The 72,089-nt window shown below is 43.7% G+C and overlaps 2 protein-coding genes across 2 annotated transcripts; one reads left to right on the top strand and one right to left on the bottom strand.

The window, feature by feature from the left end:
* Nucleotides 1-513: 513 nt before the first annotated feature.
* Nucleotides 514-3,657, bottom strand: LOC108703572 (protein phosphatase 1 regulatory subunit 35). The gene is made up of 5 exons (XM_018239776.2): nt 3,436-3,657; nt 1,452-1,684; nt 1,134-1,347; nt 940-1,052; nt 514-801 (listed from the first exon to the last, which is right to left on the bottom strand). Exons 1-5 carry the CDS (start codon nt 3,521-3,523, stop codon nt 628-630), a joined length of 822 nt encoding a protein of 273 aa, XP_018095265.1. The 5' UTR covers nt 3,524-3,657; the 3' UTR covers nt 514-627.
* A 17,772-nt stretch (nt 3,658-21,429) lies between these two features.
* Nucleotides 21,430-49,284, top strand: ephb4.S (EPH receptor B4 S homeolog). The gene is made up of 16 exons (XM_018239778.2): nt 21,430-21,929; nt 33,444-33,514; nt 34,175-34,859; nt 37,377-37,532; nt 37,999-38,325; nt 38,405-38,538; nt 38,617-38,779; nt 38,896-38,998; nt 39,088-39,152; nt 42,205-42,318; nt 42,694-42,941; nt 43,027-43,242; nt 45,596-45,745; nt 46,850-47,043; nt 48,239-48,394; nt 48,728-49,284. The coding sequence occupies exons 1-16, from the start codon at nt 21,878-21,880 to the stop codon at nt 48,840-48,842; spliced, it is 2,949 nt and encodes a 982-aa protein (XP_018095267.1). The 5' UTR covers nt 21,430-21,877; the 3' UTR covers nt 48,843-49,284.
* Nucleotides 49,285-72,089: the final 22,805 nt, after the last annotated feature.

Raw genomic sequence — 72,089 nt, forward strand, 5'->3', positions numbered from 1 at the left:
TCTCTACCCGCCCCAATCCCATGGGATCCTCTACCAGCCCAAATCCCCCACACACGCGATCTCTACCTGCCCCAATTCCACGGGATCCTCTACGCTCCCCAATCCAACGTATCCTATACTTGCCCAATCCCACGGGATCTCTACCCGCCCCAATCCCACGTATCCTATACGCGCCTCAATCCCGGGATCATTACCCGCCCCAATTCCACGGGATCCCCTACCCGCCCCAATCCCACACACACGGGATCCTCTACCTGCCCCAATCCCACGTACCCTATACTCCCCAATCCCACGCACACGGGATCCTCTACCTGCTCCAATCCCACGTACCCTATACTCCCCAATCCCACGCACACGGGATCTCTACCCGCCTTAATGCCACGCAAATGGGATCCCCTACCCACCCCAATAGCACTCACACACGCGGGATCTCCTCTCTGGCCCAATTATGTGGGAAAATAGTTAAATTTTAAAGGGAACTTTGCCCTGAAACCTGCCCTGTAGCACATTGGCCAATATTTACGTCTCTTTATTAGAAAAATAACATATAATCCTGCTGAGGTCCCAAATCTCGGGCCCCAGAGCCGGGCAATTCAATGTTCCGTGTCAGTGCGTGTGGGGGATCCATTATGGGGCCCATTCCTTCAGCTTGTGGTACATATCAAATGCGGTGTGAGACGGCCGTGGGCGGGGACATATGGTGAGAGGGGGCGGTCCTTCCACAGTCAGATATGGCGTCTCAGTGAAGCGCTCGCATAGATGGGAGAAAGCAGAAAGATCCGGAGCCTGGAGCTGAGGAGCCTGGAGAGGAAACAGAAATGATTCACGTTGTACCTGATTGGACTGCACAGTCAGCGACTCAGCAAAGGGCCGGCCTTAGACTCCATCATGGCAGCGCCCACAGAGAAATACTGTAGCAAACTTGCATTTGTAACTCACCTCTTTGGCCTCCACTCTGCGAGGCTTCTCGCTCAGTCTCTGCACGTGCTCCGCAGGGGGTTCAACGCTCATTAGTCCCTGATACAAAGTCTGGGCCCGGCCCACATTCAGCGCTGTGAGACATTGGGGGGACACAGTCAGATCCGGCCCATTCTGTCCCGCCCACTCCCCTCCCCCACTCCCTGACTTCTCACCTCTGGCGGCCTCACTCTCTATGCTCCGCCTCACTCTGTACGACCTCTCCAGCTCCCTCTGCACCGCACTGTCAGCATGAAACTGCTGCTCCACCTCCCTCTGCACCTGCTCCTTCAGCCCCGCCGTGCTGTGCATCCTGGGACATTGCAGCCCCACCCCCAGCTCATGGCTCCTCCCTCGGCTTCTGGACTCTTCACTCAGCACAAAACGCACCTGCAAGAGGCACAAGAACTTATTTACCCCAGGACTGGCGGCATCTGCCCAATTCCTCAGCAATGGCTACTTATTATTATTATTATTATTATACAGGGCCCCACCTGCCTCTGGACCTGCCCACGCTCCCAACTCTTCCGCCTCAGGATCCCGCCCCCTTTATCAGGGGTCAGTGAAATATCCAGGAGAGGGTGGGACTCTGTGCCCCCGCCCACACCCAGGGGGAGGGGCTGTGGGACAAAGTTACAGGGAATGGCGTCACCCTCATCATCTTCACATTCCCTTGCACTCAGTGTTCTCACTGCAGACATCTTGTATGTGCCGGGGGCGTGGCTTCCTGCGGAACAAGAGGCAAAATAAGAGTCACTTGTGTGACATGCAGGGATCCCACCAAATGTAATAACAGGGATGTCACACAGTGAGAGACTGCTCCATGTCAGGAGAGATAGTGAGAGACTGCTCCATGTGAGGAGAGACAGAGATGACAGTCAATGAGAGACTGCTCCATGTGAGGAGAGACAGAGATGACAGTCAATGAGAGACTGCTCCATGTCAGGAGAGATAGTGAGAGACTGCTCCATGTGAGGAGAGACAGAGATGACAGTCAGTGAGAGACTGCTCCATGTGAGGAGAGACAGAGATGAGTCAGTGAGAGACTGCTCCATGTGAGGAGAGACAGAGATGACAGTCAGTGAGAGACTGCTCCATGTGAGGAGAGAGAGATGAGTCAGTGAGAGACTGCTCCATGTGAGGAGAGACAGAGATGAGTCAGTGAGAGACTGCTCCATGTGAGGAGAGACAGAGATGACAGTCAATGAGAGACTGCTCCATGTCAGGAGAGATAGTGAGAGACTGCTCCATGTGAGGAGAGACAGAGATGACAGTCAGTGAGAGACTGCTCCATGTCAGGAGAGACAGAGATGACAGTGAGAGACTGCTCCATGTGAGGAGAGACAGAGATGAGTCAGTGAGAGACTGCTCCATGTGAGGAGAGACAGAGATGAGTCAGTGAGAGACTGCTCCATGTGAGGAGAGACAGAGATGAGTCAGTGAGAGACTGCTCCATGTCAGGAGAGATAGTGAGAGACTGCTCCATGTGAGGAGAGACAGAGATGACAGTCAGTGAGAGACTGCTCCATGTGAGGAGAGACAGAGATGACAGTCAGTGAGAGACTGCTCCATGTGAGGAGAGACAGAGATGAGTCAGTGAGAGACTGCTCCATGTGAGGAGAGACAGAGATGACAGTGAGAGACTGCTCCATGTGAGGAGAGACAGAGATGACAGTCAGTGAGAGACTGCTCCATGTGAGGAGAGACAGAGATGACAGTCAGTGAGAGACTGCTCCATGTGAGGAGAGACAGAGATGAGTCAGTGAGAGACTGCTCCATGTGAGGAGAGACAGAGATGACAGTGGGAGACTGCTCCATGTGAGGAGAGACAGAGATGACAGTCAGTGAGAGACTGCTCCATGTGAGGAGAGAGATGACAGTGAGAGACTGCTCCATGTGAGGAGAGACAGAGATGACAGTCAGTGAGAGACTGCTCCATGTGAGGAGAGATAGTGAGAGACTGCTCCATGTGAGGAGAGACAGAGATGACAGTCAGTGAGAGACTGCTCCATGTGAGGAGAGACAGAGATGAGTCAGTGAGAGACTGCTCCATGTGAGGAGAGACAGAGATGAGTCAGTGAGAGACTGCTCCATGTGAGGAGAGACAGAGATGAGTCAGTGAGAGACTGCTCCATGTCAGGAGAGACAGAGATGACAGTCAGTGAGAGACTGCTCCATGTGAGGAGAGACAGAGATGAGTCAGTGAGAGACTGCTCCATGTCAGGAGAGATAGTGAGAGACTGCTCCATGTGAGGAGAGACAGAGATGAGTCAGTGAGAGACTGCTCCATGTGAGGAGAGACAGAGATGACAGTGAGAGACTGCTCCATGTGAGGAGAGACAGAGATGAGTCAGTGAGAGACTGCTCCATGTGAGGAGAGACAGAGATGACAGTAACGGAGGAGCCACTGCACTTGAAGAGACAGTTCCCTGAGGGAAAAGCGATAACGAGAGTCAGAGACTAACATGGAACGCTCACCTCCCGTTGCTGGAGCCGTTAGTACCATAGAGTTGAAGAGCGGAAGTGCTGCCATGGTAACTCCGATCGGACATGTTTGTACTCTCATTGCTCAGCTTTCCCATTTCACGGAAAGAAATGAGGAAGCCATCTTTGTGCTCTCATAGAGACGCGTGCGGCGGCCATCTTTGTACACCCGACAAACTGTAAAGAAACGAGTTCAGCGGACGGCTGGTTTTCTTACAGCCAACACTTCGCTACAGCATTTGCTTTGTATTTAGGTGTAACGTTGCTGCTTATGATGACTGTATGTAAAGCCGCTAGTGAGGCCTTTCTCCTATTGGCTGGCGATCCTCTCGCCCATTACTGGCGCTCCCGTGTGGAGTGTCTCGCTGCTGCCACCTACAGGCGAGCCTTGGGTACTGCAGCCCCTTCTGATCTAACAACCACTGAGCGCTTCTGCCCTTCTGTTGCCTGGAGCTTTCAGCTTAGCAACCACACACTTCTTTACATTTTAAGGTTTAGTAGAGAAGGGAAATGTTGAAACCGAAACAAAAATAAAGAAAATAAAGAACAAAATTTGGCGGTGGAACTCCCTCTTCAACCCCTGCCCTGCACCCAACACTTCCTATAATGCCCCATTGATTCTCATTCTGCCCCATCATTTGTGAGTGTAGGACTGACCAAGGGTGAGTGTGAGTGTAGGACTGACCAAGGGTGAGTGTGAGTGTAGGACTGACCAAGGGTGAGTGTGAGTGTAGGACTGACCAAGGGTGAGTGTGAGTGTAGGACTGACCAAGGGTGAGTGTGAGTGTAGGACTGACCAAGGGTGAGTGTGAGTGTAGGACTGACCAAGGGTGAGTGTGAGTGTAGGACTGACCAAGGGTGAGTGTGAGTGTAGGACTGACCAAGGGTGAGTGTGAGTGTAGGACTGACCAAGGGTGAGTGTGAGTGTAGGACTGACCAAGGGTGAGTGTGAGTGTAGGACTGACCAAGGGTGAGTGTGAGTGTAGGACTGACCAAGGGTGAGTGTGAGTGTAGGACTGACCAGGGGTGAGTGTGAGTGTAGGACTATATATTACAATATATGGACAAACAATCCCTGTTTTGTTTAAAGGAGAACTAAACCCTAAAATTGAATGTGGCTAAAAATGTCCTATTTTCTATAGTGAACTTATTGCACGAGGCTAAAGTTTGAGCTTGTCAATAGCAGCAATGATCCAGGACTTCAAACTTGTCACAGGGGGTCACCATCTTGGAAAGTGTCTGTGACACTCACATGCTCAGTGGGCTCTGATTGGCTGTTGAGAAGCTAAGCTTAGGGCTCGTCACTAATTATCCAGCAGAAAATGAGCTTCCCTGGCTGTAATATAAGCTGATGCTACAGGTTTGCTGATTATTCAATTCTGATGCTAATTGCACTGGTTTCTGTGCTGCCATGTAGTAATTATGTGTATTAATTACTAATCAGCCTTATATTGTGACATTTCTATTCCATGTGTACTGTATATTGTGAGTGGGTCCCTAAGCTCAGTAAGTGACAGCAGCACAGAGCATGTGAATCAGTGAATCAGCAGAAAAGAAGATGGGGAGCTACTGGGGCATCTTTGGAGACACAGATCTTTACTGCTAAAGGGCTGTGGTTGCCTTGGGCTGGTACAGAAGCACAAAACATCATGTACAACATTTCTAGATGACTTTTAAGGGGAAGGAAGACCTGTTTACTGGTTTAAGGCACAGAATGTCTCAATCAATATATTGATTATGGGGGAGTGCAGAGGTCCTTGTGTCTTTGCCACCAAATAAAAGAGATTGGGTGTCAGGGTGGTAAGTATTATGGGGGTACAGACAGGGGGATTGTCTCCAGCTTTGCACCTTTCCTCCACTAGGTGGTGACAGAGTCCATTCCATTGTCCCCTGTGCAGTACAACTTCGTTCCACTGGAGGGCCAGTGCCATTTATCATGGGGTCTTATTACTAACACATTCCCAGTGCAACAGCCATTAACCCTTGCAGCTCACAGGGAGAGAATGGCACCATTGTGCAGCGGATCAGAAAATCAGCCCGAATTCTCTCTATTAGATGTGGAAGCCGTGTGACTCCAGTTAGGAGGGGGCAAATTACAAACCATATAATTCCCTTTATCTGTGCTGGGCATGACAGCTATACCACGGAGGTGTGGCCCTCCTTCAACCACCAACTCCCAGCATGCCTTGTGAGGTGAGATTTTATGGCCTTGGACTACCCAACAAAGTAAACATATTAACCCTCCATTTCTTGATGCCCTTGAGAAACACCCCTAGAGAATGAGGAACTGATGGAGAAACAGGCTAAGACTAACCCCATAAAAGGGTTTTAAGTACATTATTTATGCAAAGTTGCAGAATGTCATTGTGGAAAGAATTTGGTTATAAAGGGTACAGAGTCAGATCAGTCGGGTATTCAGAGAACTTAGTTCACTTTCAGATCGGCCTCTATTTCTGATTTTGTCAGACTCATTTTTATCTCATATGGTACCTATGGATTAGAGGAAATGTCATTCCTATATTTAAACAGGGATTCCGATCTCACACTGGCAATTATAGGCCAGTAAGTCTGACATCTGTGAGGGATGTAAAAATATCCAAGTCACTTATACCCTTAATGGGACTGCACTAGGCAAATCCATAATGGAGACGGAGCTTGGAGTCCTTGTAGATAATAAACTTGTCTGTAGCAAGTAATGCCAGTCAGCAGCATCAAGGGCAAATAAGGTCTTGACTTGTATTAAATGGGGCAGTTAAGGAGGACATGATCAGTATATATAAATATATAAGGGGATATGATCAGTATATATAAATATATAAGGGGATATGATCAGTATATATAAATATATAAGGGTATATGATCACTATATATAAATATATAAGGGGGATATGATCAGTATATATAAATATATAAGGGGATATGATCACTATATATAAATATATAAGGGGGATATGATCACTATATATAAATATATAAGGGGATATGATCACTATATATAAATATATAAGGGGGATATGATCACTATATATAAATATATAAGGGGATATAATCACTATATATAAATATATAAGGGGATATGATCACTATATATAAATATATAAGGGGGATATGATCACTATATATAAATATATAAGGGGATATGATCACTATATATAAGGGGATATGATCACTATATATAAATATATAAGGGGATATGATCACTATATATAAATATATAAGGGTATATGATCAGTATATATAAATATATAAGGAGGATATGATCACTATATATAAATATATAAGGGGATATGATCACTATATATAAATATATAAGGGGATATGATCACTATATATAAATATATAAGGGGATATGATCACTATATATAAATATATAAGGGGGATATGATCACTATATATAAATATATAAGGGGATATGATCACTATATATAAATATATAAGGGGATATGATCACTATATATAAATATATAAGGGTATATGATCAGTATATATAAATATATAAGGAGGATATGATCACTATATATAAATATATAAGGGGATATGATCACTATATATAAATGTATAAGGGGATATGATCACTATATATAAATATATAAGGGGATATGATCACTATATATAAATATATAAGGGGATATGATCACTATATATAAATATATAAGGGGATATGATCACTATATATAAATATATAAGGGTATATGATCACTATATATAAATATATAAGGGGGATATGATCACTATATATAAATATATAAGGGTATATGATCACTATATATAAATATATAAGGGGGATATGATCACTATATATAAATATATAAGGGGATATGATCACTATATATAAATATATAAGGGGATATGATCACTATATATAAATATATAAGGGGATATAATCACTATATATAAATATATAAGGGGATATGATCACTATATATAAATATATAAGGGGGATATGATCACTATATATAAATATATAAGGGGATATGATCACTATATATAAGGGGATATGATCACTATATATAAATATAAGGGGATATGATCACTATATATAAATATATAAGGGGATATGATCACTATATATAAATATATAGGAGAGATGATCACTATATATAAATATATAAGGGGATATGATCACTATATATAAATATATAAGGGGGATATGATCACTATATATAAATATATAAGGGGATATGATCACTATATATAAATATATAAGGGGATATGATCACTATATATAAATATATAAGAGAGATGATCACTATATATAAATATATAAGGGGATATGATCACTATATATAAATATATAAGGGGATATGATCACTATATATAAATATATAAGGGGGATATGATCACTATATATAAATATATAAGGGGATATGATCACTATATATAAATATATAAGGAGATATGATCACTATATATAAATATATAAGGGGATATGATCACTATATATAAATATATAAGGGGATATGATCAGTATATATAAATATATAAGGAGGATATGATCACTATATATAAATATATAAGGGGATATGATCACTATATATAAATATATAAGGGGGATATGATCACTATATATAAATATATAAGGGGATATGATCACTATATATAAATATATAAGGGGGATATGATCACTATATATAAATATATAAGGGTATATGATCACTATATATAAATATATAAGGGGGATATGATCACTATATATAAATATATAAGGGGATATGATCACTATATATAAATATATAAGGGGGATATGATCACTATATATAAATATATAAGGGGATATGATCAGTATATATAAATATATAAGGAGGATATGATCACTATATATAAATATATAAGGGGATATGATCACTATATATAAATATATAAGGGGGATATGATCACTATATATAATATATAAGGGGATATGATCACTATATATAAATATATAAGGGGGATATGATCACTATATATAAATATATAAGGGTATATGATCACTATATATAAATATATAAGGGGGATATGATCACTATATATAAATATATAAGGGGATATGATCACTATATATAAATATATAAGGGGGATATGATCACTATATATAAATATATAAGGGGATATGATCACTATATATAAATATATAAGGGGGATATGATCACTATATATAAATATATAAGGGGATATGATCAGTATATATAAATATATAAGGAGATATGATCACTATATATAAATATATAAGGGGATATGATCACTATATATAAATATATAAGGGGATATGATCACTATATATAAATATATAAGGGGATATGATCACTATATATTAATATATAAGGGGGATATGATCACTATATATAAATATATAAGGGGATATGATCACTATATATAAGGGGATATGATCACTATATATAAATATATAAGGGGATATGATCACTATATATAAATATATAAGGGGATATGATCACTATATATAAATATATAAGGGGGATATGATCACTATATATAAATATATAAGGGGATATGATCACTATATATAAATATATAAGGGGATATGATCACTATATATAAATATATAAGGGTATATGATCACTATATATAAATATATAAGGCGGATATGATCGCTATATATAAATATATAAGGGGGATATGATCACTATATATAATATATAAGGGGATATGATCAGTATATATAAATATATAAGGAGATATGATCACTATATATAAATATATAAGGGGATATGATCAGTATATATAAATATATAAGGGGGATATGACCACTATATATAAATATATAAGGGGATATGATCACTATATATAAGGGGATATGATCACTATATATAAATATATAAGGGGATATGATCACTATATATAAATATATAAGGGGATATGATCACTATATATAAATATATAAGGGGGATATGATCACTATATATAAATATATAAGGGGATATGATCACTATATATAAGGGGATATGATCACTATATATAAATATATAAGGGGATATGATCACTATATAAATATATAAGGGGATATGATCACTATATATAAATATATAAGGGGATATGATCACTATATATAAATATATAAGGGGATATGATCACTATATATAAGGGGATATGATCACTATATATAAATATATAAGGGGATATGATCACTACATATAAGGGGATATGATCACTATATATAAATATATAAGGGGATATGATCACTATATAAATATATAAGGGGATATAATCACTATATATAAGGGGATATGATCACTATATATAAATATATAAGGGGATATGATCACTACATATAAGGGGATATGATCACTATATATAAATATATAAGGGGATATGATCACTATATATAAATATATAAGGGGATATGATCACTATATATAAGGGGATATGATCACTATATATAAATATATAAGGGGATATGATCACTACATATAAGGGGATATGATCACTATATATAAATATATAAGGGGATATGATCACTATATATAAATATATAAGGGGATATGATCACTATATATAAATGTATAAGAGAGATGATCACTATATATAAATATATAAGGGGATATGATCACTATATATAAATATATACGTGGGATATGATCACTATATATAAATATATAAGGGGATATGATCACTATATTTAAATATATAAGGGGATATGATCACTATATATAAATATATAAGAGAGATGATCACTATATATAAATATATAAGGGGATATGATCACTATATATAAATATATAAGGGGATATGATCACTATATATAAATATATAAGAGAGATGATCACTATATATAAATATATAAGGGGATATGATCACTATATATAAATATATAAGGGGATATGATCACTATATATAAATATATAAGAGAGATGATCACTATATATAAATATATAAGGGGATATGATCACTATATATATAAATATATAAGGGGATATGATCACTATATATAAATATATAAGGGGGATATGATCACTATATATAAATATATAAGGGGATATGATCACTATATATAAATATATAAGGGGATATGATCACTATATATAAATATATAGGAGAGATGATCACTATATATAAATATATAAGGGGATATGATCACTATATATAAATATATAAGGGGATATGATCAGTATATATAAATATATAAGGAGGATATGATCACTATATATAAATATATAAGGGGATATGATCACTATATATAAATATATAAGGGGGATATGATCACTATATATAAATATATAAGGGGATATGATCACTATATATAAATATATAAGGGGATATGATCACTATATATAAATATATAAGGGGGATATGATCACTATATATAAATATATAAGGGTATATGATCACTATATATAAATATATAAGGGGGATATGATCACTATATATAAATATATAAGGGGATATGATCAGTATATATAAATATATAAGGGGGATATGATCACTATATATAAATATATAAGGGGATATGATCACTATATATAAATATATAAGGGGGATATGATCACTATATATAAATATATAAGGGGATATGATCAGTATATATAAATATATAAGGAGATATGATCACTATAAATATATAAGGGGATATGATCACTAAATATATAAGGGGATATGATCACTATATATAAATATATAAGGGGATATGATCACTATATATTAATATATAAGGGGGATATGATCACTATATATAAATATATAAGGGGATATGATCACTATATATAAGGGGATATGATCACTATATATAAATATATAAGGGGATATGATCACTATATATAAATATATAAGGGGATATGATCACTATATATAAATATATAAGGGGGATATGATCACTATATATAAATATATAAGGGGATATGATCACTATATATAAATATATAAGGGGATATGATCACTATATATAAATATATACATGGGATATGATCACTATATATAAATATATAAGGGGGATATGAGCACTATATATAAATATATAAGGGGATATGATCAGTATATATAAATATATAAGGAGATATGATCACTATATATAAATATATAAGGGGATATGATCAGTATATATAAATATATAAGGGGGATATGACCACTATATATAAATATATAAGGGGATATGATCACTATATATAAGGGGATATGATCAGTATATATAAATATATAAGGGGGATATGATCACTATATATAAATATATAAGGGGTTATGATCACTATATATAAGGGGATATGATCACTATATATAAATATATAAGGGGATATGATCACTACATATAAGGGGATATGATCACTATATATAAATATATAAGGGGATATGATCACTATATAAATATATAAGGGGATATGATCACTATATATAAATATATAAGGGGATATGATCACTATATATAAGGGGATATGATCACTATATATAAATATATAAGGGGATATGATCACTATATATAAGGGGATATGATCACTATATATAAATATATAAGGGGATATGATCACTATATATAAGGGGATATGATCACTATATATAAATATATAAGGGGGATATGATCACTATATATAAATATATAAGGGGATATGATCACTATATATAAGGGGATATGATCACTATATATAAATATATAAGGGGATATGATCACTATATATAAATATATAAGGGGATATGATCACTATATATAAATATATAAGAGGGATATGATCACTATATATAAATATATAAGGGGATATGATCACTATATATAAATATATAAGGGGATATGATCACTATATAAATATATAAGGGGATATGATCACTATATATAAATATATAAGGGGGATATGATCACTATATATAAATATATAAGGGGATATGATCACTATATATAAGGGGATATGATCACTATATATAAATATATAAGGGGATATGATCACTATATATAAATATATAAGGGGATATGATCACTATAACTAATAATCTTTCTATTGCCTCATTCACAAGTGGCTCCTCCTAGCAATTAGGAGGGAGCCAATAAGATTTGAGGAAAGGAGGTTCCTTGTTAATGAGTAAAAGTAGTGTTATAGGGAGAATTGGGAAGTTCTGGGATTTCTCCCTGAATCAGTTGTACAGACAGATACATAATTACATAGTTACATAGTTAAATTGGGTTGAAAAAAGACTAAAGTCCATCAGGTTAAACTCTCCAAATGAAACCTAGTGGCCACACTCCATACACTCACATACACTATATATATATATACACTCACATACACTATGGGGCCGATTCACTAAGGGTCGAATTTCGAAGTTAAAAATACTTCGAAATTCGACCCTCGGATTGAAATCCTTCGACTTCGAATATCGAAGTCGAAGGATTTAGCGCTAATCCTGCGATCGATCGATCGAAGGATTTTCCGTTCGATCGATCGATTAAATCCTTCGAATCGAACGATTCGAAGGATTTTAATCCAACGATCGAAGGAAAATCCTTCGATCAAAAAATCACAGGCAAGCCTATGGGGACCTTCCCCATAGGCTAACATTGACTTCGGTAGCTTTTAGCTGCCGAAGTAGGGGGTCGAAGTTTTTTTTAAAGGGGAAGTACTTCGACTATCGAATGGTCGAATAGTCGAACGATTTTTCGTTCGATTCGTTCGATTTCGTTCGAATTCGAACGAATTTAACCAATTCGATGGTCGAAGTACCCAAAAAATACTTCGAAATTCGAAGTATTTTTCATTCGAATCCTTCACTCGAGCTTAGTGAATCAGCCCCTATATATATATATACACTCACATACACTATATATATATACACTCACATACACTATATATATATACTCATCCTCTATAGACTTTAGTATCACAATAGCCTTGGATATTCTGCTTGTCCAACAAACATTAGATAAAAGGTGGAAACAGGTCTATGATCTACATCTGTAAAATCATTGTTACATTCTGTTCCATTGAAAATATTACTGAAATATTATATTGATTTATGAGATCATTTTTATTTCTATATTTAACAAACAACTATTCCTTATGTAACCTTAACATAATAAATCTGTGAATGAAAAGCATGAAATAGGAGGGGGATATAGACAAGCTGTTTGTTGACTGTGACTTGAGATCTACTGATCACCAGCTAAAGGTCTACTGATCCCCATCTACCTTTTGGGCACCCCTGATTGATCCCCACATGAGACACTCGCACCCATACACATATATATATATACACACTCACATACAGATACACTGACACTTATACACACACACACATATTGTATATACACACACACACACGTATATAAATACAGACACGGGGACAGGCATTTGAGAATGGGGTTACAAGACAAATATACAAATATACACAAGCCCAGGGTGCAGTACAGCAGGCGGGGGGGGGGGGTACACACAGAATGAGATACACTCACATATACACACAACACACACTGACACACTGCAGCCTCACACTCACCACTTTCAGGATGTGACCCCCCTCCACATTGGAAAAACTCCCCCCCCCATGGCCTTTCCCAAAACAAAGGGGGGAGACAGTGAGGCGTCTGTGTGACAGGGGGAAGTGTGACCTGTGACCCCCACTATCATCACACAGTGTTTGCCCTGTGCACACACTCATATATACACACATACACACACATATATATATACATATACACATATACACAACAACACACACATACACACATCTATATATATATACACATATACACAACAGCACATACATATAGTATCTAGGGGGCTCCTCTGTATTTGCCCCTCACTCTGTTGCTAAGGGCAACACTGCCCAGGTACAAAGTAGAACATTGGGGTGAGGGAAGTGTAACTGGAGAGTCACAGTCCTTGGCCGGACTTCCAATATATCAGCATATTGTAGTGTCTATTGGGGCCCCTTCTACAATCCCAGTGCTGCCCCTGGGGGTATCTCCTAAATGTTTTCCTTTCCACCCCCAAGTATTTTTTCATATAAGTTGGAGGATCTTCATATGGAGAGATTAGCGGCTCCAGCTGGGACCAATTTGTAATATCTGAACTCTCAAAATTGCCTCCGTATCTGCCCCCCACCTTCCCTTTTCTTATTCTCCCCCCAGTAGAAGGTTTCATCAGTGTCCCAGTATAGCAGGTAGGCCCTGGCACGTGGGCAGGGGAGCAAAAGGGCATCAGGCCATTCAGTAGGACTTAAAAGAAGAGAAAGGAAAAGTTTCCACCCCCTCCCCAACATCCTACTAAATGTAACAAGGACCCAACATCCTACTAAATGTAACGAGGACCCAACGTCCTACTAAATGTAACGAGGACCCAACGTCCTACTAAATGTAACGAGGACCCAACGTCCTACTAAATGTAACAAGGACCCAACATCCTACTAAATGTACCGAGGACCCAACGTCCTACTAAATGTAACGAGGACCCAACATCCTACTAAATGTAACGAGGACCCAACGTCCTACTAAATGTAACGAGGACCCAACGTCCTACTAAATGTAACGAGGACCCAACGTCCTACTAAATGTAACGAGGACCCAACGTCCTACTAAATGTACCGAGGACCCAACATCATACTAAATGTAACGAGGACCCAACGTCCTACTAAATGTAACAAGGACCCAACATCCTACTAAATGTACCGAGGACCCAACGTCCTACTAAATGTAACGAGGACCCAACGTCCTACTAAATGTAACGAGGACCCAACATCCTACTAAATGTAACGAGGACCCAACGTCCTACTAAATGTAACGAGGACCCAACGTCCTACTAAATGTAACGAGGACCCAACGTCCTACTAAATGTAACGAGGACCCAACATCCTACTAAATGTAACGAGGACCCAACATCCTACTAAATGTAACGAGGACCCAACGTCCTACTAAATGTAACGAGGACCCAACGTCCTACTAAATGTAACGAGGACCCAACATCCTACTAAATGTAACAAGGACCCAACATCCTACTAAATGTAACGAGGACCCAACGTCCTACTAAATGTAACGAGGACCCAACATCCTACTAAATGTAACGAGGACCCAACATCCTACTAAATGTAACGAGGACCCAACATCCTACTAAATGTAACGAGGACCCAACATCCTACTAAATGTAACGAGGACCCAACATCCTACTAAATGTAACGAGGACCCAACATCCTACTAAATGTAACGAGGACCCAACATCCTACTAAATGTAACAAGGACCCAACATCCTACTAAATGTAACAAGGACCCAACATCCTACTAAATGTAACAAGGACCCAACATCCTACTAAATGTAACAAGGACACAACATCCTACTAAATGTAACGAGGACCCAACATCCTACTAAATGTAACAAGGACCCAACATCCTACTAAATGTAACAAGGACCCAACATCCTACTAAATGTAACAAGGACCCAACATCCTAGTAAATTTAACGAGGACCCAACATCCTACTAAATGTAACAAGGACCCAACATCCTACTAAATGTAACGAGGACCCAACATCCTACTAAATGTACCGAGGACCCAACGTCCTACTAAATGTAACGAGGACCCAACATCCTACTAAATGTAACAAGGACCCAACATCCTACTAAATGTAACGAGGACCCAACGTCCTACTAAATGTAACGAGGACCCAACGTCCTACTAAATGTAACGAGGACCCAACATCCTACTAAATGTAACGAGGACCCAACATCCTACTAAATGTAACGAGGACCCAACGTCCTACTAAATGTAACGAGGACCCAACGTCCTACTAAATGTAACGAGGACCCAACGTCCTACTAAATGTAACGAGGACCCAACGTCCTACTAAATGTAACGAGGACCCAACGTCCTACTAAATGTAACGAGGACCCAACGTCCTACTAAATGTAACGAGGGCCCAACTGATGGAGATAAAGTGTCAGCTGGACTCCCTGCAATTTACAGGAGGCTTTTCAAAACCTAAAAACAAAATGTACCCATCAATCAGATACAATGGAAGAAGCAATGCCACCCAGATGCAAACTCAGGCCAATTCAAGAGCTGAAAGACACTTAATAAGGGGAACAAATTGCACCACACTGGAGAACCTGCTGACAACCACCAGAACACTTGTCATACCACGAGATGGATCAACACTAGAGTCCATAGAGATATCCAACCAGTGCTGATGAGGAGACCGGTCTCTGATCATACACATGGGTCAATACTGCAGTCGTATGATGAGTGAGAAGATAGGACATTTTATTTAAAGCCCTCAATTCTTCATGAAATCCAAGTTTTGTTGAGGAGACATTAATGGTTGTCATGGTCCTATGGCCAGAAAGGCAAAAGGAGCTTCAGGATGTCAACGTACCAGTAGACCAATACACAACAGAATTGTTGCCTCCAGGAAAGACCCAAGAAGATGTTTTGGCCACCGGTCTGTAATCAACTTAACTCACATGGCTCCATCTTCCTACGTATGTTTCTCCTATAGGGGCAAATTCACTAAACGACGAACCGCCCAACGCTAGTGTGAATTCGCCAGCGTAGCGCATTTTAGTTAATTCGCCGATTCACTAACGGACGCTGGCGTAAATTCACTAGTGTTACTTCGCACCCTTATGCCTGGCGAATTTGCGCAACGTACGTAACTACGCAAATTCACTGAAGCGTGAATTATTCTGAACACGACCTATCCCCGCCAGACTTCCTTCACCACCTCACCCCTCACATGGCTCCATCTTCCTAATCACTTTGCTATCTTTGCAGTATCACTCCAGTTTACTTACCTGCCACTTGCCAAATATGAATTCCCACAGCTGGTCCCACAGAGAGCTCCGTGTAGTTGTACAGGGTTAAGAGATGGATGTGTCTATGGGCTACAGAAGAAGACTGAACTAGGGGGGAGTGTGGAAGTTCTCAGGCCGTGGCTGTATCTGTATATGAATCTGTAACAGCTTTGGGGCCCCTGGGGTGTTACACTGTGTGTCATTAGCAGGACAGTGATAACGAGAGGAAGCTTTATTATTCTCTACTCGTTATTATTAGATGAGCTCATGTGACCCCCTAAATTCCACATCTGACCCCTTTCCATTGTGTGTTTCCTGTTTCAGCCCATGTGATAGGCCTTTATCCCCTGCCAGTCTCTCAACTGTATACACTGCCTGATACCGCTAGATACAGTACCACTATCTGATACTGCTAGTAACAGTACCACTATCTGATACCACTAGTAACAGTACCACTATCTGATACCACTAGTAACAGTATCACTATCTGATACCACTAGGAACAGTACCACTATCTGATACCGCTAGGAACAGTACCACTATCTGATACCGCTAGGAACAATACCACTATCTGATACCAGTAGAAACAGTACCACTATCTGATACTGCTAGATACAGTACCACTATCTGATACCACTAGTAACAGTATCACTATCTGATACCACTAGGAACAGTATCACTATCTGATACCACTAGGAACAGTATCGCTATCTGGTACCACTTGGAACAGACCACTATCTGGTACCGCTAGGAAGAGTACCACTATCTTTTACCTCTAAGAAGAGTACCACTATCTGGTACCGCTACAAAGAGTACCACTATCTGGTATCGCTAAGAAAAGTACCACTATCATGAACCACTTGGAACAGTACAACTATCTGGTACCGCTAGGAAGAGTACCACTATCTTTTACCTCTAAGAAGAGTACCACTATCTGGTACCGCTACAAAGAGTACCACTATCTGGTATCGCTAAGAAAAGTACCACTATCATGAACCACTTGGAACAGTACAACTATCTGGTACCGCTAGGAAGAGTACCACTATCTTTTACCTCTAAGAAGAGTACCACTATCTGGTACCGCTACAAAGAGTACCACTATCTGGTATCGCTAAGAAAAGTACCACTATCTGATACCGCTTGGAACAGTACAACTATCTGGTACAGCTTGGAACAGACCACTATCTGGTACCGCTAGGAAGAGTACCACTATCTTTTACCTCTAAGAAGAGTACCACTATCTGGTACCGCTACAAAGAGTACCACTATCTGGTATCGCTAAGAAAAGTACCACTATCATGAACCACTTGGAACAGTACAACTATCTGGTACCACTTGGAACAGTACCACTATCTGGTACTGATAGGAAGAGCAACACTATCTGGTACCGCTAGAAAGAGTACCGCTATCTGGAACCAGTAAGAACAGTAACACAATCTGGTACCAGTAGCCCAATGTCAGTGACATAGAGTGATCTGAGGATGTGTGTCCCCCCTGTGCTGGTGACCTGAATGGGACATCCCAAATCCTCTGATTTCCTATCCCACTAGCCAGAGGCTTCCTGCAGCCCGAGAGCTGGGAGGTGGCACTTACTGTCAGCTACTTGGTGACATGGGGGTGACACAAGGAAACAGAGGGGTGCAGGGGTCCCTCACTGGGGAGGCAGTGGTGTAAGAGTCTGAAGTAGCTTTGTCTGGCCTATCAAGTGTAGCAAGTTGAGCCTATATTACAAAGGTGAAGGTGGCAGTTAGGCAGAGGAGGGTATCAGAAGCAGCAGACAGTATGATTTCATAAAGGGGACAAATCTGCAGCTACTGTCAATAGGGTCCATCACCTGAATAGGGTCTGAATGCCTTGGATTAGGGTTTAAGTTTCCCCTGAATCAGGATTATTGTGGCAGAGAATTCCTCGATAGAAGAGAAGCAACTAAGGCTTTTGGCTAAACTGTTCCACGGGCCTCACCTGATCCACCTGTAACTGAGCAGTGCACTTCATCCTATGGACACCAGGGGGCGATAGTCACCACCTCTCTCAGCACTCAGCCCAAGGGGTAAATTTATCAAAGAGTGAAGTTCCGCCACTAGAGTGTACAACTCCCGGCACCACCCCAGAGTCAGGTTACTACACCCCTCCTGCCGGGAGATATAGTCATGAGCATAGACAGGGGGAGCTCTGAATCATATGTGTGTCTCCTTAATCTTCCCAAATAATAACATTTCTACTATTTACATTCCTCCTCCAGTCAGTAGGTCAGTCAGTGAGTGTGTAATATTATTTTATTATTATTATTAACATGTATTTATATAGCGCCAACATATTGCGTAGCACTGTAAAGTAAATGTGATTATACAACTAAATCACATGAATTACATATATAGAATATATGGAGTAACAAACATCACAATCAATACAGGTACAAAAGGTGAGGAAGGCCCTGTACAAAAGAGCTTACACTCTACAGGAAGGGAGTAATACAGAAGGTGTGGGAGTGGGCAAGATCGAATTAAGTGGGTGAGAAATGTGGTATTGTATGTGGTGTTGCGTTTGGTAGTTAAGCAGAGTGAGGGGAGGCTTCTCAAAAGGTTGGGAGAAAGTGGGACAGACCGTGGGAGAGAGTTCCAGAGGAGGGGTGCAGCCCTTACAAAGTCTTGAATGTGAGCATGTGAGGAGGTAATGAGAGAAGAGTTGAGGAGCAGGTCAGTAGAGGAGCGTAGTAAGCGAGTGGGTGAGTATATAGAGATGAGTTCAGAGATGTAGGGTGGGGCAGAGTTGTGAAGTGCTTTGAATGTCAGGGTCATTAATTTGAATTTGATTCTGAAAGGTAACGGAAGCCAGTGCAGGGATTGACAGAATGGCGAGGCAGAGGAGGAGCGGTTGCTGAGGTGTATGAGCCTCGCAGCAGTGTTCATTATGGACTGGAGAGCTGACAGTCTCTGGAGGGGGAGGACAATTAATAGAGAGTTACAGTAGTCTAGATGCGATATGATGAGAGAGTGAATAAGAATTTTGGCAGCGTCTTGGGTGATAAATGATGGTATTTTGGATATGTTCCTTAGGTGGAAGTGACATGATTTAATAAGTGACTGGATATGAGGAGTGAATGACAGGGCAGAATCTAGGATAACCCCAAGGCACCGGGCCTGGGGAGAGGGGGTGATAGTGGAATTGGTAACTATGATGGATACTTCCGGGATGTTACTGGTGTTAGTTGGAGGAAAGAGAACCATTTCAGTTTTAGAGAGGTTTAATTTAAGGTAGCGTTGTGACATCCAGGTAGAGATAGCGGAGAGGCAGGAGGAGATGCGAGTTAGGAGTTCTGGGTTGAGATCAGGAGATGAGAGATAGATCTGAGTATCGTCAGCATAGAGGTGGTAATGGAAACCATACGGGTTGATTAATTTGCCGAGGGAGGAAATATAGAGGGAGAATAGTAATGGTCTCAGGACAGAGCCTTGAGGAACTCCAACAGAAAAAGGTAGAGGTGAAGATGATACTCCATTGTAGGAGACACTGAAGGAACGATTGGTGATGTAAGAAGAGAACCAGGACAGGGCTGTGTCACGAAGGCCAAGCGACTGGAGGGACTGGAGGAGGAGAGGGTGATCTACAGTGTCAAATGCGGCTGAGAGATCAAGCAGTATTAGTAGTGAGAAATGATTGTTGGCTTTAGCGGTTAAAAGGTCATTAGTTAGTCGAGTCAGGGCAGTTTCAGTGGAGTGTTGTGGCTTAAAACCAGATTGTAGGGGGTCCAGCAGGTTATTGTCAGAGAGGAATGAGGTTAGTCGGTTGTAGACTAGGCGCTCAAGTAGTTTAGAGTGAGTGTGTAGTGTCAGTCAGTAAGTCAGTCAGTAGTGTCAGTCAGTAGTGTCAGTCAGTAAGTCAGTCAGTCAGTCAGTAGTGTCAGTCAGTGAGTGAGTATCAGTCAGTAAGTCAGTCAGTGAGTGTGTGTCAGTCAGTAGGTGAGTCAGTGAGTGTGTAGTGTGTGTCAGTAGTGTCAGTCAGTAAGTCAGTCAGTCAGTAGTGTCAGTCAGTGAGTGTGTGTCAGTCAGTAGGTGAGTCAGTGAGTGTGTGTCAGTCAGTAGGTCAGTCAGTGAGTGTGTAGTGTCAGTCAGTAGTGTCAGTCAGTAGTATGAGTGTGAGTGGGTGAGTAGGTGAGTTTGTACCTCAGCCTCCCCAGTCAGTCAGTGTCTGGCCCCGCCCCGGAGCTGTGGTGAATCAGTGACTCACGAATAATAATAGAGTCGCGGCCAATCAGGGCGGAGATGGGCGTGTCGTCACGCCCAGCCATCCTGAGGGAGGTGAATGAGTGGGAGCAGAGAGTTAGTTTGGGACTGGAGAGAGAGGAGACGGGCTCGGGAGGAACTGCGCTGCTTTACTCTGGGGCAATTTTCTGTTCTTATTGACTCCTGCTCTTCTCTCCTGCTCCCCTGACTGCCGGATACGGGACTCTTGTACAATACTGAGCGGGACTTGTCCTGTGGCCGCCGGACACTCGGGCCCTGCGGATTTTACACTCATTGTCCCCGGGTGAGAGGAAGTGCTGGACTAGTGACGTTACATGTGTCCAATCATGTCTCCCCTGTGTCTGCGACTCCTCCTGGCCGACCCCTTTGTCTTTTAGTTGCCTCACTGCTCCCCTGTAAGTCTGGCTCCTGCTGGACTATGGCTCCTCCCCCCTGACACTGGGCTCCGCCTCCTGCTGCTTCACCTCTCCTTCTATTGGATCAATTTATAGCTGCTCCTCCCCCATGGATCTCTGGCTCCTCCTCCTGTGTCTCCCCCTGTCTCTGGCTCTAGAAGGTAAAGTATAGACTGACTGTTCTATATTATATATACTGACTGTGTGTAACATGATATGTCCTGCAATGAGTAACCTTATAGGATGGGTTCACTGTATGCTATTGTCTATATAAACACAGCTCACATTCTTTATATAACGACTTATTATAATATAACATCTTATTATTACATTATAGCGACTGATATACATATAGTACATGTTATTGATTGGAACAAGTAAAGTGTTTAGGAGTATGTCTAGAATATAATGAGTATAGATGTAACATGTAGGTATATAATACAATGATAGCACATAGCAAATATGTACATAATAGAAGTAAGGCTACAGTGTGTATATATATATATATATCCTCAGCATGGATACAGTATGTATATAATAGAACTATAGATCAGTAAGGATAAACTATATTTCACTAAGTATTTAATATATATATATAGGCTATAGTTGGTATCATGTAAGTAAAGTTATACTATGGCTAGTATATGAGTATAGATATAGTATGTAATGTAATGAATACAGATGTAGTATTGATAGAATACGACTGTGCAGATCTAGTATGTGTAGGAGTATCACATGTATATAATATAATTAGGGATGCACAGAGTTCGGGATTCGGCCTTTTTCAGCAGGATTCGGATTCGCCCAAATTCATCTGCCTGGCCAAACCAAATCCAAATCCTAATTTGCATATTCAAATTAGGGGCAGGGAGGGAAATCACGTGACTTTTTTGTCACAAAACAAGGAAGTAAAAAATGTTTTCCCTTTCCCACCCCTAATTTGCATATGTAAATTAGGGTTCGGTTTGGTATTGGCCGAATCTTTCACAAAGGATTCGGGGGTTCTGCCGAATCCAAAATAGTGGATTCGGTGCATCCCTAAATATAATCAGCACAGATACAGTATGTATGTAGAATGAGTAAGGGCATAGTATGTATGTGAATGAGTATGTGAGAATATAATATGTGAAGATATAATATGTGTAATCTGGGTAAAGATATAGTAAGAATGTAATATAATGAGTAAAGATGTAGTATGTGATGCAACTAGCACTGATAAACTATGTATAAAACATGAATAAGGATATAAAGGACAGTCACTCAGGTTCACGTACATTAGACTGAGTAACAGTACAAGGGCCCTGGCACACGTGAGCTTCACCTCTACTCCTGCGGGCAGTGAAAAGCCTGATATACCCACCCTGTCACTTCCTTGGCACTGGCGCATGTAAAACACAGGACATGTGGGGATCCCGGGTAATTGCCCCAAAATGTGTAAAGAGACATTTGTGATTACCTGGGATTCCAATGAATTTGAAGGAACAGCAGGTATTGCCAGGCGCCCTATTACAGTGAGTACATGCTCTGAGTGGCTCCTACCTACCACTGGCCCATATGGGGGACTTGTTTGTAAAGCTCTGTAGTAAGATTTGAGCAGGGCAATGTGTATCACTGAGGTACTGCCAGCAGGAGAGGCGTGAATTGGGCACTGTGTGAATAACATGGGCACAGTGTGTATAACATGGGCACAGTGTGTATAACATGGGCACAGTGTGTATAACATGGGCACAGTGTGTATAACATGGGCACAGTGTGTATAACATGGGCACTGTGTGTATAACATGGGCACTGTGTGTATAACATGGGCACTGTGTGTATAACATGGGCACAGTGTGTATAACATGGGCGCTGTGCTTATAACATGGACGCTGTGTGTATAACATGGGCTCTGTGTGTATAACATGGGCACTGTGTGTATAACATGGGCACTGTGTGTATAACATGGGCGCTGTGCTTATAACATGGACGCTGTGTGTATAACATGGGCTCTGTGTGTATAACATGGGCACAGTGTGTATAACATGGGCTCTGTGTGTATAACATGGGCTCTGTGTGTATAACATGGGCGCTGTGCTTATAACATGGGCACTGTGCTTATAACATGGACGCTGTGTGTATAACATGGGCTCTGTGTGTATAACATGGGCGCTGTGTGTATAACATGGGCTCTGTGTGTATAACATGGGCGCTGTGCTTATAACATGGACGCTGTGTGTATAACATGGACGCTGTGTGTATAACATGGGCTCTGTGTGTATAACATGGGCTCTGTGTGTATAACATGGGCGCTGTGCTTATAACATGGACGCTGTGTGTATAACATGGACGCTGTGTGTATAACACGGGCACTGTGTGTATAACATGGGCGCTGTGTGTGTATAACACGGGCGCTGTGTGTGTATAACATGGGCGCTGTGTGTATAACACGGGCACTGTGTGTATAACATGGGCGCTGTGTGTGTATAACACGGGCGCTGTGTGTGTATAACATGGGCGCTGTGTGTATAACACGGGCGCTGTGTGTATAACACGGGCGCTGTGTGTATAACATGGGCACCAAGTCAGTGAGAATGCGATTCCTTGCACACTGGTGTAAAAGCCTCACAACTACGCATATCCCTGCTCTTCGTTCCTTAGCATTTGGCCTCATAGGTGTCATGCAGCAGGACACAGTGGGTATAATATACAGAATACGGTGGATACAGTGGGTATAGTATACAGAATACAGTGGGTATATTATACAAACTACAGTCACATGATGGATACAGTGGGTATACTATATACAGTGGATACAGTGGGTCTGATATACAGAATACAGTTAAATAGTGGGTCTGATATACAGAATACAGTCGTATGGTGGATACAGTGGGTCATGTGATAGATACAGAGAGTATTCTGTACAGCTGTGGGTATAATAAAGAGAATATAGCAGCATGATACATAGAGTGGAACTAATGGGCAGACTATATGAGTGAGACGGATACACTGGCTGTAGGGTCAAGCAGTTGTGCTTTAACCAGGCAGTGAGTTGTGTAATGAGTTGTGTACCGGAGGATACATGTGTATATAAATGTGTATATGCTCCCAGCTGCTCCTCACATACTCATGTTATATGTTTGCCACTGGCCTGGCTGGAAGGCTCTACCCCAGAGGGGCCACTTGCAGGCTGTCCCTGGGCCTGTCGGAGACAATTCCGAGGAAAGGGAAGTTTCCCAGGGGTTTGGGAGGAGCAGTGGAAAGTTGAGGTCCATTAGGGAAGGTGCAGTGTAGGAGATACTGATATTACTGTGTGTGTAGGAAGCACTGGGTGGGATATGATACAACATTGTAAGTACAACATGATAATAATAATCTATTGTATTGCTACAGGGCCCCTGTACTCTCTGCAGCACACACTCTCACCTGGCCCCCCTCTCTTATGCAGCCCCTTTTTCTCACCTCTCCCCCTCTGTGTCCCTCACTTTCATCACCCAGTGACGTCCCCTCTTCCTTCCACATACGGGGGGCTCAGAGAAACGCAAGAGCCAATAAGAACCCATGTCCTTTTCTGACGAATTCTCCAGCATTGTATTTGCCCTTCTGGGGCTGGTCTCCCAGGGACTGTGTGTATGTGCCGGAGTATTTCTACTTCATCCCCACCTGTGTCCCCCCACTTACCCAAGCCAGTCTCCCTCTGAACCCCTTTCCACCCCTTTATCCCTCCCCCCAACTGACCCACCCCTCCCTAATTCCACCTCTTCCCTCAGTTCCCTGTGTCTCTCCTTCTCTCCCTATTGCCCATGTCTCTCCCTTTGTCTTTTCCTCCCCAAACCCATTGCCCATATCTTACCCTTTCTGCCCCTTCCTCACTCCCATGTGTTTCTCTCCCCCAGCACTTCCCGTATCTCATTATCTGTCTCCCCCTGACTCCCCATATTCCCCCTCTGTTTCCCCATATTCCCCTCTGTCTCCCCATCCCTCACTCTGTATCTCTCTCTATGTCTCCCCCTGACTCCCCTTATGACTCCCCATATCCCCCCTCTGTCTCCCCATATCCCCCCTCTGTCTCCCCCTGTACTCCCTTGTCTCTGTCCAGTTACTCTTCTCTGAATTGACTAAGGGACCATGATGCCCTCCTGTTGTCTTGAGAACTAAAAGTCCCAGCATCCTCAGCTACCGGGATTTGTAGTTCAGCGACAACTTAAGACTTAAAAATTACAGTTCACCCCCTCCCAGAATCTCTCGCTAATAGTTTTGTCTAATGCTGTTGTGATTGTAAGCTCTGCAGCCAAGCCTCTCCATGAAGTTATTAATATCGTGGATACAATGTACAAAAGCTGCTGCCTCTCAGGATTGTTTAGAAACAATGGCCGACTTTGCTCATTCCTCCTTCCTGTGTCCCCCTCCCTTCCTCTTCCCTCCTTTCCCCCCTCCGCCTTTCATCTCCTCTCTCTCCAACTCCCCGTACCCTGCACTTTCCCTGCCGTCCATATGTCCTCGTTTATCTCTGAGCCCCCTCTGTCCCCCTGTGCTTCCCATTCTCTTCTCCCCCTGTACATAAACACATGAATTACTCCCCTAAATGATCTGTCCCCCCTTCTCCTTCCTCCCCAGGTGCTTAATTATAGGGTGCGACTGCCCACGGCTCATATAACCTTCCACTTAGGCTCCCCATAGACACAAAGATTCTTCTTGCCCAACGACTGATTTTAGGGAAGTCCGACCAATCCTTCGAAATTATCGTGCGGTTAGTGGGATTGGAATGATCGTACATCTTACGATTTTTCGGCCGACATCTGTCAGGAAATTGACGGGCAGGTTAATAAATCTTTGTGGGTCCCAGTGTATCTATGTCTGCAGCTCCCCTTTGTTTTCCTGACAAATTCCTGGTCTTTTTAGTTGATGGTAAATTCCGTACGATCGTTCTGAGAAATTCGTGGTCTTTTTAGTTGATGGACAATTCCGTACGATTGTTTCGAGATAATCGTGGTCTCACAATGATGATCGGCTCTTTTATAAATCTCAACATGTATGGGCAGCTTTAGGGGCCACATATTTCTACTTTGTTACATGCTGTGTATAAATGCCATGCTGTAGTAGTGTATGTGTAACTGCACTTTACTATGTTGGTCTCCTCCCTCCCAATTTGCCCCCTGGGTGCAGTAACCCCCCCCATCACTCTCTCCCCATTCATAGAAGATTAAAGGGAGATGAAAGTTGTTAGAGACCAAAGCACTTTATTCCATTGAGCCGCTCCCCCCACACTGACCTCCCCCACTCGCTGACACTTTCACTAGTGACTTGTTGGCTAATTGCTGCTTCCTCCCTGATCATTGGGGCAAGTCTTCCCTCACCCCCGGCACAGACAAGTACATTATGTCACCGGATCTCCTTTTGTTTTCCTTTTCTGTCCAATTGCACCGACCCGGCCTTCTACCCCCCCCCCCACATCTGCTTCTCTTCTTGTAGGGGCCAATCCAGCGGGGGCCCGGGGAAACAACAGGGGCTACAGGGAATCCAAACCCTCTGAATGTTGGGGGGCCCAGGGGTTATTTAGGGACTTCTGCTGCACTGACACCTCATAAGCACTTTCATCTGAAGCCCCAGATCTCTAATTCTACTACAGGCACCACCTCTCCCTACTATATCTATTATATGTTACTATAGGCACCATCTCTCCCTACTATACCTGCTATCCCACAGTCACACTCCCTTCCCAGAGACTATTATCCAATGTTACTATAGGCACCATCTCTCCCTACTATACCTGCTATCCCACAGTCACACTCCCTTCCCAGAGACTATTATCCACTGTTACTATAGACACCATCTCTCCCTACTATACCTGCTATCCCACAGTCACACTCCCTTCCCAGAGACTATTATCCACTGTTCCTATAGGCACCATCTCTCCCTACTATACCTGCTATCCCACAGTCACACTCCCTTCCCAGAGACTATTATCCACTGTTACTATAGGCACCATCTCTCCCTACTATACCTGCTATCCCACAGTCACACTCCCTTCCCAGAGACTATTATCCACTGTTACTATAGACACCATCTCTCCCTACTATACCTGCTATCCCACAGTCACACTCTCTTCCCAGAGACTATTATCCACTGTTACTATAGACACCATCTCTCCCTACTATACCTGCTATCCCACAGTCACACTCCCTTCCCAGAGACTATTATCCACTGTTACTATCGGCACCATCTCTCCCTACTATACCTGCTATCCCACAGTCACACTCCCTTCCCAGAGACTATTATCCACTGTTACTATAGACACCATCTCTCCCTACTATACCTGCTATCCCACAGTCACACTCCCTTCCCAGAGACTATTATCCACTGTTACTATCGGCACCATCTCTCCCTACTATACCTGCTATCCCACAGTCACACTCCCTTCCCAGAGACTAATATCCACTGTTACTATAGACACCATCTCTCCCTACTATACCTGCTATCCCACAGTCACACTCCCTTCCCAGAGACTATTATCCACTGTTACTATCGGCACCATCTCTCCCTACTATACCTGCTATCCCACAGTCACACTCCCTTCCCAGAGACTATTAACCACTGTTACTATAGGCACCATCTCTCCCTACTATACCTGCTATCCCACAGTCACACTCCCTTCCCAGAGACTATTATCCACTGTTACTATAGACACCATCTCTCCCTACTATACCTGCTATCCCACAGTCACACTCCCTTCCCAGAGACTATTATCCACTGTTACTATAGGCACCATCTCTCCCTACTATACCTGCTATCCCACAGTCACACTCCCTTCCCAGAGACTATTATCCACTGTTACTATAGACACCATCTCTCCCTACTATACCTGCTATCCCACAGTCACACTCCCTTCCCAGAGACTATTATCCCACTGTTACTATAGACACCATCTCTACCTACTATACCTGCTATCCCACAGTCACACTCCCTTCCCAGAGACTATTATCCACTGTTACTATAGGCACCATCTCTCCCTACTATACCTGATATCCCACAGTCACACTCCCTTCCCAGAGACTATTATCCCACTGTTACTATAGGCACCATCTCTCCCTACTATACCTGCTATCCCACAGTCACACTCCCTTCCCAGAGACTATTATCCACTGTTACTATAGGCACCATCTCTCCCTACTATAACTGCTATCCCACAGTATCTTCCTAGAGATTATTATCAACCTTTTGGCTTCCCTGTGCCACATTGGAAAAAGAAAAATTCTCTGGGGCCACACATTATTATTACTAACTGGGCAATGGGCAGAGTCCCCCATCCTCCCTACTCCATAGGTTACTACATTGTTACAAGCTGGCATAGTAAGCCTGTTCCTAACAAGACGACACACTGAGGTGGTTAATGTGTCTGACTTAGAGAGCACAAAGTGTTATTTCACTCTCGTTTTCTCTGTATTTTCATACATTTATTTCTTAATATCTTTGTTTTTTTCCCCTTCTATTCCTTTTCTCTCTGCTTCAAGCTGGGCTGCATTCATATTCATCGTGGGCCTCAGGTTGGACACACCTGTCCTAGATCATTTTCTTGCCTAGTTCCTTATATTCTCTGCTTACAGTAGTATGAGTTTGTGCCACATAGTTTTATGCAGACCTTGCCATATGAATTGAATGGCCTTTTATGAGAAGGTGAGCAGGAACCTTGACTCAGGGATGGCAGTGAATGTGATCTACTTTTATTTTGCGAAAGTATTTGATACAATTGATTAATGACCTGGAGGTGGGCATTGAATGTATCGTTTCCATTTTCGCTGATGTGTGTATGGATGCTGGGTTTCATTTGGAGGGGTTGAACTTGATGGACTTTGGTCTTTTTTCAACCCTGTGTAACTATGTAACAGGACTGGTTTGGTAGCAGTAGGCCCCCAAGCTGATTAAGGGACTAACTCTTTGTTTTCCTTTCAAACCTGCCTGATATACATCAGTTGACATGAATGTGCCAGTCTGAGTGATTGGAGGAAGCAATGAGCAGATTTAGTCACTGTACTTTTGGGGGTGCTGTCACATGATATGCCCCTGGCTCCCAGTGCCGCCATTCTCTCCCAAGTGTATGGAGGGTATTCCCCCTGTAATTGTGCCCAGCCATTAATACAGCCCCACCCTGGTGTCAATGTGCGGAACTAAAGGTCCCAGCATGCACTATTATTCAACTCTTTATTGGCCTTTCTATTGGTTGGAAGAGAAGGAAATGAAGCTGATGGCACGTGACTCTGATATGATGCCGTAGTACAGCTATAGGATCTGCTATCAGCAAACCCATTATCCAGAAATCTCCGAATTACGGAAAGGCGGTCTCCCATAGGCTCCATTTTATCCAAATAATCCGAATTTTTAAAACTGATTTCCTTTTTCTCTGTTAAAATATGTAATAAAATATAATTACTACTTTTTAAAAGCAGAACAATCCCATTGGGTTTAATTCATGTTAGTAGACTTAGTATGAAGATCCCAATTACGGAAAGATCCCATTATCCAGAAAACCCCAGGTCCCAAGAATTCTTTATAACCGGTCCCATACCTGTACATGGTTCTTTGTTGGGAGTGAGTATTGTATGAAACAGTCATTGATGATACCGAGGTAGAGTGCCAGCTCTTGGGATGACCTAGTTGAACGTGATCTCCTCTGTCTCTGTAAGAAGCCACATACCATTACACGGGGGGCCATACCATTACACGGGGGGCCATACCATTACACGGGGGGCCATACCATTACTCAGCGGTTACTCAGCAGCCTTCCTCCTCCTGCCCGTATAGGTGTGTAATGTATCCTGGGTGCCGCGGGATTTATTGCCATTAGCTGCCGCACAGGTCACCTCTCCTCCGTGCCCCCAGTCACATTAGTTACTGGTTAACTGCCACTTACCATTTATTAGCCTCATTAGCATAATTAAGCGTTATTGTCACGCACAAACGTGCCCCCTGTACAAATGTAGCTTAAATTACTGTCAGGGGCCACATTGTTCCCAGGCTGCTCCTCAAGCCTCCAATCAGCTGACGGCAGTTTAATGCAGTCTGAGGTCACTATAGCAACAAAGGTCAGTGCAGTCACGTTCATGGCATTTGGGCCTGGGCAAATTTAAAGGAACATTAACATCAAAAAATATAATGTAGTGTTGCCCTGCACTGGTACAACTGGTGTGTTTGCTTCAGAAACTCTACTATAGTTTATATAAACAAACATTATAGTACTACTATAGTTGATTATTATAAACGAATAAACTATACTAGTACATATCTGTTTATCCTGTGCTTGAATGGCTGCCCCCATGGCTACACAGCAGCTTGTTTATATAAACTATAGTAGTACTTATCTGTTATCTACTGTGTATCCTGCGCTTGAATGGCTGCCCCCATGGCTACACAGCAGCTTGTTTATATAAACTATAGTAGTACTCATCTGTTATCTACTGTGTATCCTGTGCTTGAATGGCTGCCCCCATGGCTACACAGCAGCTTGTTTATATAAACTATAGTAGTACTTAATTGTTATCTACTGTGTATCCTGTGCTTGAATGGCTGCCCCCCTGGCTACACAGCGGCTTGTTTATATAAACTATAGTAGTACTTATCTGTTATCTACTGTGTATCCTGTGCTTGAATGGCTGCCCCCATGGCTACACAGCGGCTTGTTTATATAAACTATAGTAGTACTTATCTGTTATCTACTGTGTATCCTGTGCTTGAATGGCTGCCCCCATGGCTACACAGCGGCTTGTTTATATAAACTATAGTAGTACTTATCTGTTATCTACTGTGTATCCTGTGCTTGAATGGCTGCCCCCATGGCTACACAGCGGCTTGTTTATATAAACTATAGTAGTACTTATCTGTTATCTACTGTGTATCCTGTGCTTGAATGGCTGCCCCCATGGCTACACAGCGGCTTGTTTATATAAACTATAGTAGTACTTATCTGTTATCTACTGTGTATCCTGTGCTTGAATGGCTGCCCCCATGGCTACACAGCAGCTTGTTTATATAAACTATAGTAGTACTTATCTGTTATCTACTGTGTATCCTGTGCTTGAATGGCTGCCCCCATGGCTACACAGCAGCTTGTTTATATAAACTATAGTAGTACTTATCTGTTATCTACTGTGTATCCTGTGCTTGAATGGCTGCCCCCATGGCTACACAGCAGCTTGTTTATATAAACTATAGTAGTACTTATCTGTTATCTACTGTGTATCCTGTGCTTGAATGGCTGCCCCCATGGCTACACAGCAGCTTGTTTATATAAACTATAGTAGTACTTATCTGTTATCTACTGTGTATCCTGTGCTTGAATTGGCGTCTCCAATACTCACATAGAGAGAGGAATCAGTAGAACTGGGTCAGTACTCGCATAGAGATTCTGACATCTCAGTATATGGAAAGAATGATGGTGAGAGCTGTGGTACTGGGCAGGGCACCCACAGACGTAGATGTGAGCAGCACCCGTGGGAGAGAGAGGTGCACCTGTAGGGGAGTATTTATTTGCTTGTATAAGAGTAATGGGGCAGAGAGCATTGTTGGCTGTCTGGCAGAGAATTACATGGGCTCTGGCATCTGTCTGCTCACGCACCTCCTATAAATTCAGCCTCACATCTCTGTGACTCACGTTTCTCTCTGATTGCCCCTAGGGCAATTCCTTTGTCTGCCAAACCTGTAATTACCCCCACCCTCCCCCGCTCCTCCCCAGGCACCTGGAATCAGACATGCCCGCCTGTGCCAGCTCATAATAATGTTCCTACTGGGAGACAAAGGCTTCCCTTTTGTTACTCGCTGGTCTCTTACCTGGATACGGCCGCCAGGTGCTCTGTCTCAGCCTTTTATAGTTACAGGGAACGAGCCAACGCTTGGGCTTGTGTTCTTGCTCCCTGGGCCACTTTAGGGATCGTGCCCAGGGGTCAGTTGGTCAGGTACCAGTCTAATGAACAGACAGTGCCCGGCGGGCTGGGGTCTCCTCCTCAGCATTACATTATATAGTAATATTATATATACAGTAACTATTGTCCTGCCTGATTGTTGGTACCCCAGTACTGGGCTGCCACCTCTCCCATATGATAAACTTCAAACTGGCAAATCCCCTGGGTATGTACTAGCGAGAGACCCACATATAATTAGAGCGTTACCTGCAATCCCGCATGTAAGCGAGACGCGCTGGCGTTGTACAGTCAGTATTTGCCTTCACGCTAATCTCTCAGCCTTCCATTAGTTATCAGCCTATATACACAGGACACTGCCAGTCACCCTGATACACCGTCACTTTAATTGCCAGGGCCCGGTGCCAAGCCCTTGTCACGCCACATATACAGCATGCCAGTCTCCCCCATGCCCAGCACAATGTATATCATATATACTGTATATAGCGCTGCACATACTGTGTACACCAGGGACTCACTTTATATGGAAATCATTAGCAGAAATGACTGGGTTCTGGGACTTTCCAGGTGCATTCTGGGTAATACCCTTGAGCGGCAGTGGGAATCCCCAAGGGGAGTTTCCATGTTGAATGCATGTACCCCGTAAATAAGAGGCATCATTGATGTGAACGAGCCCTAAAGTCTTTCAGTTTTAAAGGGCAACTTCAGTCTGGAGTCCCACCATGTTCTGCCGCTAGAAATGGTCTTGCTCCGTCCACTCAATTTGTCCCCCTCTCTGTCCCCCCACAGTCACCCTAATGAACACCAAGCTGGAGACCACAGACCTTAAATGGACAACTTATCCCAAAGTGGACGGACAGGTATGGACCCCCTGTCAGACACTCTCTGGCCTCTCCGTTCAGCTTTCCCACCCAGCACACCATATTTACTTTCCCATTTAGCCAACTTCCTTCTTTACTTCCTGTCGTCTAATCAGCTATTTCCTTCCCTATGTGGGAAAAGTTGTCTGAACAGCCACTACTTCTTCCTTTTATAAAACAACTTCCTTTCCAGCCTTCCTCAGTTCCCTGGAGGGATAATGGCCTTCCTCGCTTTTTTAACCAACTTCCATTTCAGCTTCCTGTCGATTCTCAGCAACTTCCTGTTGTTTCTGTTGAACTTCTTGTATAAATAATACCATTTCCTTTTTCCTTCTGCGTTTCCTGTTCCACAGTGTTAAATGGCTGCTTCTTACTTTCTCTTCTCCAGGTAGGGTTGCCACCTTTGCTGGAAAAAAATACCGGCCTTCCTATATATTTATCTTTTTTGGGATCAACCATAATTTTACTGGCCAGGCCTGTAAAATAGCGGCCAGGTGGCAACCCTATCTCCAGGATGCCTCTACTCACACTTAATACCTGTTTCTAATGCTTCTTTCCTACTGGAGGCCCAACAAGCTCCTGAGCGGTCCTGCTGGATTAATAATCCCACTGGTATCCATTATTAATTTTATTGTTTCCTACATCCTCTTATTACTGTAGTGGGACGAGATGTCTGGCCTGGATGACGAGGGAACACCAGTTCGTACATACGAGATCTGCAATGCCCATCTTTCCAATCAGAACAACTGGCTACGGACCATCTACATCCGGCGTGGCTTGGCCAGCAATGCGTACGTGGAAATCACATTTACTATGCTGGAGTGCTCCTTCCTGTCACGGGCCGGTCGCTCTTGCAAGGAAACCTTTAACCTCTACTATTACCAAGCTAATCATGACTTGGCCAATGACCATTTCCCACCTTGGATGGAGAACCCTTGGGTCAGAGTGGACACTGTAGCAGCTGATTTTTTGGGCCGACCAAATAGACGTGGAACGTCGGGTTCCACTAGGTTAAATATGAAGACTCTTCGCATAGGGCCCCTGACAGGCGATGGCTTCTATTTGGCTTTCCAGGACCAAGGGGCATGCATGGCACTATTGGCCGTCCGTGTCTTCTATAGGGTTTGCCCAGCTGTGGTGGCATCCTTGGCAAGCTTCCCAAAGACTGTCTCTGAGGGACTGGTGGTATCAGCTGAAGGCAGCTGTGTTGAGGGGGCAGAGGGGCCACAGGGAAGACGGCCAACCATGTACTGCAGAGAAGATGGAGAATGGGCAAAGCCGGCTGTAGGGGAGTGCGCTTGTGTGGCTGGACGAGAGGAGAAGGATGGACGCACCAAGTGCACAGGTAAGGAAACACTTCAAGTACTGATGGGAAGGGAATGGCTAACCACATTAAATAGAGACTACGGGGGTTACAGGTGGGCTTAGAGATCATTGGGTTGCTAAGGATAAGCATGTTTTGGAAGGTGTTATTACTGTAGTTCTCTGATGTTTTCCCGTACAAACACCCCTCTGAGATGCAGTAGAGTATAGCAGGCTTCTCTTTCATTCTGAGCTCTATAGAGTAAAGGACAGTAGGTTGTGTTCTAGCTCAGGTGCCCATGTGGTAGAGTTCTGTGGTCCATACAATAGAGTACAGTAACCTGCATTCTGACTCTGGAACTCATGCTGCAGAGTCTAGAAGGCTAAGTTCTTACTCAGGGTCCTATACTTTGGCTGTGATTTTAGTCTGGGGCCCACACAGCAGAGTACAGTAGGTTGAGTTCTAGCTCTGGAACCCGTGAGCAGGGTGGGCTTCTGTCTCATTCTGAGACCCATACAGTACAGTAGGTTGCATTCTAGCTCTGAGACCTATATTGTAGACTACACATACAGTATTGTACAGTGTCTTTTCATCCTCAGTCCCATACAGTAGAGTACAGTAGGCTTTGTTCTAGCTCTGGAACCCATACAGTAGAGTACAGTTGGTTTTTCTCATTCTGAAGCCTATACAGTAGAGTACAGTGGGCATCTCTCTCATTCTGAGACCCATACAGTACATTAGGCTATGTTCTAGTTCTGGAACCCATGAGCAGGGTGGGCTTCTCTCTCATTCTGAAACCCATACAGTACAGTAGGTTGCATTCTAGCTCTGAGACCTATATAGTAGTTTACAGTAGCCTTCATTCATACAGTAGGCATCTCATTCAGAGGCTCTTACTCAGGGTCCTATACTTTACAGTTGGCTGTAGTCTAAGTCTAGTGCCCATACAGTAGAGTACAGTAGGCTATGTTCTAGCTCTGGAACCTATAAGCAGGATGGGCTTCTCTCTCATTCTGAGGCCCATGCAGAAGAGTATAGTAGGCTACGATCTAGCTCTGGAACCCATACAGTAGAGTACAGTGGGTTTCTCTCATGCTGAGACCCATACAGTAGAGTACAGTAGGCTACTATCTAGCTCTGGGTCCTGTAGTGACAGTGGGTCGTGCTCTCAGTCTGGGGCCCATGTACTTGACTTCTGTCCAGCTCTAGGGCCCATACAGAACACTCGGCTGGGCTATGACTCTGGGGCCAATACAGTAAAATACTGTAGTTGTTTCAGGCCTTTGTGTTGCCATAATGTGTTGCTGATGTATTTGCCACCCCGTGTGCCTCTCCCCTGAAATCTCCGGTTTCACTGCAGCCTTCCTGTTCCTTCTCACTTCCCCGCTGGGTATAACCCAATCTGGTGTGTGGGCATGAGAGCTGCATGAGAGCTGCATGAGAGCTGCATGACAGTTGTATGACAGTTGTATGACAGTTGTATGACAGTTGTATGAGAGTTGCATGACATTTGTATGAGAGCTGCATGAGAGCTGCATAAGAGCTGCAGGTGGGGGGCAGTCAGGCCTCGGAGGTGTCACAGACAAAAGGGAGCCGGAATGCCAGGTATTTGGGGGGGGGGGCAGGATGTTTGAATGGGACAGATGCAAGGAGAGGGGGAGGGAAGAGTTTAATTCATATACCTTTAACCCTGCTACTGCCAGAGTGCTGGGAGCACCTTCTATGCAGGACAAACACAGCCCAAAGTGACTGAAGAGTATTTAGTGTAATCCCTAAAAAACAGTGGATTCATTATATACTTATTAAAGGGGAACTTTGCCTCTGATGCAAAACTGTGAAAAAGAGTTTGCTTTCATTCTTTAATTTTTTTTTATTTTTCCACTATATTTCTGATTGCTTGCTGGTTACTAAGATGAGTGGCCATAGCAACCAATCATTTGATGAAGAGATCAGTTGAGTGTTTAGAGATCAGAGCTGGCTAATTGCTCTCCGATCTTGGGTACAGCGAGATATATCTGTGCAGTTGGGCATTTAGTTTCCCTTGGGGCAGAAAGTGATAAACTGGAGCTGAAATCAGGCTGCAGTCAGACAAGTGGTATCATTGGACTGTGCCGGGCTGCTGGGAGTTGCAGTTCAGAAGTTGCAGCCAGACCAGTGAGCAGAGACCCTGGGGAGGGGGATAAGGCCTCAATAAAGGGTCACATCATTCTGCTCTGTCCTTGTCTCCAGTCCCTTCCTTATCTCCCTCATTCATGAGCGGATCTGCCCCTTGTGTCCCCTCTTTGTGTCATTAAACAAAGGCAGGAAGGAATCCGGGACAGTCCCAGGGTCTATTTATACAGCCGTGCAGAATACCCAGTCTTTTCTGTGTGTCCAACATGTGCATAGGAGGGTGATGGGAGCTGTAGTTCAGCAAGAATGGGAGGAGTTATATGTAAATGAATAGAACAGAGATAGATATAGTTAGACATATATAGAGAGAAGTGCTTGCAGTATGACAGCTCCCACCCATATACAAATGCAAAGAACTGTCCCATTCTCTGTTTTGTCCCCCTACAGCTTGTGCCCCTGGATACTTTAAATCCTCCGTGGGAGAGAAGCCCTGCCAGCCTTGTCCTGCCAACAGCCTTTCTACTGGCCCTGGGGCAACTGTGTGTGCTTGCAAACCCGGGTATTACAGAGCCTCGACAGACCCCCCAACAGCAGCCTGCAGCAGTGAGTACCCTCTATACATGAACTGTCTCTTTTTCTGCCCCCACATTAACTGTATGTGACCCAGTAGCCAAAATGCCCCCCCAGCCTCAGCCTCTTCCCTATACAGGTATGGGATCCATTAACTGGAAACCGGTTATCCAGAAAGCTTAGATTTACAGAAAGGCTGTCTCCTATAGACGCCATTTTATCCAAATAATCCAAATGTTTAAAAATGATTTCCTTTTTCTGTGTAATAATAAAACAGTCGCTTGTACTTGATCCCAACTAAGATATAATTAATCCTTATTGGAAGCAAAACCAGCCTATTGGCTTTATTGAATGATTACATGAGCCTTATAGTATGAAGATCCAAATTACAGAAAGATCTGTTATCCAGAAAACTCCAGGTCCCCAAAAAATTGAATTTCCCAGCATCCTCCACGTTCTGCCTCCCAACGTTATCCTTTTCTCTCCTCCTCGCTCATAGCTCCCCCTTCAGCTCCTCGCAGTATTGTTGCCCGGGTGAACGGATCAATGGTAGACCTAGAATGGAGCGAACCACTTGATGCTGGTGGGAGAGGGGACCTTTACTATGAAGTTCAGTGTATCGAATGTGCTGGGGGTGGGACCTGCATTCCTTGCTCTCGCTTAAACTACAGTCCCCGGCCTCAGCGATTGGAGGATCGCAGGCTCCGCGTGTCTGGGCTCCGCCCCCGAATTACCTACAACTTCCGCGTGTTGGCTTTAAATGGCGTGTCTGAACGAAGCAGCGGGGCAGTGGGGGAGGAAGTAAATGTGACCACTGACCGTGATGGTAGGTACTCTTCAACCATTAACCCTTTCATAAGCCCTGGGGCAGAGTCATTAATCACTTTCCTTGGTTTCTCCTCCAGTTCCCCTCCCAGTTAGTGGCATACAACAAATGGGCGCAACAGAAACGACACTCACCCTCCGCTGGGCCACCCCTCTGCACTCAGCACCCATCAAAGGCAACATTCTGGATTATGAAGTCAAATACTACGAGAAGGTGGGTGCCATTTGGGGAAAGAGACAAAAGGTAATGGGTGAAAGAATGAAGCTTTCAACTCCTCATTTGTGTCCCCAGGACCAGGAGAAACCCCTGATAATGTTTCTGAAGACCCCAAGCAATGAGGCCCATCTGCTTGAGCTCCACGCTGGCACCGTGTATGTGGTACAAGTCAGGGCGAGGACAGAGGCCGGGTATGGGGCATTCAGCGGGGACACTTTATTCCAGACCCTGACACAAAGTGAGTGACAAGAGCTGACGCTTTATACACTTTTATAGACAATATTTGAATTTGAGCAGTGAAATAAATGATTGCTGGGGCTGCCCCAAACGTAATGTTATTTATTCCTTCCCCAGATCCAGAGAAACCACAGGCACAGGTGGGATTAATAGCTGGCACTGCTGGGGTGGGCACATTACTGGTGTTAGCAGTCGTCATCACTGCGGTGGTGTGTATCAGGTAAGTGCATCTTTATACCAGCAAATGGATCTCTCCTGCTGCACAGACAAGTCACATCTAATGTTTGGCCCTTTTTATGCCATTCACAGAAAGCACGGGAGCACCAATGAGCCGGAGTATTGTGACAAACCTGGCCAGTACCTCATTGGTCACAGTAAGTCTGTTCTTCTCCTTAATTGATGTTTAAACTTTCTCTGTAATATCAGTTATAGCCTCAGTCTCCCTTTTATATCTGTTACTGATTGTAATATCTGTTACTGACGGCCTCAGCCTCCCTGTAATATCTGTTACTGACGGCCTCAGTCTCCCTTTTATATATGTTACTGACGGCCTCAGTCTCCCTGTAATATCTGTTACTGACGGCCTCAGTCTCCCTTTTATATCTGTTACTGACGGCCTCAGCCTCCCTGTAATATCTGTTACTGACGGCCTCAGTCTCCCTGTAATATCTGTTACTGACGGCCTCAGTCTCCCTTTTATATCTGTTACTGACGGCCTCAGCCTCCCTGTAATATCTGTTACTGACGGCCTCAGTCTCCCTGTAATATCTGTTACTGACGGCCTCAGTCTCCCTGTAATATCTGTTACTGACGGCCTCAGTCTCCCTGTAATATCTGTTACTGACGGCCTCAGTCTCCCTTTTATATCTGTTACTGACGGCCTCAGTCTCCCTGTAATATCTGTTACTGACGGCCTCAGTCTCCCTTTTATATCTGTTACTGACGGCCTCAGTCTCCCTTTTATATCTGTTACTGACGTCCTCAGTCTCCCTGTAATATCTGTTACTGACGTCCTCAGCCTCCCTTTTATATCTGTTACTGACGTCCTCAGTCTCCCTGTAATATCTGTTACTGACGGCCTCAGTCTCCCTTTTATATCTGTTACTGACGGCCTCAGTCTCCCTGTAATATCTGTTACTGACGGCCTCAGTCTCCCTTTTATATCTGTTACTGACGGCCTCAGCCTCCCTGTAATATCTGTTACTGACGGCCTCAGTCTCCCTGTAATATCTGTTACTGATGGCCTCAGTCTCCCTGTAATATCTGTTACTGACGGCCTCAGTCTCCCTTTTATATCTGTTACTGACGGCCTCAGTCTCCCTGTAATATCTGTTACTGACGGCCTCAGTCTCCCTTTTATATCTGTTACTGACGGCCTCAGTCTCCCTGTAATATCTGTTACTGACGGCCTCAGTCTCCCTGTAATATCTGTTACTGGACGGCCTCAGTCCTCCCTTTTAATATCTGTTACTGACGGCCTCCAGTCTCCCTTTTAATCTGTTACTGACGGCCTCAGCCTCCCTGTAATATCTGTTACTGGCGTCCTCAGTCCTCCCTGTAATATCTGTTACTGACGGCCTCAGTCTCCCTTTTATATCTGTTACTGACGGCCTCAGCCTCCCTGTAATATCTGTTACTGATGGCCTCAGTCTCCCTGTAATATCTGTTACTGACGGCCTCAGCCTCCTGTTGTATATCTGTTACTGACGGCCTCAGTCTCCCTTTTATATCTGTTACTGGACGGCCTCAGTCTCCCTGTAATATCTGTTACTGACGGCCTCAGTCTCCCTTTTATATCTGTTACTGACGGCCTCAGTCTCCCTGTAATATCTGTTACTGACGGCCTCAGTCTCCCTTTTATATCTGTTACTGACGGCCTCAGCCTCCCTGTAATATCTGTTACTGACGGCCTCAGTCTCCCTTTTATATCTGTTACTGACGGCCTCAGTCTCCCTTTTATATCTGTTACTGACGTCCTCAGTCTCCCTGTAATATCTGTTACTGACGTCCTCAGCCTCCCTTTTATATCTGTTACTGACGTCCTCAGTCTCCCTGTAATATCTGTTACTGACGTCCTCAGCCTCCCTTTTATATCTGTTACTGACGGCCTCAGCCTCCCTGTAATATCTGTTACTGACGTCCTCAGTCTCCCTGTAATATCTGTTACTGACGGCCTCAGTCTCCCTTTTATATCTGTTACTGACGGCCTCAGCCTCCCTGTAATATCTGTTACTGACGGCCTCAGCCTCCCTGTAATATCTGTTACTGACGGCCTCAGTCTCCCTGTAATATCTGTTACTGACGGCCTCAGTCTCCCTGTAATATCTGTTACTGACGGCCTCAGTCTCCCTTTTATATCTGTTACTGACGGCCTCAGTCTCCCTGTAATATCTGTTACTGACGGCCTCAGTCTCCCTTTTATATCTGTTACTGACGGCCTCAGTCTCCCTGTAATATCTGTTACTGACGGCCTCAGTCTCCCTTTTATATCTGTTACTGACGGCCTCAGCCTCCCTGTAATATCTGTTACTGACGGCCTCAGTCTCCCTTTTATATCTGTTACTGACGGCCTCAGTCTCCCTTTTATATCTGTTACTGACGTCCTCAGTCTCCCTGTAATATCTGTTACTGACGTCCTCAGCCTCCCTTTTATATCTGTTACTGACGTCCTCAGTCTCCCTGTAATATCTGTTACTGACGGCCTCAGTCTCCCTTTTATATCTGTTACTGACGGCCTCAGTCTCCCTGTAATATCTGTTACTGACGGCCTCAGCCTCCCTGTAATATCTGTTACTGACGGCCTCAGTCTCCCTGTAATATCTGTTACTGACGGCCTCAGTCTCCCTTTTATATCTGTTACTGACGGCCTCAGCCTCCCTGTAATATCTGTTACTGACGGCCTCAGCCTCCCTGTAATATCTGTTACTGACGGCCTCAGCCTCCCTGTAATATCTGTTACTGACGGCCTCAGTCTCCCTGTAATATCTGTTACTGACGTCCTCAGTCTCCCTGTAATATCTGTTACTGACGTCCTCAGTCTCCCTGTAATATCTGTTACTGACGGCCTCAGTCTCCCTTTTATATCTGTTACTGACGGCCTCAGTCTCCCTTTTATATCTGTTACTGACGGCCTCAGTCTCCCTTTATATCTGTTACTGACGCCTCAGTCTCCTGTAATATCTGTACTGACGGCCTCAGTCTCCCTGTAATATCTGTTACTGACGGCCTCAGTCTCCCTTTTATATCTGTTACTGACGGCCTCAGTCTCCCTGTAATATCTGTTACTGACGGCCTCAGTCTCCCTTTTATATCTGTTACTGACGGCCTCAGCCTCCCTGTAATATCTGTTACTGACGGCCTCAGTCTCCCTGTAATATCTGTTACTGACGGCCTCAGTCTCCCTGTAATTTGTTTTGTCTCCTGTAGACTCCAAGGTGTACATTGACCCTTTCACATATGAGGATCCCAATGAAGCAGTGAGAGAGTTTGCTAAGGAGATCGATGTGTCCTGTGTAAAGATCGAGGAGGTGATTGGAGCAGGTGAGTTATGGCAAGGGGTGGGGCAAATGGTTTGGGAGGGGGATGGGAAGATAAAGGGTAAATGGGAGGTTCAGGAGAGTCAGTCCAGTTGATAAAAGCTATAAGATCAATAGCAATATATATTTTGGAGACCTAGGTTAGAAGTGTCGTTATGGGTGGAGTTATCTCAGAGTTGGTGGGAGGGGTAGAAAAATGGCCACCACAGAGTGGGAGAGTATGTCAAGTGATGTGGGGGTGAGCAGCAGAAATTGGGGGGTTGTAAGGGCAAAAAGACCATATGATGGGATGATATACCTTGGAAAATGGAGGGTAGAAGTCAGATGGCTGAAGAGCGGGAGGCATTTCTGGCTGTTACTTTCCTTTCTGCCCCTACAGGGGAATTTGGGGAGGTGTGCCGGGGGCGCCTGAAGGTTCCAGGAAAGAAAGAGAATTACGTGGCCATCAAGACACTGAAAAGCGGCTACACCGAGCGCCAACGCAGGGAATTCCTTAGTGAGGCCAGCATCATGGGCCAGTTCAACCACCCCAATATTATTCACCTAGAGGGGGTCATCACCAACAACTGCCCCGTCATGATCATCACTGAGTATATGGAGAACGGGGCCCTGGACTCATTCCTGCGAGTAAGTGATGTATTGTGCACTAGTGCAAATGAGTGTGTGATTGTGAACAATAATTAAGGAATTGTGCCTTTTTGTGGTTAAACAGCAAAACGACGGGCAGTTCACGCCTATCCAGCTGGTAGGGATGCTCCGAGGAATTGCCTCCGGCATGCGCTACCTGGCCGAGATGAGTTTTGTGCACCGGGATCTGGCCGCCAGGAATATACTAGTGAACAGTAACCTGGTGTGTAAAGTGTCCGACTTTGGCCTCTCCCGGTTCCTGCAGGAGGGATCTACTGACCCAACATACACCTCTTGTCTGGTGAGAGCCATGGGGAGGAGAATGCAAGGGGCATATAGAGGGGGAGAGAAGAAGGGGTGGGTTAAGCAGAGTAAAAGAAGCAGAGGGAGAAGCAAGTAGAAAGGTTAAAAGGTGGTTGATGGCTCTAGTGAGGGTTGGTGAGGAATGCACTGGAAGGAGTGATGGCACTATTCAGGGTGGGCAAGGAGAAGCAAGTAGAGAGGGCAGTAGGAGTGATGGCACTAGTGAGGGTCTGTAGGGAGAAGTAAGTTAAGAGAGGGGGACTAGCGGAGGCAGGAAAGGGTTATGGTACTAGTGAGGGTTGACAAGGAGAAGCAAGTAGAAAGGGTACACGATGGGTGATGGGACTAATGAGGGTTGGTGAGGAATGAACAGGAAGGGGTGGTGGGACTAGTGAGGGTTGGTAAGTCGAAGCGAGTAGATAGAGTACAAGATGGGTGATGGGACTAGTGAGGGTTGACAAGGAGAAAGAAGTAGAAAGAGTACAAATGGGTGATGGGACTAGTGAGGGTTGACAAGGAGAAGCAAGTAGAAAGAGTACAAGATGGGTGATGGGACTAGTGAGGGTTGGTGAGGAATGAGCAGGAAGGGGTGATGGTACTAGTGAGGGTTGACAAGGAGAAGCAAGTAGAAAGGGTACAAGATGGGTGATGGGACTAGTGAGGGCTGGTAATGAGAAGCAAGTAGAAAGAGTACAAGATGGGTAATGACACTAGTGAGGGTTGGTGAGGAATGAACAGGAAGGGGTGGTGGGACTAGTGAGGGTTGGTAAGTCGAAGCGAGTAGATAGAGTACAAGATGGGTGATGGGACTAGTGAGGGTTGACAAGGAGAAAGAAGTAGAAAGAGTACAAATGGGTGATGGGACTAGTGAGGGTTGACAAGGAGAAGCAAGTAGAAAGAGTACAAGATGGGTGATGGGACTAGTGAGGGTTGGTGAGGAATGAGCAGGAAGGGGTGATGGTACTAGTGAGGGTTGACAAGGAGAAGCAAGTAGAAAGGGTACAAGATGGGTGATGGGACTAGTGAGGGCTGGTAATGAGAAGCAAGTAGAAAGAGTACAAGATGGGTAATGACACTAGTGAGGGTTGGTGAGGAATGAACAGGAAGGGGTGGTGGGACTAGTGAGGGTTGGTAATTCGAAGCGAGTAGATAGAGTACAAGATGGGTGATGGGACTAGTGAGGGTTGACAAGGAGAAGTAAGTAGAAAGAGTACAAGATGGGTGATGGGACTAGTGAGGGTTGACAAGGAGAAGCAAGTAGAAAGGGTACAAGATGGGTGATGGGACTAGTGAGGGCTGGTAATGAGAAGCAAGTAGAAAGAGTACAAGATGGGTAATGACACTAGTGGGGGTTGGTGAAGAATGAACAGGAAGGGGTGGTTTGACTAGTGAGGGTTGGTAAGTCGAAGCAAGTAGAAAGGGTACAAGATGGGTGATGGGACTAATGAGGGTTGGTGAGGAATGAACAGGAAGGGGTGGTGGGACTAGTGAGGGTTGGTAAGTCGAAGCGAGTAGATAGAGTACAAGATGGGTGATGGGACTAGTGAGGGTTGACAAGGAGAAAGAAGTAGAAAGAGTACAAATGGGTGATGGGACTAGTGAGGGTTGACAAGGAGAAGCAAGTAGAAAGAGTACAAGATGGGTGATGGGACTAGTGAGGGCTGGTAATGAGAAGCAAGTAGAAAGAGTACAAGATGGGTAATGACACTAGTGAGGGTTGGTGAGGAATGAATAGGAATGGGTGGTGGGACTAGTGAGGGTTGGTAAGTCGAAGCGAGTAGATAGAGTACAAGATGGGTGATGGGACTAGTGAGGGTTGACAAGGAGAAGCAAGTAGAAAGAGTACAAGATGGGTGATGGGACTAGTGAGGGTTGACAAGGAGAAGCAAGTAGAAAGGGTACAAGATGGGTGATGGGACTAGTGAGGGCTGGTAATGAGAAGCAAGTAGAAAGAGTACAAGATGGGTAATGACACTAGTGGGGGTTGGTGAAGAATGAACAGGAAGGGGTGGTTTGACTAGTGAGGGTTGGTAAGTCGAAGCAAGTAGAAAGGGTACAAGATGGGCGATGGGACTAGTGAGGGTTGGTGAGGAATGAACAGGAAGGTGTAATGGGACTAGTGAGGGTTGGCAAGGAGAAGCAAGGAGAAAAGAAATAGAGAAGAGAGATAATCAGAACAAGGAGAAAGAAGACAAAGGAAGGAGGGAGAATCATGGAGAGATTGAATAGACAAGTAGAATCGGGCAGCTGGATAGAGAGAATAATAGAGAAGTCCTGAGGGATCAGGGCAGGGAGAATGTGAGCACTATGGGGAAGAACCCCTAACTTTCTCCTTGTATTGTTCCCCCCAGGGAGGGAAGATCCCGATCCGATGGACTGCCCCAGAAGCCATAGCTTTCCGCAAGTTTACATCAGCCAGCGATGTCTGGGGCTACGGAATAGTCATGTGGGAAGTTATGTCCTTCGGAGAGCGACCCTACTGGGATATGTCCAATCAGGATGTGAGTACATTTCTGAGCCCCTCTTCTTCATCTTTGGGGACCCAGATCCTTCTTATGCTTCAGAGTTCAGTCCAAGCTCTGTCCCTGCCTGGATCCCAGTCTGTAGGGCTAAATTGTATCCCCTTACTCTTACAAGCTGGGCATAAATACTGACCTTTCTACTACAAGCTGGGCCTAAGTACTGACCTTACTCTTACAAGATGGGCCTAATGACCTTACTATGCCTCCTTTTATAAACTGGGTCTTACTATCAACCTTGCTGTTATAAACAACGACCTACTCATGAAATGACACTTATTATTTTAAGATGTGTCTTAGTACTGACCTATTTATTATAATCTGCGCTAACTGTTGGCCTTAATATTATAAGCTGTGTTTACAACTCACCTTACTATTATAAGATGTGTTTACTACTGACCTTACTATTATAAGATGTGTTTAGTACTGACCTTACTGTTATAAGCTGTGTTTACTACTGACCTTACTATTATAAGGTGTTTAGTACTGACCTTACTATAATAAGCTGTGTTTAGTACTGATCTTACTATTATACGGTGTTTAGTATTGACCTTACTATTATAAGTTGGGCTTTATTACTCACTTTACAATTAAAAGCTGCTCTTACTACTGACCATGCTATTATAAGATGTGTTTACTACTGACCTTACTATTATAAGATGTGTTTAGTACTAACCTTACTATTATAAGATGTGTTTAGTACTAACCTTACTATTATAAGCTGTGTTTAGTACTGACCTTACTATTATGAGCAGATGAGCAGGGCTTTACTACTGACTTTACTATTAAAAGCTGTTCTTACTACTGACCTTACTATTATAAACTGGGTCTTACTACAGACCTATTGCTATAAGCTGGGACCTACTATGTCTTATTAGTGGCCTTACTATTATAAGCTGGGGACGTCTCTAATAAGATGAGTTTACTTACTATAAGCTTTGTGTTTTAGGCTGGGCCTTGGGCTAATTTTATGTACAACACCACTGTCCTGACTGGGCTTTACTCCATCCCAGCTCAGCCTGTGTAAGTGCACTTATACGTGAGTCTATTTGTTATTTAAAGGCACACTGTCCGCTCCTTTCCTAGGTGATTAATGCCATAGAGCAAGACTACCGACTCCCTGCACCCCCAGATTGTCCCACCGCCCTCCACCAACTCATGCTGGACTGTTGGCAGCGGGACCGGGCATTGCGGCCGCGATTCGCTGACATTGTGAGCTCTTTGGACAAGCTGATCCGCAACCCTGCAAGTCTAAAGATCACAACACGAGAGCAGCTGGGGTAAGTGCAGCCTGCCCTCTGGCAAGTCAATGGTTAAAGTTATGCAAAGCTCTGCTCTTCTGCTCTTCTGCTCTGCATAAAGGGACGATGCTCTGCACAAAGGGATGATGCTCTGCAAGCCTTTAGCAAGGAAATGAGCAATATGCTGCCAGCAGAGGGGTTGGAGAATGATGTTATGCAGGGCTGTGGCAGGAGAGGGGTTAAGGATCTCTCAGGAGGAGAAGGTTGGGGTGCAGTTGTTTCATGTCAGTGGAATGAGGGGTGGAGTTATCAGCAGTGTGTGGGGGTCCTTGACCTTGTGAGTAAGGGGGGGGGATAAAAAGCTCTTTATGCATCCTCAGGGTTAATGACCCCAACTCTTCTGGGTCTCTCTGACTGTCTCTTCTGCACTGACTGTCTCATACTGACTGTCTCACCCACAATCAGAGTCTCATACTGACTGTCTCTCACCTACAACGAGTCTCATACTGACTGTCTCTCACCCACAATGAGTCTCATACTGACTGTCTCTCACCCACAATGAGTCTCATACTGACTGTCTCTCACCCACAATGAGTCTCATACTGACTGTCTCTCACCCACAATCAGAGTCTCATACTGACTGTCTCTCACCCACAATGAGTCTCATACTGACTGTCTCTCACCTTCAAAGAGTCTCATACTGACTGTCTCTCACCCACAGTCTCAAACTGACTCTCACTTACGAGTCTCATACTGACTGTCTCTCACCCACAGTCTCATACTGACTCTCTCTCACCCACAGTCTCATACTGACTCTCTCTCACCCACAGTCTCATACTGACTCTCACCCACAATGAGTCTTATACTGACTGTCTCTCACCTACAACGAGTCTCATACTGACTGTCTCTCACCAACAATAAGTCTCATACTGACTGTCTCTCACCCACAGTATCATACTGACTGTCTCTCATCCACAGTCTCATACTGACTGTCTCTCACCCACAGTCTCATACTGACTGTCTCTCACCTACAACGAGTCTCATACTGACTGTCTCTCATCCACAGTCTCATACTGACTGTCTCTCACCCACAATGAGTCTCATACTGACTGTCTCTCACCCACAATGAGTGTCATACTGACTGTCTCTCACCCACAATGAGTCTCATACTGACTGTCTCACCCATAGTGGGTGTCTCACACTCTCTAATGTCTCTGTTCCTCTGTGGCCCCAGGACGTCTCAGCCCCTGCTGGATCAGCGCACCCCCCATTATTCCTCCTTCTCATCGGTCAGTGAGTGGCTCCATGCCATTAAGATGGGGCGCTACGAGGACGGGTTCAGGAACGCCGGATTCACCACATTCAGCCGAGTGCAGAACATCAGCACTGAGTAAGGACGCAACTTGGGTGTAGTGTCCAGGAGGGGAGGAAGGGGCAGCACAGGGGGAATGTGGGGGTACAGGAGGAATGTGGGGGGATGTAGAGGCTGAGAGGGGAGGAAGGAGGGAATGTGGGGGGGCGGGAGGAATGTGGGGGGATGTAGAGGCTGAGAGGGGAGGAAGGAGGGAATGTGGGGGGCAGGGGAATAGAGAGGGCAAGTAAAGTGACTGGGTGCCACTGTGTGTTTAGCAGGAGTCATGTGACTATATTGAGCGCAAAGGTTTTCATTGTGGGGGGCTCAGGCCCTTGTCCCCGTAACCAGTTTGTTTCTTTATCCCCACAGAGATCTCCTCAGGATGGGGGTCACACTCGCCGGTCACCAGAAGAAAATCCTCTCCAGCCTCCAGCAGATCCTCCCCAGTGAGAAAAGCACCCCAATCCCAGCCCACTGCTACTGACTCCGTCCTCTGCTCCACCATCTTGAACTGGACGTGATGTCACTTAAAGGCAGGAGCTGATTGGCTGGTGCATTTTATATAATCCCCCCCTTCCATGTGACTAGTGGGGCTTATTCACTAAGCAGCATCAGAGCCAGGAGAGAGTCTGGGAGAAAACAGAATGAGTTTCGGGGGATCCAGTGGATTGTGGGGGGACATCACAGTGGGGGGGTCACGGCGTGAGGAGAATGTACCCCATGGGCGGAGCTTCTGAGACGTCCAATCAGGGAATCTGAATGAAATGTTGCTGTTTGTATCGTCCAATCAAGAGATATAATGACTGGAATGATCCCCAAGCGCAGGACAGCGCCTCATGTACAGACTGTATATATTATATATACTCACATGACTCCTCCCATTTCATTTTATATTAAATTATTTGATAATAAAAAAATCATTTGTACGTGTGTGTTCCCTGGTGTCAGCTCCAGTCCTACAGTTCCCAGCATGCTTAGCCAGCCTGATATTGCCCCACACTGCTGTGTATAGATCCAGCTACTGCTCCAGGCCTTGGGGCCACATTCTCCTGTTATGCTTTGGGGGTCCGGGCATTCTCCCCAATTACACTGGGGCCCCTTCAGGTCCTAGGGCCCTACCTCTCCCCCAGGAAAGCAGCAAAAATAACAGAGGATCAAACTAATGGTGGGGCTCATTCCCTATAACTGATAAACACTTCCGCCATTTTGTAGGAGCAATTCTTGCCATTGTACCTACTGAGGTGCCTGATGGGGTCTAATTTAATTACCTCCCCCAGGGCAATTATCCCATGGTAATAGTGACCATAATGTTCTATCATTTAATGTCTGGTGTAAAAAACAAATATATACTGGGGCAACAAAAACCAAGAATTTCAGAAAAGCTCATTTTTATTTTAATTAGTGCCTTGAGGGCTGCCCTACAGAGTATTGATTGGGGCATTAAGTTTTCAGCTAAAAACACAGAACAGAAATGGTTCTCATTTATAATGTTATTCTGTAGGGACAGAAGCTGCGTTTAATAAATATAAACACTGTAATAAATGTTGTAAATCAGCAATCCGGAAGGCTAAGAAAAGAAATGAAGAGTTAATTGCGGTGGAGGTGAAAACTAACCCTAAAAAGTTTTTTAAATATATTAATAGTAAAAAGATGCAGGTTGAGAGTGTTGCTCCATTAAATAATGGTACCAGTCTGGTTGTAACAGATACAGATAAGGCAAATGTGTTAAATCAGTTCTTTTCTTCAGTGTATACAATAGAGGAGTGTGAGTTCCCAGGCTCACTTTATAGCTGCACTAATGGCTCAGCTCAATCTAGTCAGTGGCTGACTCAGGATATGATTCATAAAGCTTTAATACAAATGAATGTAAACAAGGCTCCAGGGCCTGATGGCATACACCCCCGGGTTCTAAGAGAGCTTAGTTCAGTTTCAGACCAGCCCTTATTTCTGATTTTCTCAGATTCACTTTCATCTGGTATGGTGCCTATGGATTGGAGAAAAGCTGATGTTATTCCAATATTTAAAAAGGGATTACGATCTCAGCCTGGCAATTATAGGCCAGTAAGTCTGACATCTGTGGTGGGCAAATTATTTGAAGGCTTGTTAAGGGATCACATTCAGAATGTTGTCCTAGTGAATGTCATTATGAGCAGCAATCAGCATGGCTTTATGAAGGATAGGTCATGTCAGACTAATTTGATTGCTTTTTATGATGAGGTAAGTAAGATGCTGGACAGTGGGGGGCAGTATATGTGATCTATTTGGATTTTGCCAAAGCGTTTGATACTGTGCCCCACAAACGACTGCTTTCTAAACTAAGGTCTGTTGGGCTTAATGAAGTCGTTTGCACATGGATAGGAAACTGGCTACAGGATCGGGTACAGAGGGTGGTTGTTAATGGGACATTCTCTACTTGGAGTAAGGTTCTTAGTGGGGTCCCCCAGGGCTCAGTATTGGGGCCACTTTTATTTAACTTGTTCATTAATGACTTAGGGGAGGGGATTGTAAGTAATGTATCAGTGTTTGCAGATGAGACAAAACTATCAGCCCAATTAATTCCATCCAGGATGTGGCACTTGCAACAGGATCTTGACTAACTGGCAATCTGGGCAGCTAAGTGGCAAATGAGATTCAATGTTGATAAATGTAAAGTCCTGCACCTGGGATGTAACAATATCCACTTATACCCTTAATGGGACTGCACTAGGCAAATCCATAATGGAGACGGAGCTTGGAGTCCTTGTAGATAATAAACTTGTCTGTAGCAAGTAATGCCAGTCAGCAGCATCAAGGGCAAATAAGGTCTTGACTTGTATTAAATGGGGCAGAGAGTCACGGGAGGAGGGGGTCCCACTGTATAGAGCACTGGTAAGGCCCCATCTAGAATATGCCCTACAGTTTTGGTCTCCATCACTCAAACAGGACATTATTGTATTAGAGAGGGGACAGAGAAGGGCAACTAAGCTGCTAAAGGGAAAATCTTAGCTATGAGGAAAGACTGGCCAAATTGGGGATGTTCACTCTGGAGAAGAGGCGCTTAAGGGGTGATATGATAACTATGTATAAATATATAAGGGGATCATATAATAATCTCTCTAATGATTTATTTACCAGTAGGACTTTCCAGCTGACACAAGGTCACCCATTCCGATTAGAAGAAAAGAGGTTCCAGCTAAATATTGGGAAGGGGTTTGTTACAGTGAGAGCTGTGAAGATGTGGAATTGTCTCCAATGTGTTACTATGTTACTATGCTTCTTTGTTACTATGTTAATAAGTTACTATGTTGCTGTGTTACCAAGTTACTGTGTTACTATGTTAATATGTTACTATGTTATTATGTTACTAAGTTACTGTGTAACTATGTTACTATGTTAATATGTTACTGTGTTAGTATGTTAATATGTTAGCAAGTTACTATGCAGGGCCTGGGGGCAGAAGAAATCCCAGAGGGGCTGCTGTAAGATGCCACAGTCAGTGAATTTGCATGTTGGGGGGCTGTTTGGTACCTCTGAGTACTTGAAATGCCAGGAGACATATTAGATGGGGTTCACCCTGGGGCCTTATTTTCAGTGACACTTTATTAACATGCTGGGCTGCTATTGGCTGTCGGGGGATGCTGGGAGTGGTAGTTTAACAAGAGCTCAGCAGGACACTTATTGTCCCAATAGGCCAGGCCTGTAGTTGTCCCTAACAAGCTGCTGAACTAATCCTCTCTCTGGGGACAGACACTCCCATCTGGAAGCGGAAAGCTGAGTTTATTTAAGAGGCAGGGGGTTAATTAGCAGAGTTTGTTTAATAGAGGTCGGGGGTGGGGGCTGAGTGTTACTCAGGAAATGAGACCCAACGTGTTTACATTGGGCCAATTACACTAATTATTATGGATTGAGCATCGTTCCATGATCCTCCCCTCCCCCGTGAGGATTGTGTGTCCTCAATTCAACAACTCCTGATCTACTCCTACGGGGGCATCAGCTGTGCCAGTTCTACTAATAGAGATGCCAGGCTCACTAACACACAATAACTCCAAGCCAAGCTTAGTACTCAACAATGGAAGCCCCAGTCTTACTACTAATACTACTGCTTAGTACTGTACACATGTGCCAGGCTCAGTAGAGTACAAGAGAGATTCCAGGCTCAGTACAAGAGAGATTCCAGGCTCAGTACAAGGGAGATGCCAGGCTCAGTACAAGGGAGATGCCAGGCTCAGTAGAGTACAAGAGAGATGCCAGGCTCAGTAGAGTACAAGAGAGATTCCAGGCTCAGTACAAGAGAGATGCCAGGCTCAGTAGAGTACAAGAGAGGTGCCAGGCTCAGTACAAGAGAGGTGCCAGGCTCAGTAGAGTACAAGAGAGATGCCAGGCTCAGTAGAGTACAAGAGAGGTGCCAGGCTCAGTACAAGAGAGGTGCCAGGCTCAGTAGAGTACAAGAGAGATGCCAGGCTCAGTAGAGTACAAGAGAGGTGCCAGGCTCAGTAGAGTACAAGAGAGGTGCCAGGCTCAGTACAAGAGAGGTGCCAGGCTCAGTAGAGTACAAGAGAGATGCCAGGCTCAGTACAAGGGAGATGCCAGGCTCAGTAGAGTACAAGAGAGATGCCAGGCTCAGTAGAGTACAAGAGAGATTCCAGGCTCAGTACAAGAGAGATGCCAGGCTCAGTAGAGTACAAGAGAGATGCCAGGCTCAGTAGAGTACAAGAGAGGTGCCAGGCTCAGTACAAGAGAGGTGCCAGGCTCAGTAGAGTACAAGAGAGATGCCAGGCTCAGTAGAGTACAAGAGAGGTGCCAGGCTCAGTAGAGTACAAGAGAGGTGCCAGGCTCAGTACAAGAGAGGTGCCAGGCTCAGTAGAGTACAAGAGAGATGCCAGGCTCAGTAGAGTACAAGAGAGGTGCCAGGCTCAGTACAAGAGAGATGCCAGGCTCAGTTCAAGAGAGATGCCAGGCTCAGTACAAGAGAGATGCCAGGCTCAGAGTACAAGAGAGATGCCAGGCTCAGTTCAAGAGAGATGCCAGGCTCAGTAGAGTACAAGAGAGATGCCAGGCTCAGTAGAGTACAAGAGAGATGCCAGGCTCAGTAGAGTACAAGAGAGATGCCAGGCTCAGTAGAGTACAAGAGATGCCAGGCTCAGTACAAGAGAGATGCCAGGCTCAGTAGAGTACAAGAGAGATGCCAGGCTCAGTAGAGTACAAGGGAGATGCCAGGCTCAGTAGAGTACAAGAGAGGTGCCAGGCTCAGTACAAGAGAGATTATTTGCATCTTATGACAGATCGGAGACTCAGGGCTGTGACTTGGATGAGTCTTTTTGTACCTGGGGCTCTGTCTGACCTCACTAACCCCCCATGTTTAATGTAAAGGTGTGGGCATCTCCTTCCTTCTCTCACTCACCTGGTATGTTCATGAGAGTTGTAACATTCCTCCCAAATCCTCCTTTAATCTCAGTTTTCTGACAGTGCCCCTCACCCCCTATCACTTAGGCCCCACATTCCTTGTAGATGCTGCAGACTGAACTGATTTATGTGCCGCCATGCAGCATGTATCTAATAACGACTCACTAATCAGCCATGCAGCATGCATCTAATAGAGGTGGATGCTTGCACTAATGCAGACCAGTCAGCATTGCACTGTAATAACGACTCGACAATCAGTCATGTGTTGTGCAGCATGCATGTCGTAATAATGACCATAATCAGCAGCCATGCGCGAGCATGCAGTCTAATAACTGATCCTAATCAGGTCATAAGCATGCATCTAATAATGACTCAGCGTAATCGTCAGTCCATCAGCAATGCATCTAATAATGATGCTCACTAACAGGCCGCAGCAGCATGTATCTAATACATGACTGGCGTGACTAAATAGCCATGTTAAGAGTCACGCATTGTGAGGTCTAGTTAGATGACGATATGCAGTAAAATTCTAAGTCGATGGGTCGCGGAGATGCGCAAGCATTGGTATCCTTGTATCTGTAGGCAGTGTGACTCGCGTCTACCTTCATTGGTTAGGTCCGGTGTGACACAATGGGCAGCATGCCATGCTAATAACGGACTCACTAATCAGTATGGCAGCAATGTCATCTATTATAATGGACTGCACTAATCAGGCATGCAGCATGCACATGCATAATACTAGTGTGAACTGCACATGATGAGGGCGATGGGGCGCATATGATGCAGTCGAGAGTCATGAGATCGTCGTACGCTCGCGACAATCTAGCATGATGTCGCTGCGTGAGGAGTGTCAATCGCAGACGTGAATGGCATTCTAATAATACTCACTAACAGCCATGCAGCATGTATTCTGAATGACGAATAGTTCACGAATCAGTCTGGGTTAATGCTTGCCTCGGGCCATGCTGTAGGAACTCGACTACTCTACAGGCAGTAGTAGGATCTGTGGTTAGATACTGACAGGTATGTGCAGCAGGTGTGTATATAATTGCACTGTTGCGATACTAGATTGCTCATGACGATGGCTGTGTCGTGTCTAGGTGGTCAGTCTAAGATGAAATATCATGGACACATGGGCTATGTCGGGTCAGGGCTATGTTGCGCGCATTTGGGTCATCTAGAAATAGAGTGGGGTATCTACTAGGAGGAGGATGTCAGAAGATCGTGTCGAGGTAGATGTAATGAACTGTGCTCTACTATGATCAGTTTCATTGGCGAGCATTCCGACAGGAGACGCACACAGACTATAGACGCTCATGCAGCATGTATCTAATACGTAGATCTTAATCAGGGTCATGGCAGGCATGTATCTAATAATAACTGCACTGATATGCGAGAAGGGTAGGTGCATGCATCTATAATAACGCACGGCTAGCAAGCATAGCTAGCATCGGATCGTACGATCACTAGCACACTATCCAGATTACATGGCAGGACAGGGGCATGCTCACTCGGAGTAATGACTATATTACTCACTAATGGCAGTTTCCATGGGCTCAGAGGCATGGATCGAGCTGATAGAGAGCGGAACCTCGCGGAGGTCAATGGCGCGCTCAAGGATAGAGCTCTGAGCGCTCCACTCAAATGATGACTATAGTGACTGGAATGCACCTTTATATGCGAGAAGAAAGCATCTGCGATTTGGAGTGATTCTCACATGGACTCACTATAGTATCAGCATTGGCTCGGTTGATACATGTGGAAGATATCAGGGCGGGCGTGGCGGGTGTGTCAATAATTATGGCGGAGGCAGAGGATGTATGCAGTTCTGGTATGATGACTGCAGGTAATGAAGGGTGGCGGACTGGCTAGCGAGTGTGAGTTGCCGCATGTTTGAGTCAGCTCGGTGTTCCCACGGAAGTTGACGACAGGTAAATGAAAGACTCTTCGACGCAGTAATGATTGCAATCGCATACATGACATCGCGTTTAGAGTAGATCGGCAACGGTTGATCTCATTAAGAGCAGGGAGGGATCAGTTGGCGCTAGGGATTAGTTATCCGGTAAGTAGTGTAGATGGAGACGGTGATCGTTCGGATGCCGAACATGGACGCTCGGCTACTGCAGCATGCATCTGATTATACATATAATCGGCATCAGATGATCATTGCGAGGCAGGATGTGATAGAGTTGATCGTAGTGCGGAGCTCATAGGTAATCTGTTAAGGACGTTGAGATATCGCGCGAACCTGATAGAGCGAGAGGACGGCAGGATACTAATTAGAGATGCTAGAGGTCGCTAGTCGCAGATAGGTGCTATAAGGCGACACGATGCGCTAGCGAATATTCTGCGCACGACTGAATAGATTTAGACTCACTAGTGGCAGCGAGTGTCGTACAAGGCACTATGCTGATCAGATAATAATACTCCTAGCTCAGCGCAGGTCTGACAGAGCGCTGATATTTGGAGTGCACGGGTACGCCATACGCCAGCAGTGCTAATTGAAGACTGCGACTAGTTTCAGGTTCATGGGGCTAAGGCGACTGCATCTAATTGCAGGGTAACGGCATAGAATGCCTCGTGAAAAGAGGAAGCGGGGATACGTGGATTGGTGCTCGACTATGAGGTTGGGATATATCTAACGATCGAAACAGTGAGGCGGGCACGATATGCTGGACGCTAATACTTGACGAATCCTGTGTTATGCAGCAGGATATGTGTAGTAATGGTTTGGATAACTCGATAGCTGATATCTCACGGCTGTGAGGTAGTTTTTGGCGCCTTTACAGCCGAGTGTCGGGATCGGGTCGGCCGTGAGGGGCGGTAGAGATTAATGTGAGTTTTCGAGCTTGTTGGTCAGTATTGTGTTAGCATATAGAAGGGTGGGTGGTGGCATAGTTTATTTTAGTTCACCCATCGCACACCTATTGGCACGAGAACTGCATGTCATACGGATGACTTAGAGTAGATCATAGAGAGCGCGACTACTCTCAGCGGGGTTTGCTAGGTTGAGGGGATCGGGAGACAGCTATTAGGAGGGAGCTGTAAGGGCTAGCGAAATATTTGGGTTAGTTGTGTTATCTGTTGCTTGTCGAGAGTTGTTACACTAATCGAGACTCCGATCTGAGTGTGAGAGTGTGTAGATGAGCGTCAGAACGAGCAGGTAGAGCATATGTATTTCAATGCTCACACCACGCATAGAGTAGGATACACTCTCGCTGGGTCGCGGTGCGAGGCGACTCACGCGGAGGCGGATAATGATACAAGGGTCAGTGGCAACAATCTCCATAGAGCAAGACAGTGCGGGTCACTTTAAAGATAATATACCACTCTCCCTTATTCTGAAGCATGCTGCCAAAAGGTATGTGCGCAATGACGTTAGGCTCCTAGATGGGGTTGTTGAAAGAATAATGCCTTATCAATTTACCAGTAGGGGGTAATTATCCTTATAGTAACATGAGTGAGTTACTTCGAAGAGTTCCTTTTACTCAGCCTGCAGTCGTTGGGTTGCCTTTGATGGAATTGCACGAGACTAACCCTCAGTGACTTCTTGAATATCGCTTATCAGTATGGTTACAGTGGGGTACAGTTATCCCGGTTATAATCACGATGATGAGTGATACTCAGAGTTCCTGTATAACTGCAGCCCTGCAGCCTTGTGCCTTTATAGTTGTGGGTGCACAGGATGAGCAATGACGCGCTTTTCAGGTCGGACTGTCTAAATCGGTGCTTTGAGATGTCGTTACAGGTAGGGTAGCTGTTTGTGGGCTCTGGTATGAGTATTAGCATGGTGATGTGGTAGGGCCTGCAGAGGTGTCCCTGTAATAACTCAGCTGCAGCCTTGTGTCTTTATATGGTCAAGAAACAACCCCCCTAGTGACTTCTAATATCTTTCATTTACCAGTAGGGGTACATTATCCTTATAATACATGAGTGATACTCGAGTGTCCCTGTATAGACTCAGCCTGCAGCCTTGGTGGCCTTATATGGTCACAGAACAACCCTCATGACTTCTAATATGCCTTATCATTTACAGCTAGGGGGTAACATTATCCCTTATACATACATGAGTGCATCTCAGAGTCCTGTATAACTCAGCCTGCAGCCTTGTGCCTTTATATGGTCCAGAACAACCTCAGTGACTTTAATATCCGTTATCATTTTACAGTAGGGGGGTACATTATCCTTATAATACTGATGATTACTCAGAGTTCCTGTATAACTAAGCCTGCAGCCTTGTGTTTTATATGGTCACAGAACAACCCTCAGTGACTTCTATAACTTTATCATTTTACAGTAGGGGTACATTCCTTATATACATAGTGATGACTCAGAGGTTCCCTGTCATAACTCACCTGCAACTTAGTTCTTTTATTGGTCACAGAACTGAACCCCTCAGTGACTGCTAATATCCGTATCATTTACAGTAGGGGGTCATTATCCCTTATATATAATGAAGTGATACTCGAGTTCCTGTATAACTCAGCCTGCAGCTTGTCTTTTATGGTCACAGAACAACCCCGTCAGTGCTTCTAATATCCTTTCAATTTACAGTAGGGGTACACTTATCCCTATAAACATGAGTGATTACTCAGAGTTTCCCTGTATACTCAGCTGCAGCCTTGCTGCCTTTATATGTCCACAGAACAACCACTCAGTGCTTCTAATATCCTTATCATTCTACAGTAAGGGGGTCATTATCCTTATAATACATGAGTGATACTCAGAGTTCCCTGTATAACTCAGCCTGCAGCCCTTGTGTCTTTATATGGTCACAAACAACCCCTCAGTGACTTCTAATATCCTTATCATTTACAGTAGGGGGTACATTAGCCCTTATATACAATGAGTGATACTCAGAGTTCCTGTATAAACTCACGCCTGCAGCCTTGTGCCTTTATATTGGTCACAGAACGGAAACCCCAAGTGAGCTTCTAATAATCTATCATTTACAGTAGGGGTTACTTTATCCGCTTATAATTTAAACCCCAATATGAGTGATACTCAGAGTTCCCTGTATAATCTCAAGCCTGCAGCCTTGTGCCTTTATATGGGTCACCGAACAACCCTCCGTGGACTTCTAATATCTTAATCATTTTACTAGTAGGGGTACATTATCTCCTTATAATACATGAGTGATACTCGAGTTCCTCTGTATAAACTCAGCCTGCAGCCTTGTGACTTTAATACGGTCACAGAACAGACCTCTCAGTGACTTTCTAATATCCTTATCATTTACAGTAGGGGGTAGATTATCCTTTAATACATGAGTATGCTCAGAGTTCCTGTATAACTCAGCCTGCATGCCTTGTGCCTTTATATGGTCACAGAACAACTCCTCAGTGACTTCTAATATCCTTATCATTTACAGTAGGGGGTACATTATCCCTTATAATACATGAGTGATAGGCGGAGCTGGGAGGAGACAATGGGAGGTTTATTGGTCCCATATTAATGGAGGTACAAGGGCACATGACAGACAGGTGACTGGGCTGTGCTGCAGACTACAACGCTTTTCATACAGCCACTCAGTGGCCACAATGGATGTGAGTTGTTATTGTCACATGATCATTATGGGGTGCTTCTCAATTATAAACGGAGTACCATCACTACATGCCTGCGTCTGGGTTCTCCTGTTTTAAAGTCCACGATGACTCCTCTCTGGAAAACTAACCTGTATGTATTAGAGCATCCGGGGTACAGGAGCCACAACGTCATATGGGACAGAACAGGCTGCAGCAAAGGATTGTGGGAGGAGGAACGTTGGGATCAAGAGAGAACAATAGATACAGTTCCAGCGGGAGAGCCCAGTACTACTTATCACTATATGAGTCCTCTCTACTCATTGAAATAAGGTGGCGGTCGCCTGTCGTAACACTCTTAGGTGAAGAAGGAGCGACATCTACTGGTGAATTCATCCTATCCTCGTTATACTGTGATATTACTCGTGGAGATACTGTAACTCTCTACTCGAAACTGTAACAAGTCTATCTACTGAGAGTGACTCTCTGACTGAACTTTCTGTGAACTCTCTAGCTGTGATCTGTAATCCACTGCTAGTGAACTGTAATACCTCTATATCTCCTTGATCATGTAGCTTCACATGACTAGTGAGCAGCACTAGCAGCACGCTCGTGAATGTCTGTAGTTACACATCGTGTGAAAACTGTAACTCCTCTAGTTGAACTGAGTAGGTCGCGTATCGTGAAATCTGTAACTTCGTTCAGCATGATTCGATCTTAACTCTGTATCTGAGTACTGTAACACTCATACTGATCTGTAAATCGTCTACTGAGAACTGTAACTACTCTCTGAACTGTAAACTCTCTACTAAGAGCTTGTCACACCTCACTAGAGACATGGACCACTGTAGCTCAGTGGCAGTGTATGTTCATCGATCAATAGATGTGCACGGCAAGTATCTCTCACTAGATGATGTGTCGCAGAATAGAGATCTGCTAGGAGGAGGCTGTGCACCAACTGAGTAGTCCTCTGGTAGCGCCGTCATGGTGGTGAGGTTCCTAAGTCTGCATCATGCTGTATAGCCGGATTAGAAGAGGTGAGGTCTCACTTTGTGCTGGGGTGTAATATAGGAACTTCCTCTCTGGTGTTCAGATATAGCGAGACACTCACTCCGAAGTGTACTGGTGTACATCGACTATATATATATTATCTCGCACACAGAATCTCAAGGAACTGTAATCTTCGACTCGCGTACTGATCATCGATATATATTCTCTTTAATAAACTGTAATCTCTGCTACTGAGCTTTAACCTCTACTGCGAGCGTGCTACACTCACACGAAATACTGTAGATTCTCACACCACTAATGTATTGGACTCTCTGCGGCGTAGGGCGGTGGCATATATGGTGCTGAGAGAGGCGTTAATGATTCTTCAAACTCGAGAGTAAGATGATTGGAGAATGAGAAGCATGACACAGGGTGACGATGACAACGTGCTCGGATAAGGTGAGCGGTCTGTAGGATGGACGCCGTCCACGAGATCTTTTGACTTTAAGTGCAACTATCGCGGATGCGAGCATGGGGAGCAGAGGAGCTGTGCGTGTGAGTTAGAGTTAGAAGAGTCGTACAGCTGTGTGACCCTTCACGGTACGCAGTGTAATCTGCCTATGCTACTTCTCCTCTGTATTACCTTTATAGGATTGTAGTGACCAAGCTGGTCATGGAAGATCTAGACTTCCAAATTGCAAGTAGATCAGACATGCTGGGGTGCAGACTATGTCCGGGCAAGCTAGGTGAGTAGTCGCCTTTAAATCCAATCTTTGTTTGCATGGGAAACTCCTTCTCATCCATGCTGCTACCTGTCAACATGGAAGGCATCATGAATTCCGGGAGACCGCGCAAGTAGCGACTCGCCTCAAATTTCGAGTGAGATGTAATCTTCACTGAGCTGCAATCTCCGCTTCTCTTATTGGGTTAGTCAGTAATATTATAGTACCATGCCGAGTCGGAATTCTGCAATAAGGAGGATGCACCAAGCGTGATTCCGACGCTCTGTGGCAACGCTCCCCCCCAGCCCCCAAAATTATTTTATCATCTCGTCTCTTCTTTATTTGATGGACCCACCTCTCGCACTGTGTCCCGAGGTCGCATGTGGGAGCCAGTCTATGTCCCTGCCATTCAACTAGGCAGAAAATCGCTATCTGGAGTATTTAATTGTCTCATCTAGGAAGTCACGATATATACTCAAGCGTGTACTCACGCGCGAATGACAGTGTGGAAAGGGAGTACTGAGCGAACGCCGGCGGGTGAAATGTAGCGAATGATAGGAAGAAATAGCGGTGATAGCCTTGATACCGGTGCGCGAGATAGAACTGGGGCCATCGCTCTACCAGGAAAGTCTTCAGGGATGACTCTCAAGGTTCGGGCACTCTTTAGGGCGCTGCGGACTCAGTTGCCACAGTAGGGAATATGAGATTACAGGGATACATACCGGGGTATTTGACAATAGGGATATGTACATAGGGATAAATCATAGGCGAGATTCAGGCTGCAGGGCAAGGGGGGGTTCCTGCCACCTAATTGAGACACAACAAACTGTGTGGCTTGGACTCAAGCTCCCGCAACCCCCGGCAGCCAGACGCCGCAGCGCCATGACTACCGGATTCATGTTGTCAATACTCGGAGGAAATGATTAAGGGGGGATTTCACTTTTCACGTCTGCTCTGTGGCTGTAGCCGAGGGATTCAGGGAGTTTGAGTCTGCGCCCAGTTTTATTACAACTACAACTCCCAGCATGCCCTGTATGTGGAATATTCCATACGACCCATATGTATCTAATTGTACAGTAATGCTGGGAGTAGTATTCCCCCCCCCCCGAGCTTCTGTGATGGGGGGCAGTTTGGACTTTGTGGAATAAGCCCCTAGAGACGAGCGATAATAAGTCCCTTTAGCTGAGAGTTTATTTCAGGGGGGCCCAATAGGCACATGGGGGTCAGTAGAAGTCACTGAACAGCTTGTCTATATCCCCCTCTGTTTTATTCTTTTTATTCACAGATTTATTATGTTTCCGTTACATAAGGAATAATTGTTTGTTAAATATAGAAATAGACATTTCCTCATTAATCAACATTGAAGTCATATTTGTCATAGAACCGAATGTATCACTGGTCTTTATGGATAGAGATCATAATGGGACATTAAATATAAATCTCTATCACTAATGTCTGGGCCCCTCATTTATTTACCCCAGAGATTAATCTGCACCGGGGGCTGATATTAAATCCTTCCTCCTTTATTTACCCCCCAGGGGCACAAATCTTACACCCGCCCCTCCCTCCCCTCACACAATGGGTTAATTAGTCCCTCTTAAGTTAACCCTGCTACCCCCCCCCCACTCATCTGTCTCAAGTGTTCCTTCAGATTCAAAAATCCTCCCCCCTCAGATCAATGTACCTGTGGGGCAGGACAGGGGGGGGGGTGGGACATTTTTGCCTGATAAGACTTTCCTGCCCCCCCCCCCCTCCCATTCCATTCAGATCCTACAAAACGTGCCCCAGCATGATGGGCAAAATCTGAGTCTCAATGAAGGCAGTCACAGGGGCCACAAGGAGGCGGCATGTCCTCCAATTCACTCACGGGCTCCCAAATCTCCCCCTAACTGCACTTCAGACTGGCCCCCTTAGCCTCATAAACAAGCGTTACCAACTAGCTATAGTAAACATGGTAACTTATCGCGAGCAGTATCCCCAACACAATCACAACAAATCCGATTGCTAGTCTACAGGGCCACTAAATGGTCACCCTGCTAATAAGTTCCTAGGGCGTACCCAGGAATACAAATAACAACACTCACCCCAAATCTCTCCCTAACTGACCTTCAGACTGGCCCCCTTAGCTCATAACCAAGCTACAGACTATATAAGAAACATTGCGGGTTCACCCTGCATAGTTCCAGGGCGTACCAGCGGTACCAAATAAGCACTCACCCCCAAATACCTACCCCCTAACTGACCTTCAGACTGTGCGCCCCCTTAGCTCAATAACCAAAGGTTACAGATATATATGAAACATTGGGGTGTCACCCTGCTATAGTTCCAGGGTACCAGGGTACAAATAAACACTCACCCCAAATCTCCCCCTAACTGCCTTCAGACTGGGCCCCCTTAGCTCATCACAAGGTTACAGATATATAGAAACATTGGGGTGTCACCCTGCTATAGTTCCAGGGGTACCCAGGGTACAAATAAACACTCACCCAAATCTCCCCCTAACTGACCTTCAGACTGGGCCCCCTTAGCTCATAACAAGGTTACAGATATATTAGAACATTGGGTGTCACCCTGCTATAGTTCCAGGGGTACCCAGGGTACAAATAAGCACTCACGCCCAAATCTCCCCCTAACTGACCTTCAGACTGGGCCCCCTTAGCTCATAACAAGGTTACAGATATATAGAAACATTGGGGTGTCACCCTGCTATAGTTCCAGGGTACCCAGGGGTACAAATAAACACTCACCCCAAATCTCCCCCTAACTGACCTTCAGACTGGGCCCCCTTAGCTCATAACAAGGTTACAGATAAATAGAAACATTGGGGTGTCACCCTGCTATAGTTCCAGGGGTACCCAGGGTACAAATAAACACTCACCCCAAGTCTCCCCTAACTCTGCTGCTGTTCTGGGGTGACATGGGGTCCCACAGTTGAGGTGACCATTAGATCACAGTCTGTAAGAGAATTGAATGCACAAGATGTCGGTACATTTATTACTTGGGTAGAACTGGGGGTTCAGCAGCTCCAGAGCTAAGGGGGGGAGAAGCAGACTGGGCTCTGGAATATGAGACAAAGATTTGGGGGGGTGAGGCAAGAAAAGCAGAGGGGGAGGGGCTGCTAAAAGTTCTAGTTTGGAAGAAGTAAATGTAGAACAATGTGAGCTCCCTCTGCTGGTGATGTTGTGTAACTGCACCATTTGAATGAGAGAATTAATTCCTTATTATAAGACAAAGATGAGATTGTGCCCCCTCTGCTGGTCACAGTTAGTATTACACTCACAGTAGTTACACTTCTATTCCCCATAGACTGAGAAATGGATCAACTAACGGATCAGCCAATTGGAACCTGCCCCTGGACCACTCACCTGCCCCACTCACACTCACACTCACACACATTCAATTATTACTTTCAATTTTGGTAAAACATTAAATAAATAAAAGATGGAAGATATTGGAAAAAGGCTTTATTTTTGGTGAACGATCTGAAACCAACTGAATTGAAACTGAAAGAGAATAAAGAGTTAAATATGTAAGATTTACTGATGTACTTCTGAGAATCCATCAACTCCCTGCTGCCTGCTCTTATACACAGTACAACTCCCTGCTCCCATGTCCCTACTCCAACTCTTATACACAGTACAACTCCCTGCTCCCATGTCCCTACTCCAACTCTTATACACAGTACAACTCCCTGCTCCCACCTCCCTACTCCCGCTCTTATACACAGTACAACTCCCTGCTCCCACCTCCATACTCCCGCTCTTATACACAGTACAACTCCCTGCTAGCATGTCCCTACTCCCGCTCTTATACACAGTACAACTCCCTGCTCCCATGTCCCTACTCCAGCTCTTATACACAGTACAACTCCCTGCTCCCACCTCCCTACTCCCGCTCTTATACACAGTACAACTCCCTGCTCCCATGTCCCTACTCCAGCTCTTATACACAGTACAACTCATTTCTCCCATGTCCCTACTCCAGCTCTTATACACAGTACAACTCCCTGCTCCCACCTCCCTACTCACGCTCTTATACACAGCTAACAACCTCCACTGCTCCGCCACCTCCCTACTAACAAACGTCTTATACACTGTTACAACTTCGCCTGCTATGTCCCTACTCCTAGCTTCTTATACACAGTACAACTCCCTGCTTCCCCACCTCCCTACTCCTGCTCTATTATACACAGTTACAACTCCATGCTCCATGTCCCTAACCTCCAGCTCTTATACACAGTACAAACTCCCGGCTCCATAGCCGCTACTCCAACTCTTAAACACCAGTTACAACTCTTCTCCCATGTCCCTTACTCCCGCTCTTATACAACAGTACAAACTCCCTGCTCCACCTCCGCTACTTCCAAGCTCATTATACACAGTACAACTCCCTGCTCCCACCTTCCCTACTCCAGCCTCTTATTGACACAGCTACAACTCCTGCTCCCATCGCCCTACTCAGCTTTGTATACCAACCAGACAACTCCCCCCCCCCTGGCCGGCCTTTTTATTTCCACCTCCCTACTCCCGCTCTTATTACACAGTACAACTCCCTGCTCCCATGTCCGCTACTCCAGCTCTCTATACACAGTAACAACTCCCTGCTCCCACCCTCCCTACTTTTCACCGCTCTTAGACACAGTACAACTGCCCTTGCTTCCCATGGTCCCACTCCAGCTCTTTATACACAGTACAACTCCCTGCCCTCCCGACCTCCCTTACTCCCGCTCTTATACACAGCTACAACTCCCTGCTCCCATGTCCCTACTCCAGCTCTTATACACAGCTAAAACTATTTCTCCCAGTCCCTAACTATCAGCTCTTATACACAGTACAACTCCCTGCTCCCACCTCCCTACTCACGCTCTTATACACAGTACAACTCCCTGCTCCCACCTCCCTACTAAAACTCTTATACACTGTACAACTCCCTGCTCCCATGTCCCTACTCTAGCTCTTATACACAGTACAACTCCCTGCTCCCACCTCCCTACTCCTGCTCTTATACACAGTACAACTCCCTGCTCCCATGTCCCTACTCCAGCTCTTATACACAGTACAACTCCCTGCTCCCATGTCCCTACTCCAACTCTTAAACACTAGTACCCAACTCCGTTCTCCCATGTGCCCCTACTCCCGTCTCTTAACACAGTACAACTCCCTGGCTCCCACCTCCCTACTCCAGCTCAATTATACACAGTACAACTCCCTGCTTCCCACCTCCCTTACTCCAGCTCTTATACCACAGTACAATCCCTGCTCCCATCTCCTACTCCAGCTTTTATTACACAGTACAACTCCCGCTCCCCACCTCCCTACCCCGCTCTATATACACAGTACACTCCCTGCTCCCATGTCCCTACTCCAAAGCTGTTATACACATACAACTCCTTTCTCCCATGTCCTACTCCAGCTCTTATACACAGTACAACTCCCGCTCCCACCTCCCTACTTCCCGCCTCTATACACAGATACAACTCCCTGCTCCCATTGTCCCTACTCCAACTCTTATACACAGTACAAACTCCCCGCGCCCATGTCCCTACTCCCCTCTTTATACACAGTACAAAACTCCCTTGCTCCACCTCCCTAAACTTCCAGCTCTTATACACAGTTACAACTCCCTGCCCCACCTCCCTACTCCAGCTCTTAACACAGTACAACTCCCTGCCCTCCACTCCCTACTTCCAGCTTTCTATACAACAGTTAAAACTCCCTGCGCTCCCACCTCCCTACTCCCGCTCTTATACACAGTACAACTCCCTGCTCCCATGTCCCTACTCCAACTCTTATACACAGTATAACTCCCTGCTCCCATGTCCCTACTCCAGCTGTTATACACAGTACAAGTCCCTGCTCCTTACTCACTACTCCAACTCTAATACACAGTACAACTCCCTGCTCCCACCTCCCTACTCCCGCTCTTATACACAGTACAACTCCCTGCTCCCATGTCCCTACTCCAGCTGATATACACAGTACAACTCCCTGCTCCCACCTCCCTACTCCTGCTCTTATACACAGTACAACTCCCTGCTCCCATCTCCCTACTCAAGCTTTTATACACAGTACAACTCCCTGCTCCTTACTCCCTGCACCAGCTCTTATACACAGTACAACTCCCTGCTCCAATCTCCCTACTCCAACTCTTATACACAGAACAACTCCCTGCTGCAACCTCCCTACTCCCGCTCTTATACACAGTACAACTCCCTGCTCCCACCTCCCTAATTCCGCTTTGATACACAGTACAACTCCCTGCTCCAACCTCCCTACTCCAGCTCTTATACAGAGTACAACTCCCTGCTCCCATGTCCCTACTCCAGCTCTTATATACAGTACAACTCCCTGCTCCCACCTCCCTACTCCAGCTCTTATACACAGTACAACTCCAACTCCCGGCTCCCTACTCCAACTCTTATACACAGCACAACTCCCTGCTCCCACCTCCCTTCTCCAACTCTTATACACACTACAACTCCCTGTAGAGAGGCCAGAATACTCGGCACCTGCACTGAGATACAACTGTACCTAATAAGATAAATAAGTCATCTGGGGAAGTGAGAGTTGCAGATTAAAGGGCAAGTTCACCTTCATTAGCAAAACTGATATAACACATAAAACATGAACCTAAACCCCCAGAAATATGTTCAGACTTTCATAACTTGCAAAATTTAGTAAAATGGACATGGTAATTAGGGGGTGTGGCTCCCGTGAGCTCCAGCAGTGGGACAGGTGTATCAGCCCAAACAGACACTTCCTGGGTCAGTGACTCCTCCCACTTTCTCATCATCATTGGGTTACATTTTCCATCCCCCACTCCCCTTCCCGCTCGTGGGGGCCCCCCCCCCCTTTTTTTTTCTTTCTTTTTTTTTTTTCCCCCCCCGGACCCTCCCCCCCCCTCCTCCCTCCTCCCCCCCTCCCTCCCCCCCCCACCCCGAGCCGCCCCTCCTTTTTTTTTTTTCTTTTTTTTTTATTCTTTCCCCCCCACCCCCCCGGCCCCCCCCCCCCCCCCCTCCCACCCACCCCACCCCCCCACCCTTCCCCACCTACACAACACCACCCTTCCAACTACACCCCCTCAGCCCCCCCTCCCCCCCCCCCCCCACCCCTCCTCACCCCCAATCCACACAAATTACAGATACTCCAACACCCTCGTAAGACTCCCACAAACTAAAAAAACAAAATAAAAACAAAAGAAAAAAAAATAGACCAAAAATAAAAACAAACAAACACCAAAAGAAAAATCACCTACACAAACACCAAATCACACACCACAATAAAAACGAACTCCACACTCTCTACTACTGGCCCCCATGACTCCTTCCATCAGACAAGTTACACTGACTCCAAATCTCACATTTCTGCCTCCTCCGGTCACCATCATGCCCTAAGCACACTCACACTCACACTCACCTGCCCACACACTCACCTACACACACTCACCTACCCATACAATGTGCTGTGTGTGACGAGGGTGGTGGTATCAGTATTTCCCAGAGATAGAGAGAAGCCCCCCATGTCCCAGTCCCCGAGGCTACGGGTCCCCCGTGACCAGTCTCTATGTACAGTAAGTACCGTATATACAGTATTTAGAGATATATAGAGATTACCGTATATACAGTATATAGAGATATATAGAGATTACCGTATATACAGTATGTAGATATATATAGAGATTACCGTATATATACAGTGTATAGAGAGATATATAGAGATTATCGTATATAGAGATTACCGTATATAGAGATATATAGAGATTACCGTATATACAGTATGTAGAGATATATAAAGATTACCGTATGTATACAGTATATAGAGATATATAGAGATTACCGTATATACAGTATGTAGAGATATATAGAGATTACCGTATATATACAGTATATATAGATATATAGAGATTACCGTATATACAGTATATAGAGATATATAGAGATTACCGTATATACAGTATGTAGATATATATAGAGATTACCGTATATATACAGTGTATAGAGAGATATATAGAGATTATCGTATATAGAGATATATAGAGATTACCGTATATACAGTATGTAGAGATATATAGAGATTACCGTATGTATACAGTATATAGAGATATATAGAGATTACCGTATATACAGTATGTAGAGATATATAGAGATTACCGTATATACAGTATGTAGAGATATATAGAGATTACCGTATATATACAGTATATAGAGATATATAGAGATTACCGTATATATACAGTATGTAGAGATATATAGAGATTACCGTATATACAGTATATAGAGATATATAGAGATTACCGTATATACAGTATGTAGATATATATAGAGATTACCGTATATACCGTATGTAGAGATATATATCTTTTCCTCCAGATTAACCCCATGACTTTCCCACTGATATCCCCCCTCACTGACACTGCCTCTTTTCTGCTCATTTCCACTAATTTCCGCTTATTTTAACTAATTTCCGCTCATTTCCGCTCATTGGCAGCTCATTACGTTGGTAATGACATCCATGTATTCCTGCCTCTGCTGGTCAGTGTAGGTATTGCACCCACAGAAATGGTGCACACTTTAAAGGGGTGGGTCACCTTTACATTAACTATTGGAATGTTATAGAGTGACATAAGCACAGAGACATATACCCAAGTGTAGTATTGCCCAATGTCAGTTATGGTTACACTGGAGAAGAGACAGTTAAGGGGGATATGATCACTATATATAAATATATAAGGGGATATGATCACTATATATAAATATATAAGGGGATATGATCACTATATATAAATATATAAGGGGGATATGATCTATATAATATATAAGGGGGATATGACACTATATATAAATATATAAACGGATATGATCACTATATATAAATATAAAGGGGATATGAATCACTATATATAAAATAAAATATAAGGGATATGATCAGTATATATAAATACTATAAGGGGATATGATTCACTATATTATAAATAATAAGGGGAATTGATCAGTATATATAAATAATAAGGGATATGATCCCACTATATATAAATATATAAGGGGATATGAGCACTATAATAAATATATAAGGATATGAAGTATATATAAATATATAAGGGGAATATTGCTCACTATATATTAAATATATAAAGGGATATGATCACTATATATAAATATATTAAGCGGATATGATCACTGATATATACAAATATATAAGGGGATTGATCCACGTTATAATATAAATATATAAGGATATGATCACTATATTATAAAATATATAAGGGATATGAATCATATATATATAATAGATAAGGGGACTATATTCACTATATAAAATATTATAAGGGATATGATCACTATATATAAAATATATAAGGGATATGATCACTATAATATAAATATATAAGGGATATGATCAGTATATATAAATATATAAGGGATATGCATCACTATATATAAATATATAAGGGCATTATGATCACGATATATATAAATATATAAAGCGGGATATGATCATAGGGTAATCAATAAATATATAAGGCGGATATGATCACTATATATAAATATATAAGGGGATATGATCACTATATATAAATATATAAGGGGATATGATTCACTATATATAAATATATAAGGGGGATAATGATCACTATATATAAATATATAAGGGGATCATGATCACTATATATATATATAAGGGGGATATGATCACTATATATAAATATATAAGGGGATATGATCACTATAGTATAAATATATAAGGGATATGATTCAGTATATATAAAGATATAAGGGGATATGATCACATATATAAAATATATAAGGGGATATGAGCAGTTACTATATAAATATATAAGGGGATATGATCACTATATATAAATTATATAAGGGGATTATGATCATATATATAAATATATAAGGGATAGCATCACTATATATAAATATATTAAGATATATATATATATTATATAAGGGATATGATCAGTATATATAAATATATAAGGGATATCACTATATATAAATATATAAGGGGATATGATCACCTATATATAAATATATAAGGGTATATGACACTATATATAAAAATATATAAGGGATATTGATTCACATATATATAAATATATAAGGGGATATGACACTATTATAAAATATATAAGGGGATATGATACCACTATAACATATATATATAATATATATATATATATATATATAATATATATATATATAATACTTATATATAATATAATATATATATATAAATATATAAGGGATATGATCACTATATATAAATATATAAGGGGGTATGATCACTATATATAAATATATAAGGGGAGTATGATCACTATAATAAAATATATAGGGGGTTATGATCACTATATATAAATATATAAAGGGGGTATGATCACTATATATAAATATATAAGGGGATATGATCACTATATAATATATAAGGGGATATGACAACTATATATAATATATAAGGGGATATGATCACTATATATAAATATATAAGGGGGATATGATCACTATATATAAATATATAAGGGGGATATGATCACTATATATATATATATAAGGGGGTATGATCACTATATATTAAATATATAAGGGGGTATGATCACTATATATAAATATATAAGGGGATATGATCACTATATATAAATATATAAGGGGTATGATCACTATATATTAAATATATAAGGGGGATATGATCACTATATATAAATATATAAGGGGGATATGATCACTATATATAAATATTATAAGGGGATATTGATCACTAAATATATAAATATATAAGGGGATATTATCACTATATATAAATATTAAGGGGATATGATCACTATATATAAATATATAAGGGGATATGATCACTATATATAAATATATAAGGGATATGATCACTAATATATAAATATATAAGGGGATATGATCATATATATTAAATACTATAAGGGGATATATCACTATAAATATAAATATATATAAGGGGATATGGATCACTATATATAATATATATGTAAATATATAAGGGATATATCACTAATATATAAATATATAAGGGGATATGATCACTATATATAAAATATATAAGGGGATATGATCACTATATATATAAATATATATATATATTA

The sequence above is a fragment of the Xenopus laevis genome, chromosome 3S, assembly GCF_017654675.1.
Source record: "Xenopus laevis strain J_2021 chromosome 3S, Xenopus_laevis_v10.1, whole genome shotgun sequence".
In the NCBI taxonomy this organism is placed as follows: domain Eukaryota; kingdom Metazoa; phylum Chordata; class Amphibia; order Anura; family Pipidae; genus Xenopus; species Xenopus laevis.

Bases quoted from the DNA above. Each gene is read 5' to 3' on its own strand.
- LOC108703572 (XM_018239776.2), bottom strand. From the start codon at position 3,523: ATGAGAGTACAAACATGTCCGATCGGAGTTACCATGGCAGCACTTCCG. The intron at 1,685-3,435 runs GTGAGCGTTCCA...CTTGTTCCGCAG, and splicing joins AACGGCTCCAGCAACGGGAG to GAAGCCACGCCCCCGGCACA. The intron at 1,053-1,133 runs GTGAGAAGTCAG...AATGTCTCACAG, and splicing joins AGAGAGTGAGGCCGCCAGAG to CGCTGAATGTGGGCCGGGCC.
- ephb4.S (XM_018239778.2), top strand. From the start codon at position 21,878: ATGGATCTCTGGCTCCTCCTCCTGTGTCTCCCCCTGTCTCTGGCTCTA. The intron at 37,533-37,998 runs GTGAGTACCCTC...CCTCGCTCATAG, and splicing joins CCCAACAGCAGCCTGCAGCA to CTCCCCCTTCAGCTCCTCGC. The intron at 38,539-38,616 runs GTGGGTGCCATT...TTGTGTCCCCAG, and splicing joins AAGTCAAATACTACGAGAAG to GACCAGGAGAAACCCCTGAT.